The sequence below is a fragment of the Triticum urartu genome, chromosome 6, assembly GCF_003073215.2.
Source record: "Triticum urartu cultivar G1812 chromosome 6, Tu2.1, whole genome shotgun sequence".
NCBI classification, from domain to species: domain Eukaryota; kingdom Viridiplantae; phylum Streptophyta; class Magnoliopsida; order Poales; family Poaceae; genus Triticum; species Triticum urartu.
Genome location: NC_053027.1, coordinates 519,656,058 through 519,728,146, shown reverse-complemented (window position 1 = coordinate 519,728,146; position 72,089 = coordinate 519,656,058). Strand labels below are relative to the sequence as shown.

The following is a 72,089-nucleotide window of genomic DNA, read 5'->3' as shown; positions in this document are numbered from 1 at the left end:
ATTCACCTTTATGTATGTGAAGTAAATGTCGCATGTGTCACTTGCCGAACGGACTCTTGACATAGTGATGTCCATAGGATGCTCCGCGTCATGTTCTCTACTTCTCGTGAAAGGACGACCGTGCTTCACATGGAAGCACAATGTTTTTCTAGAAGCATGGATGTGCTTCGTAAAAATAATCTCCAAAACCTAGGCAAAGCTAGGTAAAAGCTAAAAAGCCAAAAAAAACATCTAAAACCCAAACTGCATACAGATAAATAAAAAAACAAAATTTATAGTAAACGTCTGACATGCGACAGGTAGCGGTGGCTTGGCGCACCACTTGACATGTTCCCAGGCCATCAAAAGTGACCTTTGGAGATCCACTGAAGGGATAATCGATCTTTAGTGACTCGCTAGATAGAGGGTTTGAGCCTGGATAAAATTATTTTGTGAACCCTTCATAGATCATCTTTTTGTGCCCCAATTAATTAAAGGTTTTTTCTTTACATGGTAATACGTGTCTCATTTATATCATAAAAATCAAAGTACAAGTCACATGAAGATCGACATGACGAAACCGAAAGGACAGCAAAATGTCTCTGAGCTTGACTCCAACGCCCGTCTCCTGCCTCCGACAACGCCACAGTAATTACCAAAGTAAAAAAATGACGGATCACCTTCTCATCCAAGCTCGACGCAGCTCAATCGCTGATATGCAACTTTGCAGACCTTCAAAGTGGCACACCAAAAGTGAAGTCATTACAGTTGAACATATTAGACTGGGGCAACACCATGGACACGTCATCAAACTCTACATCTGGCACCCCACCACGACTAAGACGCCGAAGAAGGAAACCATACCTACCATCCATCAACCGTGAACCTTGTAGACGCTCCGTCTTTCAGATGTCGTCGATGCAGATCACTATTCGCATCCGCTCCCGCGTCGACGTAGGAGCAGACGCCGTCGCAATGGCGGAACCTGAGGACACATGTCCACCACAAAGATGCCGCGGCCACTAGGATATCCCCGCATGAACAGACTGGTTCTCAAATCCATCGCTAACCATAGAGACGATCGCCTTACCGCGGAAGAATTCAGAGCTTCTTTATTCAGCATGGTCATCGCCATTGCCGAAGCCAAGACGTCGAACGATCCGAAAACCTAAGCTGCTAGGGCCCTAGAACCTAAAACTAAAACGATCCGCACGAGCGGGATCCGACGACCCCTCTCACTACCGACGACCAAGAGGTCGCCGTCGAAGGGGAGCCGTCGGAAGACGGCGCCGGAAGGGTTGGCTCTCTTGGCGGCGGCGGTGGCTAGGGTTCCTGGTCGCTAACTAAAAACGAAGCGCCTTACAATTTATTCAAGATTTATTGGGTCTAGCTCTCCAACGAATTAGACCTGGTCTCGTAGAACTTTTTTTCCATCCAAAAAGAGCTGATCTAAGGTTGCTCTCCTCATCGAGCAGATCCAAATCAGGCCGTAACTGAAACAGACGAGGACAAGAAAAAAAAAGGTCATTTTCCTGCGCGTCAGGAAACAACGTGAAGCATGGGTCAACTTCGAAAAAACTCAGCCAACCTAGTGCACGAGTTGTTGTTCCACATAACGAACAATGGTGATTTCAATTGCGATTCAGAATTCTTGACGTATCCAACTAGAACTTCAGATATATTCAGTCAAGAAACAAAGAAAGGTACGAGACATGAAACGCTAATGCTTTATCACTCAAATACATCGATATGTTTTGCAAAAAACCCGACTGAACTGATGATACATTTAGAACGATACACACCTTATAGATCACCCTAAACAAAGTACACCTTAAAGACTACAAATAACTGAAGCGCAGAAGCATCTGACGAACTATATACCAGACGATCAACTACATTACATACCGTTGTTACATAGACAGACCAACCACACTTCAATTCTATCTCAAAAGAAAGAAAAACACTTCAGCCAGAGTTGGCGTCATTTAATCTTTGGTGCCGGATGAGGAGAAGCAGCCGCAGATGAGCTCCAGGATGCTCTTCTTCACGCCATTGTGATCAGCCATGGTTCTGAAGTTCTGATGGACGATCCTCGGAGAGTCGGAGCTCACCTTCACAGTCACAGGTGAAACGATCAAGATGGAATGCCAGAAATTGTTTGGAGCTGGAAGTGCTAAAACTGAGCAAGCGAGGGACTTGGATGTTCGGTGCCTGAGAAAGCCTCTCTGATGTCCAATTTATACTAGTACCAGTACTTGGTTCGCACGTATAATGCTGAAGAAGCTGACTAGCTGGCTTGCTTGCTGTGCAAGGAGTAGGAAAAAATTGCATCCATGCATGACCGGGAAAAGGTTGAGTGGACTGAGAACAGGTCCTAGCAAGGGACAGTCCAACACTCCAACTGGGGCGATCGGTGACTGGAAAGAGTAAAAAATGACTTGCAGGTGTCACGTCCCGTTGTGACAGTGTCAGAACGAGCACTGTCAAGTGTGAATTTTGAAGGCGTTCAGACTTCTGACCTTAAGTTCGACAGTTAACTTGATGCCCTTCCATCGTGTGCAACAAGCAGATGGAATATGGTAAACTATTAGCGTCGTACGCGTATTACTGGTGGTGGGACTGGATTCCGTGGTCAAATCCATGGCGAGTAATCTTCGTCAAAAAGACAATATGGCGAGTAATCTTCGTCAAAAGGACAATATGGCGAGTAGTGTACAGTAAGTACGTACTGCCCATGACTGGAATTAACACCCGTTAGCCTTCAATTCAAAACAACCTGGCTTAATTATGACCACCGGAACTGTTCGACCTACTACTACTAATCAAGCTTTTTTTTTTCCATATTCCATTCTTGAAAGTATACGGAGCTCCCCTCTTGGCCTATTTGGTTCATAGCAAAAATTTAGGGACCCATAGGAACAGAAAATTTTCCTATGATGACACTATTCATGCATTTAATTAGAAGGTATGGTCCATAGAAAAAAATGGAGATTTTTTTCCTCTGAATTGAGGTTCATAGAAAAACAAAGAAATTTTATAATCCACTGAAACCTCTATTTTACATTCAGTATGCTCGAAGAACGAGTCAAAAGACATAAGTAGCATAGTAATATTAACTTCACTTGCCTTTGCACTTATCTCTATGGAAAACTTGAAGTTGACCTTACTTTTTAGAACCATCGAGTTGTTCTATTCTTGCGAATCAAACACTCAACTATGCATATTCTATGTTTTCACAATCCTCTATTTTGCACATGCCCTGTTGCATTTTTTTTCCTTTTTACTATTGTTATGTCTCCTATGTTGTGAATCGATGAGGCCCTAAAGGTTCTCCTGGTATTTCCAAACACGGAAAAAACTCATGAAAAAAAATAGAAAAAATATGTCATGACAATTATACAGTTCTAGCTAATTGCTCATGTGTTGTAATGGGGGCAAGATAATCTAGTGGTTCAACATCAATCTTGTCTGGCATATATGTTGCACCCCCTAGGGCGACTCGGGCGGCCAGAAACCAAGCCGCCGCCGCCGCAAACTCCCCCCTCCCCTCCCTCCGCCGCCGGGCTAAGCCCGGGGGCCGACGGCGGTGGCGGGGGATCTCCTCTCTCGCGCGTCTCCGGGGTGGGGCAGACCCCAAGGCGTGTGGTGGCGCGACCGATCTGAGATCTGCGGCGCGGCGGATGGCGGCAGGCAGCGGGAGGCCGGCCCATCCTCGGACGGCGTCGGCTTGGCGCAGCGGAGGCCAGGGCTGCGGGTGCTGCGGATGGCCCATTGGGCGGCGGTGGTGGCTGCGGTTGGCGGCGGCCGGCTTGGCTGCGGTGGCGTGCATGCTGTCTTCATATCGGCGACGGCGGCGTGGAGGGCCTTGTGGTCTCGTCGGCGGCACCTCCGATCAGATTTGTTTTGATCGGTGCAGCCGGCGGTGGTGGTCATCTCTTCCGTCAGAGGTGGTCGGCCTGGGGCTGGGTGTTCGAATCTCAGGATCCGTCATCAGGCACCAGCTGCGAGTCGGGGAGACGTAGTTGCCGGTGAAAACCGAGCCGACGGCGGGCGACGGCGGCGTTCCACGTTGTTACCTTGATGAAGGCATCGTCATGTGACTTTCGTCGACCCACTCGTATTCCTCCGGGGGAAACCCTAGGATCTGGTGTTCCAGACCGGACGATGGCGGCACTGCGGTGTCGTTTCTCTCTTGGGAGCGTCGTTTTGTGGAGCAGCGCTGGAAGTTAGAGGCGGGAGGTGGAGCGGCTTCGTCTTGCACGGAGCTTCAGTGGAGATGTCAAGTCATGCCTGACCGACTTGTGCTAAGCTTGGTCATGCCTGGTCGGCAGGTGCTACGCACGACAGATCCTCCATGGGCGTCAAGATGTGCCGGCTGGTGGTACGTGGTAGCATGGCGCTGAGGTGTATCAGTGGCGACCGCGACGTGTACAGCTGTTTGCGTGCAGGGAGGAGGTGCCGTTGGGCGCCATGGTGGCGTCGATGATAGCTGGACCGAGCAAGGTTGATGCATTAGTACAGTTCTGAGGATGGAGCGGTGTCAGTTGGCGGCGGCGGCCTCTGAGAACACGCCGGACCAGTGTGTGCCCTAGACTCGGCAAGTGGCTAGGTTGGAGTCTCAGGTCTTAGATGTTAGGATTGGCTGCGATGTCTATTTGGTATTAGGCCCAGGCTATCTGCACCCCTTCATTAACTGGATAGGTGTAGCGACAGTTTGTTGCTTAGATCATCTCCAGCCGTTGGCCCCCCAGGGGGCGCCTAAAATCACCGCCTGGGGGTGAGCCGGCGCAAAAAATGGGCCTAGGGGCGAGTTGGTCCCTAGCCGCCGGGCCCAGGGCCGCCCCCAGGCGCGATTAAATAAAAAAAAGTATAGCAAATTTCGGCACAGTTGGGCGAAGTTCGGCTAAACACAACACATTTCGGTCAACTTGGGCATATATTTGGACAAAGTTCGCCGATTTTCATTACATAGCAAATATATAATATACTAATCTAAAAGAAACTTGCTGAACACCGAGTAATCGCCGTCGTCGCCGCCATCCTCGTCGTCGACCTTCTCCTCCTTGACGCGGGCGCCCCTGTTGGACCCGGCGTCGCCATGGCGGAATGGTGGCGGCGGCAGCGCGTCGTCGCCGTCGCTGTCGTCGATGACGACGACTCCTCCTTCGTCGCGGCCCCGACGGCGCTCCACGAACCGCTGCAGAGCGGCGCACTGGCGCTCCATCACCATCTTGAGGGAGTCCCGGCGTGCCCATTCAAGGGCCGCGTCGTCGTCGCGCTCGACCTCGCCGTGCTCCGTCTTCACGGCGGCAAGTCCCGGCTCTGCCTTCACCGGCGCGAGCCCCGGCTCCGTCTTTGGCTTGACGAAGCGCGGAGGAGGAGCCGACCAGGAGGCGCACCGGTCTTCCTCATTGATGACGATGCCGGCGCTGCGAGTGCGCCGGCCGAGCGGTGACTCCGCCGCGGGTTCGGCCTTGACGCCGAGCAGTGCCGGAGTGCCGGAGGAGTGCGAGGAAGAGCGCGAGGAGGAGGAAGAAGAGGAGGAGCCGAACCTCCTTGGCGCCCATGGCCCGTCGCGTCGGTGGTGTGCCTGGGCGGCCGCCCTCGTCGGGGGGTACGCCAACGGCGGGTCGTTGCCGCCCTCGAGATGCGTCAGCACGCCCTCGAGTGTACGTCCAGGGACGCCCCACCACAGGCGGCGCCCCTCGCTGTTCTTCATGCCGGTGACCACTGCCGCGCCGTTGGTGGACGCCAGCCGTTGCTGCTGACGGCGCTCGAAGTACGCCGCCCAAGCCGCATGGTTGTCAGCGGCGTACTGGGGGGAGAGTTGGGCGTCGGTGAGGGAGACGCGCACGACGTCGACCTCCTCGGCGAAGTACCCGGGTTTGGCCACGGCGTCAGGCAGCGGGGGAATGGGCACTCCCCCGTTGCTAAGCTTCCAGCTCGTCGGCCCGGCGGCGCCGGGATGTTCGCCTGGAACAGGAGCCAATACTCCTACTCCTGTTCACGGAGCGAGCGGCGGCCGAAGCCGTTGGCCGCCGCCTCATCTTCGGGGAAACGCTCGGCCATTGAGAGGGGAGGGAGAGCGAGGGCTTGACGGCGGCGCTCGGGAGAGGGGGGCTCGGCGGCGGCTCTCGGGAGAGGCAGAGCTCGGCGGCTAGGGCGGCTAGGGCTAGGGCTAGTGTGGCCAGAGGCGAGGGAAGCCGCCGGCTTTATATAGCCGTGCCGTGCCCGTGTGTATGCGTGCGAGGGAGGGGAGGCGTCGGCGACGTCCCGTGACGTGCCGCCCGTGAGTAATCAATGATAAGGCTAACCGGCCGGCGGCATCCTTGCCATTGATTCCCCGCGGGAAACCGAGGCGTGGGGGGAAGACGACGCGCGGTGTCGCTGACGCGGCGGGCCCGCGGCTCTTTCGCGCCAAAACCGCTTGCCCCCGCGTCCCCGAGTGCCCCCCCGCGCGCCGGGTTCAGCCTGGGTCCGCCGGCGCTAATTTCGGCCTAGGCCGGCGAAAATCGGGCTCCTGGGGGCGCGACTGAGCCGATTTTTCTACGCCGGCGCGAAAAAATCGCCTGGGGAGGCCTTTCTGGGGGCGCGGCTGGAGATGCTCTTAGACGGCGGCTTTAGTCTTACTGTTGTATGACTTTGTAAGGTCTTGTGAGAATAATTAATAAAGTGGCCGTATGCATCGTCAAGATGCAGAGGCCGGGGATCATCCTCCTTTTCTAAAAAAATATATGTTGCACCCACCATATCGTAGATTCTTGTAAGATGTGATTTGATTGAGTATGGGTAGGGGAAGAGAAAAAAGTTTTGGTTTTAATTGAGATTTTTGTAAGATTTGATTTAGGTATGGTTAGGAGAAGGCAAGGAAAGTTTTTATTTAGTTGAGGTTTTGGTAAGATTTGTTTTGATTTAATTGTGTTAATATGCAGGACATGGTTCTGGTAAGATTTAATTGATTTAATGCAGAACAAGGAAAACAAAGTACCAATTTGATTTAGATTATTCCAAACCAAGAGAGGGAGGTGGAACCACATTTGGTGACGTATAAATACTAACTCCTTTCAATAGTAGAGATGAGCCTCCTACATTACTGCTTAATTCCAAATATGATCTGTTGCCCCAAAAATAAAATATGCAATGTCGTGATTTAGGAGACTCGTCTCAATAAGATTTGGAGTACAAGGATCAATAAGAGTGCGAAGATTACACCGTCCTTGATCTTGATCTTGTCTTAGGAGAAATGCCTCAATAAGAGTGTGTACATTACACCGTCCAAGGCCAAGATTCATACTTGAACAAATACATGTGTGCTAGATGACAACCTCGAGATTGGGTTGAGGATGGTGTAGTGCTGAGTAGATCCCGGCAAAAAAAAGTGCTGAGTAGATCGACTTGGTGAAGTAGTACTACGAGATGCAACTATACAATGAAAAAGATAAATTGGTTAAAAAAAGCAACATGAATAGAACGCCACAAGAATTTAGCAAGTGGGCAAACAAATGTTGTATTCCCGTAAAAAAATGTTGTATTGATTTCTGGTTGGCATGGAAACAATATTTTCTGCAACATTTTGGCATATTGAATATCAAATATTCAAACTTCCCACGAAGTCTAGTTACATGACAGGACAACTAATCACATGAACAACCACATACCAACTGAACCAGACAGGAAAATCTAATATCCTAATTAACCACGTCCAACAATTACGTGCAGCAGGAGATACAATTTTGTTAGAAAAAACATCATCATATACTAATTAATTAAATGTTATTACAATCTTTCATTACAGCATAAGCCCACGCAAGACAGGAAACAAGTTAAACACCTCTTCTGCACTAGCTCTAAAAGTTATTCATCCGTGGTAGATGACGAGGAGCAGCCGCAGAGAAACTGCCAGATGCTCTTCTTCACGCCGTTGCGACCAGCCATTTTGCCTTGCTTCCACCCGAGATCGATCGGTGCCTCCACAAAGCTGAAAAATACTCCAAAAATTTGTACCTGGTACAACAGAGAATTCCTGGCATAAGTTACCAGCTTACCATCCACGAAAACAAAGAAAGTTTATATGCGGCGGTGCAACAAGGCAGGGAACATACCTGAAGAATGACAACTGCTTGAAGAGCTAATCAAGCAAATCAGGATTTGTGCCTTTGATCGATGCGAATAAGCAGCACTTCCAAACGCCTCTTTATAGAAGTCTCACACTCACACTGGCACAAAGCAGTTAGTTACACTTAGTTAATTAGCACCTCTACCCCACATGTCGGTCTGGGAGTGTACCAACAGCAGACTTTACTAGGAAAAGAACATGGGAAATCACAAGAAAATTCAGGGGAGTCAATGTCCTCTGAGTACTTCGCTCACAGCAGTACTCCCGGTCAAATAACCAGAGAAACTTGGGTTGCACGTACCTGGAAAAGTACATGAACAATCACAAAATAAAAAAGCTAAATTAGACTTGGTTTGCGCTTGTCATAGAATGTTCAGTGAAAGATGCTCGCTAAATCTTGCCAAGTATATTCTGCTTGCGTTAGCTACTTTATTGTTGTCTCCGTTACTTGACCAGTGACCAGTGTTAGAAGTGAAAACTAACTGAAAATGACTTCTGAAGGACTCGGGATGACCTGACTTTTTCCTTTTAACAATTCTGACGCTTTCGTGTGACGCTGTCTGTGAGTCAGTGTGAGCGTATGACCACGACTGATAACTTATAATTTTAACATGGCTCCGATATTTGATGCCTTCAATGTTCAATCATTCAACGATTCGCTGGTCGGCACCCGTCCGTGCGACACAATTCGTTAGGCCACATATAGCACACGTAAACGGAGACTGAAGTACCGAATGGTCCGTGTGTGTGGCTGTCCGTTGAAAGCTAGCAAAGCTCCCATGACGGAAGCATGGAATGTTTACGCATAAGCTTGGAACAGTTCAAGTTCAACCACTGCAAATGATGCAAGTAATGGAAATCAATGTTTGACGCAAATTGAACTGACGCGGTTCACCTTGCAGCGTCGAACAGGGAAAAGGATGAACTTTTTTTTTACAGGTGCCACAATGACCCATCTGCAAACACACTGTTCATCATGGCATCGTGTTTAGATTCAGATTTTTTGGCAGTGTGATAATGAATCAAAGAAATATCGACTGGCTAGGTGGACTGTATTATGTCGACCTAAAAGTCAAGGAGGACTTAGAATTCAGGACCTTGAGATTAAAAATATTGTTCTTGTCAGCAAATGGGTTTATAAACTACTTACTGAGAATGGGGTATGGCAGGAAAAAATTATTCATAACAAGTACGTGGAATCCAAAGCCATTTCTCAAGTCCATTGAAACCCTGGTGACTCACATTTTTTGTGTGGCGTCATGAAGGCCAAGGAATTATTTTTTCAATTTGGGACTTTCTCGGTTAGGGATGGTTCCCAAGTTCGATTCTGAGAAAACACCTGGCTAGGGACCACACCACTCATGGTGCAATACCCGAGTTTGTATAGGACTGTTAGACATAAATTTGTCACCATCAAATTAACAAGCTTTGGGACAAGAAAACCCTGATATTTCTTTCCGTAGGGACCTTTTAGGACCTCGTCTGGCAGCTTGGAATAAGCTACTCATACGTCTAAAGGCTATTCAGCTGTCAGATGAACTGGACATCTTTCGATGGAATTTGCATCAGAATGGCAAGTTCACAGTCAAATCCATGTATAATGTAATGGTTCATTGTGATGTTCCGGTTGATAACAGGAAATTGTGGAAGCTTAAAATCCCTCTAAGAGTGAAGATGTTCCTCTGGTTCCTAAACAGAGGGGTCATTTTAACTAGAAATAATCTGGCACGAAGCAACTGGCAAGGCACCAAGGCGTGTGTCTTTTGCCAACATGACGAGTCTATTAAGCACTTATTTTTTGAGTGTAAGTTCGCTCGGGCGGTTTGGGCCATAGTTCAAGTAGTTTCAAATTTATACCCCCCCCCCTCCCCACGTAATGCACGTAACATATTCGGCAACTGGTTAAGGGGTATAGATAATCAATTTTCTGCACATATTCTTGTGGAGGCGGCTGCCTTATGCTGGGCACTGTGGCTTACCAGGAATGATGTGGATTTTAATAAAAAAATGTGTTTCATCTCCTATGCAGGTTATTCATGTATGTATGTGATGGCTCCGTACTTGGTCTATCCTGCAGCGGTCGGAGGACAGAGACCTTTTTATGATGCAGTCTACGCGGCTGGAGCGTACGTCCAGGGAGGTTTTCTCCCCCCATGGACGGCGGTGTGATCTCTGGATAGGATCTGCCACATCATAGGTTGGATTGTTTTTTTAAGCTATAAAACGATTTTATTTTTGGGTCGGTTGGACTTATTGGCTGTGTGCATCGAGTTATGCAGAGACCGGGCATTCTTTCGATGCGATTGTATCACCTTGATATATCAATTCAATAAAATGTTCTTTGTCAGAAAAAAAACAAAGCATCCGCAAGTACCAAAATCCACCCCCTAAACACCTGCGTGCTGGCGCATCTGCGAGGAGTGACCGGACAATACATAAAATTTGTCCGCTGCATCTATGCACCTCAGACTTGAAACATCTAATCCATACAAGTCATGTAGATCGAAACCTACGTACTACGTAGGTACTCTATCTGCCCATCATCGGAGACGTCCATTATCTTTATGACCGGCTCCAGGTAGATGGGCACATGCGTCAGGTTCGGCTCGTCGTCGGACGAACTAGAGGCGAAAGGCTTGTCGATCTCTGCCCTCTGCTGCCGGATGAAGCGATGGTTGACCTCCACATACGCCTCTTCCTGTATGGACTTGAGGATGGCAGTTTGCTTCTCCATCTCCTCCGCCTGGGCGACCTCAAACTCCGCCATGGCGTCCTTCATGCCGAAGCGTCGTCCCCCTTCGGATCCGCCTCCTCCATGGGCTGAGAGTCCTGCTCCGCCTCCATCTCCCACGGTTGGCTCCGCCTCCTCCTCAGGCTCCGCCGCGTCGTCCCCCTTCGGATCCACCTCCTCCATGGGCTGAGAGTCCTGCTCCGCCTCCGGCTGCAGCTCACCCTCCTCCCCCACCTCCCTTTACTCCTCCTCTTGCTCCGGCGAATTCGGATGCAAGTTGGCTGCAACACGAGCAGCCTGCCTTTGCCGGATCTCCTCCTCAAGCTGCAACTGGTGTTCCGACGTCAACACGGTGTAGGTGGTGATCCTCTGCCGAGCCATGTCTAGCGGCTACTGCAATCAAATGGAAGCTGGCGGTGTGGCTGAGAGGCGGAGAGGGGAGGCATGGGACTGCAAGAATAAAAATTTTACAGGAAAAGTTTCTTTGGGGCCCTTTGGTTTGTACGAATTAATTTATATTCCTAGGTAAGATACTAACCAAGCATTCACATTTTAAAGTAAAAAAGGAAAAAATAATAAGCTAAACCCATTGAAAAATTCCTATTCCTATCCTATAAATTGAATGACATCTCTTTTCCTATGAAAATTGCTATATATGTCATCCTATGTTCTATGGTTTTTCTATTTGCATGATACTCCTATATCCTATGAACCAAAGGAGATCTTAACCCCTCTGCCTTGATTGGTTACACGAAGCCTCAGGAAGCCGAGCTTCGCTACTTCGGTCTCCGTTTGGTTCATTCCAAATCTCCCAGGGATTCACACGCATGACCTGTAAACATAACAAGTTTGCAAGATTTATTTCTGAATCTGATCACATGACACGCGTTTACATGCTCCTTGCTGCAGAAGAAGCTAGCATGACACAACCACACCACTACAAACCAATTCAACCAAAGAACTTAGCAATATCTAATCACATATACACTTCTTAAACTCAACATAAAGCAACTTCTGGCGACCTATATTAAAGACCTTCACATATGGTGAACCACAACAACAGAGGAGCTCTTCTGATCTTAATTAAGGCATCTTCAGCCGCGCCCCCAACAGGCCCCTCAGGCCACTTTTTCGGCGCCGGCGCCCAAAAAACGGCCCAGTCGCGCCCCCAGGACGCCGAAAATCGCCGGTTCGGACCTTTCTTCCGTCCGGCGGTCACAGGCCGAACCCGGCACGCTGGGGAGCAGTTGGGGGCTCCGGCGTTAGGGAAAAGCACGCCTAACCCACACCGACAGGGGAAAAGTCAAGGTTTTCTTCCCCCGACTCGCCTCGCACCCCCCGCGCCCTCAGCCACCACTAGCTATATCCCGGCGACGGCCGCCGCCCTACTCCGCTAGATAGCCATTCCCCGTCGGAAAATAGCAGCGCTTCGCCGCGGCAGCCCCTCCCACAACAGCTGGGCGTTTCCGGCCGCCGTTTCCGGCCGCGGAGATGCGGTTTAGCGGCGGGTACACGCCCACCGAACGCAAGGTGTTCGGCGTTTTGTCTGACTCGGCGATGGACTCGGATGACGAGGAAGAGCTCGCCGCGCTGCTGGAGGAGGAAGCCGCGGCCGACGTCCAGGAAGAAGAGCATCTCATGGTGCTCGCCGCCCTCGCCCAACTGCTGGCGAGCAATGAAAAGCCGCGGCGAGGTCGCTCGGCGCCGGGGCGGGTGAAAGCAAAGAACTGGCATCGTCTCGAAGGCTACTGCATGCTCTACTCCGACTACTTCGCCGATGCTCCACTTCATGGCGAGAAAACATTTCGGCGCCGTTATCGGATGAGCCGAAAGCTCTTCCTCAGGATTGTGAATTCCATCCGGGAGTTCGACAACTACTTCAAGTGCAAGATGGATTGCACTGGCGCTCTTGGATTCACCTCCATCCAGAAGTGCACGACAGCGATGAGGATGCTTGCATATGGAGCTCCCAGTGATTCACTCGACGACTATGGGCGCATGGCCGAGTCCACTAGCATAGAGTGTTTTTATAAGTTCTGTCGGGCAGTGGTGGCAGTGTTTGGGCCACAGTACTTGAGAACACCCAATGCGGAAGACACTGCTCGAATCCTAGCCCAGAATGCAGCAAGAGGATTTTCTGGGATGCTTGGAAGCATCGACTGCATGCATTGGAAATGGAAGAATTGCCCATTTGGTTGGCAGGGGATGTACAAAGGCGCCAAAGGCGGTTGCAGTGTGGTGCTTGAGGCGGTAGCCACACAGGACCTCTGCATTTGGCACTCCTTCTTTGGTATGCCAGGAACTCACAATGACATCAACGTGCTGCAGTGCTCTCCTGTTTTTGCCAAGCTCGTTGAGGGCCATTCTCCTCCGGTGAACTTCGAGATCAATGGGCACCAATACAACAAGGGGTACTACCTAGCAGATGGCATCTATCCGAGATGGTCGACACTTGTGAAGACGGTCTCAAGCCCTGCGGCAGGAGGCAAGAACGCCTGGTTTGCGAAAGTTCAGGAGGCTTGCAGGAAGGATGTCGAGCGGGCATTTGGTGTGCTCCAATCTCGATTCGCTGTTGTTCGGTACCCCGCTCAGACCTGGTCCAAAGATCAAATGTGGGAGATTATGACTTGTTGTGTCATCTTGCACAACATGATCATCGAGAGCGAGTAAGAAGACCCAGTGTTTGACACTGAACCATACTACAGGCAGGGTCCTCTAGCCGAAGTTGATCACCATCTACCGGCAACTTGAACTGCCTATCTCAGTAAGCGTCAGGAGATCCGAGACCCACAGGTGCATCATCAACTGCAGAAAGATCTGATTGAGCACCTATGGAGGCTCAAGGGGGACGCCGTGTGATGAAATACGAGTTTTTATTTGTTGAACTATATAATTTGTATTGAACTATTTGTTGTTGTATTATTTTGTTGAAGTATTTGATTTTTCTGTGATGAAATATGTGATGAAATAATTGTGTTGATAATTGAACGCCGAGACACGGCGAGACCACGCCGAATATGTGCCTATTCTCGCTCATATGGGCCCTTTATTCGCCGAAATTGGGCTGCAAAGTGGGCCAATTTCGATGCCGGGGACGAGCTGGGGGCGACGACTGGACGCAAAACCGCCACCAGCGCCGATTGTATCGCCGGCTTGCCCCCAGGGGGCGATTTTTATGCGTCCTGGGGGAGAACGGCTGGAGATATCCTTAGTTTCTTGTCTGAGGCGACCCACAGCCGCAGAGGAGCTGCGAGATGCTCTTCTTGACATTGTTCGAGTTGCGCTTTCCCATTCTTCTTCAACACCGAGGGCCACAAGATGAAATGCTCCAAGATGAGGATCCTGAAAAACAAGAGTAGCAACATGGTAAGCATAAACCACGGTGGCCGGAAGTTCAGACAACTGTACAGTCTCACCACTCTGAACCTACCTGAAAATAACAACTCTGGAATCAGTTAAGCTACAAAACAAGCTCGGTAGCTCCGTGGTGCAACCGTGCGGGCATGCCGGCCTATTTATAGGAGAACTCCTGGTCGTCAGATTACTATGAAAACTTACCTGAAATCCACGAGAATATTCAGTGAAGAATGACTGCATGAGTCCAGAACTTGAACTTGAAATTTCGACCCCAGCAGAAACTTCAGTGACACCTACCAGGGGCTATAGCTTAATGAGATCTTTGGCTTAATTAGTGGGAGTCCTGCTCCTGCATCGTGTACACACATAGTCAGCATAAAACGATTCTGAGACGGTCCAAAAATGTTTTAGTGCAGCACATGCTTGTGTAAGTCAAATTCCAGTTGTTAATTCCTACATATAATTTTATTTGGAAAAGAAAGATATTTACCGCTTGGTATGAGCAGTTCGCTGTCTCAAAAAACAATCAACAATGGAAAAGAAATATATTTATTGATTGCTTGTCTAGGTGATAAACTCGCACAAGGATGCAAAATTGTTACTATTTAACCACGATTTCTATGATACAAATGTAATTGACTGGTTAATTACTGGGAAATTTCCCCATAAAAAAACTCTGAACTTAGATGCTGGCCTGTAAATTGAAAAGAAGGAGCAGGCACTACTGCAACCCACCGTTGCACGTACGGAGCAGCGGCCGGAGGTGGAGGAGGCCGTCGGGCGGGAGGAGTAGATCAGGCAGGCCTTGCAGATCCACACGCGGGGCAGGAAGGGCTGGCGCCGGCGTTGGCGCTGCGGCGACGGGTGACAGGTGGCGTCGCACCGGACCCGAAGCTACCGCCCGTATCAACCTGTGAGCGCTCGAGCGCGGTACGGAGCACCAGCTCCTCCTCGTCTCCGGAGATGTCGTCGGAGTGGCTGCCGGTGCTGGACATGCTCGCCAGCGCTAGGGATTGGACGGATTGGGAAAATGAGTGTCGAGGAGCAGAGCGGAGTGAGTTAGGGTTTCTTTCGGACAGAGGATTTTGTGGGGTCGGGGTGGGCCGACTGACGTGGCGTACGCGCCCGGACATGCACGGGCCCCCTCACATCCGCCCTATATTTGGGACAGATACGAGGGGTGCCGGTTAGTCCAGACATTTGAGGCACGTTTAAAAAATTTGGTTAGGACGGCCTGCCCGGACATTTGAGATGAATATAGAATGCCGGCTGTAGATGCGCTTAAAGAATTCCCACACTCACACCGACACAAAGCAGTTAGCTACACTTAGTTAATTAGCACCTCTACCCCACATGTCGGTCTGGAAGTTTACCTGCAGCTAGTAGACTTTACTAGGAAAAGAACATGGGAAACCACAAGAAAAATCAGGGTTGCACGTACCAGAGAAACTTGGGTCGCACGTACCTGGAAAAGTACATGAACAATCACAAAATAAAAAAGCTAAATTGGACTTAGTTTGCGCTTGTCATAGAATGTTCAGTGAAAGATGCCTGCTAAATCTTGCAAGTATATTCTGCTCGCGCTAGCTACTTTATTTTCTCCGGTGCTTGACCAGCGACCAGTGTTAGAAGTGAAAACTAACTGACAATGACTTCTGAAGGACTCGGGATGACCTGACTTTTTCCTTTTAACAATTCTGACGCTTTCGTGTGACGCTGTCTGTGAGTCAGTGTGAGCGTATGACCACGACTGATAACTTATAATTTTAAGAGGTAATAGCACCTCAGGTACCCTAACTTACATAAAATGTGATATTTTAGTCTCAAACTTGCAAAACTCAATCTTATCATACCCTAACTTACACCTTATGTGATGTTTTAGTACCAGGCCAATTAGAGGACAACAATTGGTAGCCAGGTGGCTGGCCCGGTCAGCACACACACTTTTGCAAAAAAAATCTGCCTTTTCCCCTAATTAACCCGCACTTTTGTGCAGTCAGTGCAAGTTACCCCAAGAAAGCCCCCATCCAAGGCTTTTTCCCGGTTTTCTGCGTCACCGCCGCGGCCGTGCCCCCCGGCGCGCGCAGCTCCGGCGCCAGGTACGACAGCGCCGACAGGGCGCCGCTGCGGAGCGCGCATGCCACGCTGCTGCCGAGCTTCCTCGACTGCGCCGTCTTGTGCGCGCCGGCGACGAGGCGGGTCAGGCCGAAGCCGGAGACGTGCGGACGAAGCTCGTCGTCGAGCAGGATCTTGGATGACTTGATGCAGCCATGCACGTACCGGCAAGAGCTGCACTCGTGCAGGTATACCAGTCCCCTCGCCGCGCCCTGAACGATGGACAGCCTCACCGACAACGGTAATGGAGTTGGCGAAGCCATCGGGCCTGTTAGTATAATCTTGAGTTTGAGTTAGATGCAAAGCTAGTCCACATGCAATTAGTGCTACGTGCATGCTGGCTGCTAGCCGTTACCTAGTAGCTAGTACATGTACGAGTACTAGTTCAAGTCGTGTCAAAGTCTGAGTCATAAATTAGGCTAGTGTTGTAGTCCAAGTCGTGTCAAAGTCTGAGTCATAAACTAGGCTAGTGTTGTGTCCGTACAACACTAGGGCCTTGTTTGGATAAGTAGTTTTCACAGAACTAGTTTTCCGTGAACCCATATAATCGTGTAACAGACTTAAACCATGTTTGGGCTCCGCGGTAAAAACGTGGATTAGCAAGATTCAGTTTTCACAAAGTCAGGAATATGCGTTTTATGAAAAACTACTAATACATGTTTTTATGAAAACACGATTATACGGATACTCATCGCAACTGATATTCGCCGACTCGACGAACGAAAGCAGCAGCGGAAAGCGAGCTGAGTCGGCAAGTTGAAACCGCCACCGTCCATGCGTGCCAAGTCGCCGAGGGAAGCGGCCGCCGCCGTCCATGCGTGCCAAGTCGCCGAGGGAAGTGGCCACCGCCGAGCGCACACGCCGAGTTGTCGACTGGAAGCCGCCGTCGCCGTCTTCACGCCGAGTTGTGGAGTCGCCGAGGGAAGCCACACGGCCGCGGCCATCGCACCGAGTCGTCAAGTAGAAGCCGCATGGCCGCTATCAGTATTTTCTCAGTTCCACCGGCGACGATGTCGCGTCGCTGAGACTGGTTTTCTACGCACCGACGATGTCGCCGAGCTGCGCATTCGAGCGCCTCCACTCCATGGCCTCATCAGTGTTCTCATGGTCTCTCGTTCATTGTTGTGCCACCTGTCGAGCTGCAGTGGGCGGCGCTACTCTGTCCCGAGCCTCCACCAAATGATGAACACCAGCCACGGAATACGACGAGGAATCCCGCTGGACGCAACCATCTCTTCTGCGGATGCAAGGCTGTGGCCGCGTCTCCGTGCTCGGCAGTGGCAACATAGGCAATGGGTGCAGCCTCGGCCTCAAAGGCACGGCGCCGGCGCCACCCGGACTCAGTGCCATCGCCGTCGTTGGGCTCACTGAGACGGCGGTGGCTACGTCGGTGCCGCGGCCGGGGACGACCCTGTACACGATGCCGCCATCCAGCTGCCAGTCTGATCTGCTTGTTCATCTCCGACACAGCTGCGATGAAGGCGGCGGTGTCGGCAACATCATCAACAAGAACAGAATCATATGTACTGGTGGCAACTTCATTGGAGTCTGGACATGGCAATGATCTCTTGCCATGGCTCATTCTGCTTTTCAAGTCGCCAACCATCATGCTGTAGCAGGCATGTACATGCTCCTGATCAATGTAACAGACAAAGGTTGTTCAAACCCAATGCTCATTTCATCATCCAAATGAAACATTACTATGATCAAAGTGATGCAAAAGGGTTATTTATTTAGTTTGTGCAAGAAACCTTCTCAATGGGGCATGATGGAGATAGATTGTCCATCTTGGACTCCAGTGCTTCTTTGGTCAGTAGAGCTTCATAGGATGCAGCCAAGATTGCAGCTGCAGCCACAGTAGATGGCCTGTAATCCAGCACACTGCCGGTTGCATGAACACAGCGCAAATCAATCAGACAAAATGCAAGAAAGTTCGCAAGATTTCTTTTCAGAAGGTGTGCAGGACGAAGATGAACCTTCGGCTGTGGCAAAGATGGAGCCGATGGACTTGAGGGCGACGCGGGCGAGGTCATGCCCGCCGCCGCCGCGGCCGTCGTGCCGGTCGAGCCGGGAGGAGAAGCAAGGGAGGTAGTCGAACGGCGTAACGGCGGCCATGCGCCAGCCGAGCGTGGACAGCACGAGCAGCTCCATCCGGCGAACGGAGGCGGAGCAGAACTCGTAGACGCCGCCGGCGTCGAGCTCCGACAGCGCCGGCGCGCAGTACTCCTCCATCTTGGCCGCCACAGAGACGCAGGCCACGGACAGGAGGCGCACCGCCCACGGCATGGCCGCCCTCTGCACGCACACAACCACATCATCCTCCCGTTCCTAAGAAGCAGAGAGGCTAAATTTGTTTTACGGCGGCGGTGCGGTGATTGATTACATCGACACGTCGCCGGAGGAAGAAGCGGTCGAAGTAGGCGATGGCCAGGTACGCCGTGCGGTGGCCGAACCCGAAGCAGCCCCGAGTCTGCAAATGCAAATCAGATGCCGGTTCCAAAGGCGTCAGTGACCGATCGATCGATGCTCGCACCAATAATCGTGAGAGCGAGGAGCTGAGTGAGTGCTCACTTCAAGGATCCATTTGACGGCGGCGAGGCGCGCCTGCCGGAACCAGTCCTCGGAAGCGGCCGACGAGCAGTCCTCCGGCACTGCCACTGCAGCACTAGCCCGGCAACGATGGCCGCCACTACAATGACGGCCAGAATCGGCACCGTGGGCGACGACCGACGCTTCGGCGGCCTTCCAACCTGCGCCGCTGCACCAGGGTTCATTCCACGGTTCGTCTGCGGGATTCTTCCCTCTCTCCGGCGCACTCGATCTTGAGCGGAAACCCGCAGAGCCTCGGGTTGTCGTCGAAGGCGGTGGGGCCCTGGTTGACGAGCGAGCCCACCTGCGGGATCACGCCGGCAAGGTCGTTCCCCCGGAGGTCAAGGCTGACAGCCACGGGAATGCCGCCGAACTCCGGCGGGATCCCGCGGACGAAATGGCTGTAGCTGAGGTTGATTAAAGAAAACGGCAGGGGGGGTTCTGCAAAAGTGTGTGCGCTGACCGGGCCAGCCACCTGGCTGCCAATTGTGTAGCTGTGATTGGTCTAGGACTAAAACGTCACATGCAGTGCAAGTTGGGGTATGATAGAGTTACATTTTACAAGTTTGAAACTAAATCATCACATTTCGTGCAAGTTAGGTTACCTAGGATGCTATTACCTCTAATTTTAACATGGCTCTCCCAGATTTGATGCCTTCAATGTTCAATCATTCAAGGATTTGCTGGTCGGCACCCGTGTGACACAATTCGTTAGGCCACATATCGTACGCGTACACGGAGACTGAAATACTGAGAATGGTCCGTGTGTCTGGCTGTCCGTTGAAGGCTAGCAAAGCTCCCATGACTGAAGCATGGAAGGTCTCCACGTCGGCTTGGAACGGTTCAACTTCAACCACTGCTAATGGTGCACGTAACGGAAATCCATGTTTGACGCAAACTAAACTTACGCGGTTCATTTCAACTTGAAAGTTTTTCGCCAGGTGCCACAAGGTTCTAATCTCGCAGGGATTCACACGCATGACAAGTAAACAAAACAAGTTTGGGAGATTTATTTCTGAATCTCATCACATGAAACTCGTTTACATGGCTCCGTAATTTCTGCAGGAGAAGCTAGTCTGATACAACCACACGACTACAAACCAGTTTAACCAAACAACTCAGCAATATCTAATCACATACACTTTTTAAACTCGACATCAAGCAACTTCTGGCGACCTATCGCTTTGTCGTCCATACAATTCCGATCTTGATTAGTTGCGGGTGTGAGGCGACCCACAGCCGCAGAGGAGCTGCCAGATGCTCTTCTTGACATTGTTGGGGTTGCGCTTTCCCATTCTTCTTCAACAGATCTCTGACTCCGAGGCCCACAAGCTGAAATGCTCCAAGATGACGATCCTGGAAAACAAGTAGTAAAATGGTGAGCATAAGCCATGGTTGGCCGAAAGTTCAGACTGCTGTACAATCTTGCCACTCTGAACCTAGTACAATACCTGTAAACAACCACTCTGAAACCAGCTCGGTACCTCTGTGGTGCAGCTGTGCAGGCATGCAGGCCTATTTATAGGAATTACGCAAGTATTAGCAAATTCCTGGTCAGATTACTTGGAAAATTACCGGCAAGCCATGAGAATATTCGTTGGAGAATGACCGAATGAGTCCAGAACTTGAACTTGAAATTTGGACCACCTGCAGAAACTTCAGTGACACTTACCACTTACCAGGGGTTATTGCTTAATGAGATCCCCAGCTTAATTAGAGGGAGTTCGGCATCGTCTACACACATAGTCAGCATAAGAAGAATCCAAAACTTAGAAATGTTTTAGTGCAGCTGTGAGTATATGCTCCTGAGCTCAAATTAAAGCACACTGATGAACAGTAAAACCAAAAGAAACTTCAAAAAAATCTAAAAATTTTGGTGGTAAACTTTGAAAAATGTTTTGTATGCTTGAAAATTTCAGCACAAAATGACATTCGTGTAAAGTCGTGGCAAAAAATAAACAAAATGGATGCTCCATAAATGCTAGTTTGGAAAGCATTTTGGAGTACTGATTTTGTTATTTTGTCACGGCTTCCACGAATGTCATTTCGTGCTGAAATTTTGCAACCATACAAAATATTTTACAAAGTTTACCACCAAACAAATTCAGATTTTTAAAAAAAGTTTAACTACTTTTTTATTTTACTGTTCATGGGGGTGCATTTGAGCTCGCGATCAGAATAAGACTTTCAGCGTGTGTACCATTTAATTGATAGTAGGAAGAAAACAAGCTAAAACGACATCTCTAAGTTATGTATAGGACGAACGACATGAACTAAGAGCGCATGAGCAGAAACAAGAATTGCACTACGGAATCAGCGCATCTAACCCACGGGAAGATGGGAAGAAAGAGGACCCTTTGGCTAGGGTTTCTCGTACCTCCCGCCGGTGCCGTCGTCGGTTTACCTCGTCTCCTGTGGTCTTATGTCCATGGAGGCGCGGTGGACCCCGACTCTTGCTGGCGGGAGGGCCCCATTTTTTCATGGTATTTTAAGTTTTGTTAGGGTTTGTGTCCTGCTCAAAGAGGCGAGGCAGCGACAAAGATGGAATAAAATTCTCCCCGTCTAGTCCCTGTCCAGACGGTGTTTGTAGCATCGCCGGAGGGCGTGTGGAGGTTTGTCTCCGGTGGATCTCGCGGGATTCGGTCAGCATTTGTCTTCAGCGGATCCACGTGGATCATATCTTCGTTCATCTATGATCTCGTGTCTGCAGGTTGGATCCTTCCTATCTACGTTTTCTTCATCGGTGGTGGTTGTTATTCTAGTGTGTTGGTTCTATGGGGTCTTAACACGACAACTTTCTGACTATCTACTACAACAAGGTTTGCCCGGCTCCGTTGTGGGAGGGGCGAAGACGGCGGCGCACCATCAGCTCACTCCAGTGCTTGTAGTCATCACTAGATGGTCTACAGACCTGGATGTATTTTTTACTTCTGGTATTCTTTGTACTACCTTACAGTTGATCAATAGATTGGAAGTTTTCTTGCAGAAAAAAACCCACAGAAAGATGGAACGAGCCATGAGAATCACAAGAGATGCGAGATTTACCAGCCTTTTGTTTTCTTGTGTTTTTCATATTGTTGTTTTTTGCTTGGATTTTCCTAGGTTTTGAGGGGGGGGGGGTGTTTTAGCTTTATTTGGCTTTTCAATTTTTTGGGGGTTTTTGGCTTTTCGGTTGTTGCTTGGGTTTCCCAAGGTTTTGGCGAAAAACTGTTTTTTAGAAACGGTGCTTTTCCACGAGAGGCACAACATATGTGCTTTCTGAAAAGAGAAAAACATAGCATGTGCTACCACGAGATGCACAATTGTGCTTCCGAAAATGAAAAGCACAATCTATGTTTTCATAAGAGGGAAAACACACCATTGTGCTTTCTCAAAAAAGGAAAAAGTACAACCTGTGCTTCCATGAGTAACACGGTTGTGCTTCCAGAGAATGAAAAAGCACAGCATGTGCTTCCGCGAGAAGCACAACTATGCTTCCACGGCCCGAAAAAGAAAAAGGATAGTTGTGCTTCCCCAAAAAGTAAAAAAAAAGAAAGACGAATGTGCTTCCTGGAATGCACAATTCAAGAGTTAAAACATTTATAAAACTCAAATCTTCGAAAGAAGGTAAAAGCTCCTAAGTTTTGACAAGTAACGCACATGCAATGTTCCACTTGTCAGCAACAGAGAAGGTGAGAGCAACATTTGTAAGGTCTACCCCTTAATTAGTGATTTCAACTGTATTTCTCGTAGCGAGTAGGTCGCTCATGTTGAATGTGACATCGGCATGATCCAACAAGCCCAGTCAGAGCTAGAGACCGAAGCTCATGCCTATTTTTTCGTGTTTACATTTTGTGTCTTTTTTTGGCATGTTTATTTGAAGTTCAAAAAATTCAGGAATTAAAAAAATCCATCCAAATTCGTAAAAATGATTGCAGATTTAAAAAATGCTTGTGAACTGGAAAAAAATATTTGATAATTAAAAAAGTTATAAAAATTCAAAAATGCTCGTGGATTAAAAAGTATATTCATGAATTCAGGGATTTGAAACCAAGTCATTGAATTCGAAAAATGTTCACGAATTCAAAATAACTTTTTGAACTTGAAAAAATTATGTAAATTCCAAAATTATTCATGGATTTGAAAAAAAATTCTGATATTAAAAAATATTCATGATTTAAAAAATTGTTTGCTGATCTAAAGAAAAAAACGAATTACAAAATTGTGAAAACTTCTTGAAACTCTGAACATTTTTTGTAAAACTCGAACATGTTTTTGAAATTTCAAGCATTTTCTAAAAACATAAAGAAATTTCGAAAACATGAACAATTTTTAAAATGTCAAATATTTTAAAAAAATTATGAATGTTCGAAAAACAAAGAAGAAAAAAAATAAAAAGGGAAGAAAACAAAAACAAGACAAACCAGACAGAGCAGTAAAAGAGAAGAATAGTTCGGGAACCTTTTAGAGGTTGCCCAAACCGTTCAGTGTGATTCGCTCACTTCGCCTTGATTTATGATGTGCTGGATTGTCTACGTACCCCTTGTGATGGATTGCTATGGAAAGGATTCTTACAAGCAATGTATACAATTGTGTGTTGTGCCCGCTAGTCACCGAAGGACTCACACGCCTCTCCCGACAAACTGGAAAAGATCCGTGATTTTTTTAAAACAAAGCTAAAAATCATGATTTAAAAAAATAAAAAATTGAGAAAAATTCATGAGATTGAAAAGGAAGTTCACAGAATTTGAAAAAGGAAAAGATCCGTGAATTTTTTTAAAACAAAGCTAAAAATCATGATTTAAAAAAATAAAAAATTGAGAAAAATTCATGAGATTGAAAAGGAAGTTCACAGAATTTGAAAAAGTTATCAATTTTAAAAAGGTTCATGAATTTGAAAAGGTTAGAAAAAACATGAAGTTGATTTTTCTGTCAATTTGAAAAAAGTTCCCAAAAGTTACAAAATTGAAAAGTTCATAAATTAGAGAAAAATTTCACCAATTTAAAAAAAATGAATTTGAAAAGGTTCATCAACTGAAAAAACAAATAAAACAAATAGGAAAGGGAAAAAGAAAAATAATCCGTAAAAACCGATCCATAAAACAAGAAACGAAAAAAGGAAAAGCCTCCAAGAAGCTTCCAGGAGTTCCCCAAAACCAATCTAGGAAGCTTCCAGAAGCTTCCAAAAACTGGGACTAGCATCTCACCGAAACTGCCTTAGATGGTTTGGCCCATTGCTATCAAGGGTGTGAGTCACCTATGCTTAACGTTATAAGTAGCGCCTTAATCCTAAATAGGATGGGGCCTTGGGGTCGCTAGGAGTGTAGCCAAAAAGGATCCATCCATGGAGGCCAAAATCAACGGACACGAAGGAGCTCATGAAAGTGAACATCGGTGCTTAGGAAAACAAATCAGTGTTTCTTTAAGCACCCAGTGCTTATTTGTAGAGAGTAGATGTTTAATTAGGCGTCTCTTTTGTTAAATTAAGCACTGATGCTTAAGAAAAAACCGATTTATTTTGGTATAAGCACCTTCGTAAGCAGCTAGCATTGTACATGACCTCAAGTCTTCTGTAGGAGCCGTGAAGAGCTATTTACAGTATGCTTGAGCTGACTACTACTCTATCTGATTCATAATACTCATTGTGGTTCAGTCAATGGAGTATTTTGCAACACGTCCAGTGATGTACAGTACCCGTGAAATTTTGGATCAGGGCGGCCATGTACCGTCGCGAACAAGACGAGCCTCGCTCAGATCTGTCTGTTCATCTCAACAGTGCACTATGACCGGACGCTCGCCGACACTGCTAATCTACCATCTGTGTCTTAAAGCACATTGCACCTGGGCTAACACATATGTCCGGCCTGGCGGCCTCTAACGAGGGCGTGCTAGCTGTGGGCTGTGGCTAGAGATGCTGCACGGCTACCAGGTGGTTGGCCATGGACATGCATGAAACCAACCTCTAGCTAGGCCTCGTGTCCTTGCCATGCTTCAACCACAAGTCATACAAGTCTCGTGCATGGGCTAATTAACTATTAGTATCTCTTAGCGGGTCCACGTAACATCACACCATACTATTATTTTTATTCTCTGTACTACGCTCACAACCTCTAACAACAAAGTTTAATGCATGCTGGGGAGCGGCAACGATCGATTGTCCTGCACTGCTCGATCAAATCACTTGTTGACCAATTTTGTGACATGCACGTTACGCACAACAGCTTGCCTCGGATATATTGATGGCACCGATAATGTGGGCAAGCACAGAAGAGGTGATAAAATGGATGTAAATTTGCAACGTAATCGAGAAATAAAGTGATGAAGCTGGTGTAGGCACGTAGTACTAGAGTAGCTAGCTAGAGATCGACGTTGAAATGTTCACGTCATATCATGATCGCCTCCGATAACGGGTGGTGGTTGAGAAACTAATAAAGCCCACATTAATCCCACGACAAGGGCGTCAAACGCTCAACAATCACACACACACACACATAGGTACGCAGTACGTACGTATAAAGTATTCTCCATTGGAGAGAGAGACTTAGACCTAAAGCATGCCCATGCATACCCGAAGTATGTAACATAAACCCAATCAAACATAACAATACATCTATTAATGAGGTGTGTTTGCTATCTTAATTAGGCAAGTATGTAGTTGCCGTGTAAGCGATGGTACTATACTAAGTAATACAGGTATATGCATGTGTCATGTGTGATGCGTATGTCTTCACCAAATTGACATAAAGAATATGCATCCGGGACTCCCAGCAGTCCGGTTAGCGGGCTGCTATACATTGGGAAGACAAAAGGATCCGCCGCGGCCGGCCGTAGAGTATTCGTGTCGTGGGAGTGAAGCTGTATGTGCATATAGTTTTTGCTTTTTAGTTGAATCATTTTCACCCGATTTGTATTAAATCCGTCATGTTTATATGTAATCCGGCCTTGTTTGCATGAATTTCATCATGTTCGTTGAAAAAGAGTTTGAAATATATGCGGCTACGATTGGATGGCGTTCTCCTGCATCTATGTCCGTGGATTGGTCTTCATTATCCGCGGACGGATTCGGGAGGAAATTCATGGGTTGCCGTTGGAGATGCCCTTAGGCAAGTATATAGTTGTCGTATCAGCGATGGTACTATACTAAGTATGGTACTATACTAAGTAATACAGGTATATGCATGTGTGTCATGTGTGATGTGCACGTCTTCACCGATTCACCTAAAGTTAGCTAGAGAGAGGGGAGCTATATATAGAGCTTGCTATCTAGAGGTCTCGTTCGTCAACTCACACCAAAGACCATTTGTTCGGAGGTAGCCTAGGTAATAACATGATGAAGGGCATGGTGTGCCTGGTGGCCGTGGCACTGGTCCTCGCCGGCAGCGTCAGCATTGCGGCGGCGCAGGCGGCCGGGCTGAAGAAGGGCTTCTACAAGAAGAGCTGCCCGCAGGCGGAGGACATCGCGCAGAAGGTGGTGTGGAAGCACGTCGCCGGCAACCGCGAGCTCGCCGCCAAGTTCCTCCGCATGTTCTTCCACGACTGCTTCGTCAGGGTAGGCGCAGTAGTCAGTGCATGTCTATGTTTGTTTGGCAAGTTGATGCGACCAATTTAATTACACGTTGTTTTCTGGTGTATAGGGGTGCGATGCGTCGGTGCTTCTGGACTCGCCGACCAACACGGCGGAGAAGGACGCGCCGCCGAACCTGTCGCTGGCCGGGTTCGAGGTCATCGACGAGGTGAAGGCGGCGCTGGAGCGGGCGTGCCCGGGGGTGGTCTCGTGCGCCGACATCGTGGCGCTGGCGGCGCGGGACTCGGTGTCGTTCCAGTACGGGAAGAAGCTGTGGGAGGTGGAGACGGGGCGGCGGGACGGCACCGTGTCCAGCGACACGCAGGCGTTGAACGAGATCCCGGCGCCGTCCTCCACCTTCGACATTCTCCTCACCAACTTCTCCGGCAAGGGCCTCGGCCTCCAGGACCTCGTCGTCCTCTCAGGTGCGTACCACATCCACGTGGCATGGTCGTTAACGTACGTAGATGCAGCGTTCATGCGTGCATACAGTTATGCTGGAGAGGTACACGTACGTACGCACAACACTATTTTGCGATGACGACCATGCGTTGGCACATGCAGCTGCTGGCCATAAATGATCATGCATGCATTTGCTTGCTCGATCTAAGGTGAATAAGTCATTCGTGTAGTGGTACGTATAATGAGGAAGTACTGTCCATCTCTTGATTTTTCTTTTGCTACTGCCCACCTCTTGTTGTTGTTCACGAAAGTACGTATAGTGTTTTTTATAGAATAAGAATGTACGTATAGTGCTAAGCTTAGTGTTTATTACTGAAATTTTGCTACTGCGCCAAAAAGAGGACATGCCTCGTGACACATCATGTGCAGTTGCATGCAACACGACGACTAATTAATATCACCACAGTGTTTGAGAACGACTGCTTGCTAGCTCCGCTGGAAAGCGGACGAAGCCGTCGGTGGCCGATCCGTTTCTCCCGGAATTGATTCCTTTTTCTTTCTCCCATACCTCTCGTACGTACCATCGATGGTCAGTTGTGCTTGTGTTGCAGGCAGCGTAGCTCTACAATCAAATTCGATTGATTGATTGCAACTGCGAAACACGTCGGCTTGCCCCTCGCCATAAATCACGGATTCCTTAATGATGATAGGTGTGTGGTGCTAGCAATGCACGTCCCTATTTGTAGACCTATGTTGACAAGTAGTAGAGGTGTTACCGTTGCTAGACGAGGTCGTTGGAGCATCGTGAGTTTACGTTATGACGTGTAACTGTGGGAATGTCCAAAAGTAACCGTGCCAACGTGAGATTCTCACACTTCAAGTATAGAGTTTTAAAGCATCACGGTGTTGCTTGTGTGGCTGTGGAGTGCTTGTCCATGATAAGAAGCTTGTGGTGACTTGGTGGATTTTTATCAGCGGAAAGTCCATTAGTGTCATGTACATGCATGCTTATGATGGTGTATCCTACTTCGTGCTATCTAGGAGTAGTAAAAGAATCCTAACGGATAAGGTAGAAAAGTCACATTCAGACACGAAGTAAATGGAAATTAAGTGAAGAATAGAATGATTACCAGAGCGGTTGCACCTACAAATCCACTAGAGATCAAACCCCTGATTTAACATCGTGTGCCTCGTTAAATTAAATTTTCATTCAAAAAAATGTGCCTCATTAAATTGGATTTCTCTTTCGGTCATGGGCAAATCGCATCCCGCTTTCTCCCGCAGCTGCATGGAGTTGTTGGTCATTCGACGCCTTACCTCATGTGATTTTTCTTTCATGAAAAGTTGACATCCTAAACATATTCGACTTGCTGCCGGTTTGCCTAACCTTCAGGAAGTTCTTGGTCTAGCCCGATCTTAGCGTGGATGATGTTCCACCGATAGTGGAATAATGCCAATGATGACTTCATTAATCTTGAACTCCACGACTCTAGTCTTGAAGTTCCGTGACTCTAGTCTTCTATTGACCTTATCATCTTATGGTCGATATTTTTCTTTGGAAAATGGTAAAGTGAAGAAATCGAGCCAGAACTCTGCTTAGCTGGGCTGAAATGATTCCTGAAGGTGACAAGACCACAAAGTTCGTTAACAACAAAACCGGGCTACTGATCTGGGGACGATCCATTGGGAGGGTTGCTCCAAAAAAATTTAGTTGGAGGTACTTTCCTGGTAGTTGGTACAGTTGAATCCAGTGAGGCCGTTTGGGAATGAACGGCACGCGCAAAAGGTGGCGAACAGTGCAGCAGCGGAGAGAAAAACATGGCGTGGTAGAAAAGATGTACTACTGCATAGCTTAAATGTGTTTATATAATCCTTTCGATCTAAAGTTGTACTAAAGTTAAGTCAATAAATTTGGATCGAAGAGAGTAGTAGACTAAATATACTAATTCCCCTTTCGGAGTGCTTGTATTTTTATGCTGCATAATTTAACCCTTTTTTTTAACATGTGACCACTCTAGGCGGACACACTATCGGAATAGGCAACTGCAACCTCTTCAGCTCCAGGCTCTTCAACTTCACGGGCAAGAACAACCCCACCGACACCGACCCCTCCCTCAACCCACCCTACGCCAAGTTCCTCCAGGTACGTACTACTCCTACTAATCAGCACCTAGCATCCTAAGTAAGTAATCATATCATCATTACATGACATTTTATGTGTGCGGGCTGCAGGGGCAGTGCAGGCGTAACCAGCAGGACCCGAACGACAACACGACGGTGGTGCCCATGGACCCCGCCAGCAGCACCTCCTTCGACAGCCACTACTTCGTCAACCTCAAGGCGCGGCAGGGGATGTTCACCTCCGACGCCACGCTGCTCACCAACGGCCGCGCCGCCGCGCTCGTCGACAAGCTGCAGGACAACGGCGTCTTCTTCGACCACTTCAAGAACTCCATCAAGCGCATGGGCCAGATCGGCGTCCTCACCGGCGCCAGCGGCCAGATCAGGAACAAGTGCAACGTCGTCAACTCCTAGATTGATTGACTGGAAGATGCATATCTGTGGACGTGGGTCGCTGGATTGCTGACCTCATATATTATCACGGTGCGGTGTATGTATATGGGCTGTAAACAAGTGTCTAGATGATACGGGAGCTGCGTGTAAAACTACCAAATAATTATCTTGTAACGAATTGAAAATGCAGAGAAATATTATAGGGTTTATGTACTCCACTAGATGCTATTGCTGGGGAATATGTTTAAATCAGTGAGCCTCCGGTCAATCAAATCTGCCAGGATCTCTCATGCACATGACATGAACTGAATGTCGATCATCGACAATTAGCTTGTTCGACTCGACCAATTCCTGTTCACGTACCTCCTTTTTCATCGTCCAGCGGCCGCCCGCTGGCTTGTACGCAGACAAAGGAGCATGTGCTGGTAACTCTACGCGTCGGAGATTCACTCCGTAACGAAGCACGGGCACTGTGCTAGTATACAAATGAAAAAGAAGAAAATGTGACAGCTGACACCCCCGCGGTTAAGTCCACAAGGCAGAGAAAAATAAACGGAAATAGCGGAAAGTCCTTTCTCAGCCCGAGCTCAAATGAGCTCGGATGAACAGTAAAATCAAAAAGTATTTTAAAAATGCTTAAAAAATTCTGAATTTTTTTTGTGGTAAACATTGACAAAAATTCTAACTACTTGCAAAATTTCATCTTCATATCACATTCGTACAAGGCGTGGCAAAAAAACAAAATCAGTGCTCTGAAATGCTTTGAAAGTAGCATTTTCAGAGCATCGATTTTGTTTTTTTTGTCACGCCTTGTACGAATGTGATCTGAAGATGAAATTTTGCAAGCAGTTAGAACATTTGTCAAAATTTATCACAAAAAAAATTCAGAATTTTTTGAACATTTGTAAAATGTCTTTTGATTTTACTGTTCACCCGAGCTCATTTGAGCTCGGGTGTAGATACTCCACGTCCCGGAAATAGCAATTACTTGATGTGAGAGAATTATGCAAAGACGAGACTGGCCGATTGATGCAACAAGCAGCACTACCGAGCAGATTTATGGAGGACAAACACTCACTCACACTCGAACAAGCAGTTGACTGTGTTTAGTTAATTAGTGTTCGTGCCCTGTAGGCGTACGTACATCAGGCTTTTACTAGGAAAATAACATGAAAATCACAGGAAAATTCAGCGAAGAATACGTCATGTTCTGTAAATACTCTGCCTACGGCACTCCAAGTCACAGAAACAGAGAAACTTGGATTGCACGTACCTGGAAAGCTGCAAGAATAACATAATCACAAATGAGAGCTCAACATAGACAGGTTTGCTGGTCATAGTAAATCACTGCACTTGGGCAGTTGTGCTTGGTTTGCACTTGTCATAGAACGTTCGGTGACAAGTAAATAAATAAAGGTTGCTTTTCTTTTTCTGCGGGTCAAATAAAGGTTGCTTGCAATGAAGGGAAATGGCTCTCGAATGACTTGGGCTGACATGACCCTTTCGTTTTGAGAATTCTGATGTTCTTATGTGAGGCTGTCAGTCAGGGTGAGCGTATGACCTTGACTGCTAGGTTGTAATCCAATTTTAACAGACTTTGAGGTTTCTTGCCTCTTCAAGTCTCAATCAGTCAACCGTTTTTTTGCCGGCTTGCACGTTACATGATTAAGTATACTATACAGTATCATCTCTATGCAATGCAACTAACTCACGAATCGTTGCTTGGTCAAGGAAGCCAAACCTTACGACGAAATAGAGTATTTTTACGTTAAAGACGCCCAAGTTGAGGGACAAATGTGCGAGAGAGATTTATTTACGAATATGGTTACACATAAGAACATCAGAAAAGATGAACATCAGTATTTTTACGTTAAAGACGCCCAAGTTGAGGGACAAATGTGTGAGAGAGATTTATTTACGAATATGGTTACACATAACACTCTTTTACATGCTCCTTGCTGCGGAGGAAGCTAGCCCAACACAACCGAAAGACTAAAAACCAATTTAACCAAAGAACATAGCAATATCGACCACATACACCTTTTTAAATTTAACATAAACCAACTTTATAGAGACCTATTCGAAAGAATTTCACCTATTAGGACCCATAACACACTTAACCTCTCGCCGTGTCATGCATTTCTGTCTTGATCATTTGTTGGTCTTAGGCGAGGAACAGCCGCAGAGGAGCTCCCAGATGCTCTTCTTGACGCCGTTACGCTTACGCCCCATCTTCTTCCAGAGATCGCTGAAGGCTACAAGCTGAAATGTTCCTCCAAGATGACCCTGAATAAAAAGGGTAAATTGTAAGAGAAATCATAGGCAGGAACCTCGGACAACGGTGCATCCTGACAACTTCGGAATGAAACCTAGTAGCATACCTGAAAAGGAACAACTCTAAAATTCAGCTAGACAAGCTCCGTGCTCTGGCGCAGAACTGAAGACAGACATGCTGGTCCATTTATAGGCCTTGCGCCCTTCGGCAAGCAGCAATTTCGTTGCGAGCAAGGAGAGACACTGATATCACAAGGAAAAGTTAGTGAGGCACAAGACGAATATTCAGCGAAGACTGACTGAACGATTCCAGAACTTGAACTTGAAAAGTTGTTCAGTAGCAGAAACTTCAGTGACATTTGTCAGCCATTAGCTTAATTAGCATGGACCTACTCCGTATACTACTGTACCTTGCATGTACAGAACGAGTCGTGGATGTCCAACAAAAACTACATTTGGCTCCGGGACAGGTTTATCATTATGCAAACTAAACTTCAGTTGTGAACTCCTATGCTTAACCGTTTAGCCATGATCTGTATAAAATTTATTTCTAATGAACCGGGAAATTACTGGGAACATGGCCGATTGATGCAATAGGCAGAACTACCATGGGCAGGTTTATAGAGGCCACACACTCACTCACACTCGCACAAGCGACTGTGTTTGGATAACTAGTGTTCCTACCCTGACTTTTACTAGGAAAAGAACATGAAAACCACAGGAATATTCAGCGAAGAACAAGGCATGTTCTGTGAATACTCTGCTTACGGCACTCCAAGTCACAAAAGGAGACAAACTTGGACTGCACGTATACCTGGAAAAGAACATGAATAGTCACAAAAACGAGCTCAACCTAGACAAGTTCGCTGGCCATAGTTAAACAGTACACTTGAGCAGTTGTGCTTGGTTTGCACTTGCCAAAGAATATTCAGTGAAAGTTACTTCCCAGGGATGACTTGGGCTGACCTCCTGACCTGACCATTTCCTTTGGAGAATTCTGATGCACTTATGTGATGTTGACAGCCAATGTGAGTGTATGACCTTGACTGCTCGGTTATAAGTAGTGATTGTCAGTCAATGCGACCGTATGCCTCTTCACGGTTCAATCATTAATAGTTTTTTGGTCGGCATGCACCCAACATGATAGTACTATTACATACTACTACAGTATTAGCTGGATCAAATCCTCTTTAAACTGACGCTTCTATAATGCAAAGAAGGGGAGGCCAATTTTGCCACTTTGCTGCATCCAAGTATTCCAACAGCCCAAAATGATCACATTCGTTGCAACAGGGGAGCATGCGTTGGTAAGGGCATATCCAAGGGCAACCTACAAAAAACCTTCCACATCCGTGTCTGCGTGCAGGGAAGGATCAGTCCGTGGACACGGATGCGGGAGGTAGCCATCCAACGCTACCCGCATACATTTCAAACCGCATTTTAACAAACCGAACGAAATTAATGCAAACCGGCTGATATTCATCAAAGTTCGGATAGAGAATAGCACAAATCATCCACACATAGCATGTAAATTAAGTCCAGTACAACAAGGTCTAAAATTCTACTAGATCCCGAATGTCCAATAAATTTTTCAGAAACTGATCATGTCCTCCCACACATTCTTGCTCTTCAGCTTCATCCAATAGTGTGTGCCTGTAAATGGGTGTCTCGCTGATCTGTAGTACATCACGACGGCGCGTGCGGGCTGTAAATAATGTGTAGACCAACATTGAGTGAACGAATCAATCAACAAGTTTAGCAAGAGGAAGTCAAACTTACCATCTCCTTCATGCCCGCGTGCAATGGTCACCTTGCCTCGAGCTGACTTGCCAAGTTGTAGTACTTGATGACGCTGACCTGGATAGCGTGTCAGTGATAGTACTTGATGACGCTGACCTGGATAGCGTGTCAGCGATACGACAATGATCTCATGTTGCGTGGTCATATAATGTACACGTCATAGGACGCAATGTGCTTTCCTGCATGAAACTTTTCATGCATTTGCTCCCAAAAAGGCGGCCCTCTGGTCCTGCCTATGAAATACGTGGATACGACCAGCCACGCATCGCACAACAGCTCATCCTCCATGGTCGAGTAGCTCACCATCCTTCATACTCTAAAAAATGATATAACATTTGAAAATAAGCTCAATGAAATTTGATTGAACACCTGCCAAGCGTGGTGTCCGTCATGGAGGTCGTCGATAGGGGACGGAGTGTACCTGGGTACAAACGGCTCCAGGGCTGAAATCTCCGTCAGAACGGCAAGCGGGCGCGTCGGTGCTGGTTGCGGATGTCCGGCAATGCCTTGGCGGCCGGAGACAAACAACAGTGGCTGCGGAGGTGGAGGGTGCGGATGCAAAGTAAGGGGGAGAAGGGGCAAAGTGGAAGAAAATGGGACCGGGAAGGGGGATTGGGTGGGCCGGGGTGTCGGAGTCCTACTGAAAGTGCGTTATATCGACTAGAGGGGGGGGGGTGAATAGGCGATTTTTATGAAAGTCTTCAAAACATGGGAGTTTTGAAGACAAACGATAGAAATGAACCTATAACCATGCAGCGGAAGGTAGACTACCCTAGACAAGCCATAGTCAAGTATTCAATGAAGTGAAAGCACAAAGACTAACAACAGCTAGGCAGTACGGATCAGGATGGAAGATAATATGAAACCAATCTGAACAAACAGTCACACAGTGAAGACAAATGGACAATGCAAATAGGCAATGACTTCACAAGGACCAACTGTAAATAAAGAGATGGGAAGGATAGAACCAGTGAGCTTGGTGAAGACAAAGATTTGGTAGACCAGTTCCAACTGCTGTGACAGTTGTACATCTGGTTAGGGCGGCTAGGTATTTAAACCTGAGGACACACAGTCCCGGACACCCAGTCCTGAACACGCAGCTCAGACACTCAGTCCTCACAGTATTCCCCTTGAGCTAAGGTCACACAGACCTCACCCAATCACTCTGGTAAGTGAAAGTGCAACTATCCCTAGGTGGTTTTGGTAATTCATAATAACATATAGCTCATTGAGCTAATGCTATTCCAAGATGACTATTTCAGGAAAGCTCAATGATTGGCATGGCATGGATGTGAAAGTGGAACCCTCAAAATGCTAAGGACAAAGGATTGGCTCAAGCTCAAAAGCTCAAGACTCTTCATTTTATATTTTAGTGATCCAAGATCACATTGAGTCTTTAGGAAAAGCCAATACTATCAAGGAGGGATGAGGTGTTGCTTAATGAGCCTCTTGCTTCATGTGCTTAGTGATATGCTCCAAAACCTCAACTACTTTCCCATATCCACATATGACCTAAACCCTAAGCCAAACTCGGTCATACCGATTCTTTCTATCCGGCGCCACCGAGTTTCACTTGTCATAAGCCACTGCCAAACCCTAGCAATTCGGTTCTACCGATAGGGATCTCGGTCTCACCGAGATGGGATTGCAAACTCTCTGTTTCCCTTTCGTAACTTTTCGGTCTCACCGAAAGGGCGGATCGGTCCCACCGAGATTGCAATGTAAATTCAGTGTTTCCTTTTTGTAACTTTTCGGTCTCACCGAAAGAGCAAATCGGTCCCACCGAGTTTGCCTGACCAACTCTCTGGTTAGCTAATTACCAAATTCGGTCTCACCGAGTTTGTGTAATCGGTCTCACCAAGATTACGTTATGCCCAAACCCTAACCATATCGGTCCCACCGAGTTGCATGTCAGTCCCACCGAAAATCTCTAACGGTCACTAGGTTTACCTTTTCGGTCCGACCGAGTTTATTGATTTGGCCCCACCGAGATTGGAAAACTGTGTGTAACGGTTGGATTTTGTGTGGAGGCTATATATACCCCTCCACCTCCTCTTCATTCGTGGAGAGAGCCATCAGAACACATACACAATTCCAACTCATATGTTCTGAGAGAGAACCACCTACTCATGTGTTGAGACCAAGATATTCCATTCCTACCATATGAATCTTGATCTCTAGCCTTCCCCAAGTTGCTTTCCACTCAAATCTTCTTTCCACAAAATCCAAATCCTATGAGAGAGAGTTGAGTGTTGGGGAGACTATCATTTGAAGCACAAGAGCAAGGAGTTCATTACCTACACACCATTTGTTACTTCTTGGAGAGTGGTGTCTCCTAGATTGGCTAGGTGTCACTTGGGAGCCTCCGACAAGATTGTGGAGTTGAACCAAGGAGTTTGTAAGGGCAAGGAGATCGCCTACTTCGTGAAGATCTACCGCTAGTGAGGCAAGTCCTTCGTGGGCGATGGCCATGGTGGGATAGACAAGGTTGCTACTTCGTGGACCCTTTGTGCGTGGTTTCTTCTTCGTGGACCCTTCGTGGGTGGAGCCCTCCGTGGACTCACGCAACAGTTACCCTTTGTGGGTGGAGCCCTCCGTGGACTCGCGCAACCGTTACCCTTCGTGGGTTGAAGTTTCCCATCAACGTGGATGTAGGATAGCACCACCTATCCGAACCACGGGAAAAACATCCGTGTCTCCAATTGCGTTTGAATTCTCCAAACCCTTCCCTTTACATTCTTGCAAGTTGCATGCTTTACTTTCCGCTGCCAATATACTCTTTGCATGCTTGCTTGAATTGTGTGATGATTGCTTGACTTGTCCTACAATAGCTAAAATCTGCCAAGAACTAAAATTGGGAAAAGGTTAAGTTTTTATTTGGTCAAGTAGTCTAATCACCCCCTCTAGACATACTTCGATCCTACAGTAAAAGTCTTCAAGGTAGACTTCCAAACCTTCACAGACTTCGTTCACCGGCGATCCACAATGACTCTTGGATGCTCAGAACGCGACGCCTAACCGGCTGGAGGATTCACAGTCCTCAAGTGTAATAAGTCTTCAGATCACACAGACAGGAAGACTTCAGTGATGCCTAACACCCTTTGGCTCTGGGTGGTTAGGGATTTATCCTCGCAAGGAATTCTCTCTCAAAGGCTTCGAGGTGGGTTGCTCTCAAACGACAAAAGCCGTACTCTAACTCTGAGCAGCCAACCGTTTATGGTTGTAGGGGGTGGGCTATTTATAGCCACTGGGCAACCCGACCTGATTTGTCCGAAATGACCCTTGGTCACTAAGGAACTGACACGTGTTCCAACGGTTAGATTTCAAACACACACGACAACTTTACTTGGGCTACAAGCAAAGCTGACTTATCCAACTCTCGACAAGATTTGCTCTCATAATCTCCACTCGAAGACATAGGATTTTGGTTAAGCATCACTTCAGTCATTCTGACTAGTTCTCTTGGACCCCACTTAACAGTACGGTGGTTCCTATGACTCAACAAAGAAAAACACAGAATGACGAAACTGCTAAGTCTTCGCGCTCCATAGTCTTCACGCGATGTCTTCTCTTATCATAGTCTTCAATGTGAATGTCTTCACATACCACCTCTGACTTCAATGTCTTCATACATTTTTAGGGGTCATCTCTGGTAGGAAAACCGAATCAATGAGGGACTTCTACCTGTGTTATCCTGCAGTTCTCACAAACACATTAGTCCCTCAACTAAGTTTGTCGTCAATACTCCAAAACCAACTAGGGGTGGCACTAGATGCACTTACAATCTCCCCCTTTTTGGTGATTGATGACAAACTAGTTGAAGTTTTCAACGGGGAATATAATATGTGAAATTGTAAAGGATAGGGGATTGTCTTCATAAGTTGCAAGGGCTCCCCCTGAAGATGTGCATATAAGTAATTTGCTTTTGGTATGCAAATGCACATGGCAGGTTGTACTTGTGGAGATCCTCTTCAACTTATGATGACAATTCATCATGCATGAAAAGTATGTGAAGATAATTACATGCATAATGAAAAATGGACGTCTGCAAAATGATCTAAGTGTGGAATTTATCGTCGCACATGCAGAATTTATCATCGCATCACAGAAAAGAAAATAAGTAGTAGACGACCATCGAGTTTGAGTGTTACAACTCAAAGAACCAAATGTATCAAAACGCGAGAGTTGTAAACACTAGGCAAAATATAAAACCACCGCCCATATGAACCCGCTTGAAGACTATCAAACTCATATGCTTCTCCCCCTGTTGCCAGTAAGGACCAAAAAGGTTTGAAGACATAGAGCACCTACTCGTCCCCGTGAGGAGTTGGTGAAGCAGCAGGGTCTTCGGTGTTGGTTGGCGGTGCAGACGAATTCGGTGCAGTGTTGATTCGCACTGAAGGTGGTGAAGTAGCATCGTCTTCATCATCGATGACACGTGCATTCACTGTTGCAGCAGAGGAGGAGAACTCAGAGTCTTCAAGAGACGGAATACGCCGCAGCACAGTCCTTCTTGGAGGTGTTGAGTCAAACTTGAAGCGCTCAGAGAAGCCATCCTCTTGAAGATCATCTTCAGAACACATAAGCATCAGCCCTTTCCATGTACGCCGACAGGTTTCATGGGCAACAAAGGCATTCTTGGTGGCAAGGTTGTGAATCCTGTTTACGTCCACCAAGAGGCTTTGCATTTGGCGCTTTAGCCAATCATGATGCTTATCCTGTTTCTGATGAAGGGCAACCAGAAGCTCTCGGTCATTGAGAACACGGGATCGCTTCTTGGGCCGTTGTGCAATGGTACTTTCAGTGGCTTCAGTGAGGGCACGATGAGGTGCACGTGTAGTACCAGCCAGAGGATAAACACGAGTGACTGCTTGGTCGCCTTCAATGTGTTGAGAGAAACTTTGCTTATCAGCATTCTGAAGACTAAGGGGCTCCTTGGCAGGCTCTGGATAGATGGCTTCAACTGACATATCGACGTCAGGCAGAAAGATCCGATGATTGCGAGCAGAGGGCTGATAGGTGACAGCTGAGTGTAGTTTGATCAGCCGCATAATCCATGGAGCGTAAAACTTCAAGCCAAAGAGATCAGATCCTGATGCAGCAAGTTGGCGGATGAAGAAGTCTTGTGCATTGAAGCATTTGCCGTGAAGAATATGGAAGACCAAAGTCTTCATTGCACCTTCCAGCTTTGCATGTGGAGAATGTCCTTTGATGGGCCAGAGAGTTCGCCTTATAATGTGATAGATAGTGCGTGGCAGATACTCAAGGTCTTTAACAAAGAACTCCTTAGTATATGCGGCATCTGGAGGCAAAGGCTTCATCATGCTAAGCATCTGACTCATGTTTGGTTCAGGCTTGTGAAAAATGCTCTCCATAGCTGCACTGTGAAGCTGACAACCAGGTTCATAAAGATCTCCTGGAGTGGGCAGACCAGTGAGCTCAATGATATCAAAGGCTTTGGCTTCGTGATGAACATTGCCTGTCATCCACTCAAGTACCCAAATCTTCGGATCTCTGTTGTAGCCACGAATATGAAGAGTGCCATAGAATTGGAGCAGCAATTCTTCGTTCCAGTGCTCCTTGTCAGTGACGAACGACAACAATCCAGACTCTTTGAAGCAATCCAGAGCTTCTTCCAAACAAGGCAGGCCAGTTATGGCTTCAGTGTCAAGACGCATATGTGGGAAAATGCAACCTTGATTGTACAGAATGCATGAGTAATAGCTGCGCTGCTGATAGCTCCAGAACCGATCAGAAGATATTCTTGCCTTGGTGTAGGGGTTCTTGGCGCTATCAAAGAAGGTGTTGTGTGCCTTGAAGCCATTGATATTAAAAGATCCGGGTGCAGATGCAGTACCTGGAAACCTGGGCAACCTTGGCATTGGCTTCTGAACCTGAGGCCGGTGCTCAACGTGATAGTCAAACTGAGGACCAGCAACAGGCGGAGGAGTCAGAAAATGCCATTTGACAGTGATAAGTTGGCCATAGTTGAATGCTTGCTCGATAGTGTGTGGCCTTGGTGGCGGAACAGGAGCAGTGGCATCAACAGAGGCGCCAGACTGCACATCTATTGCAGGTGCATCATTGGCTTCATTAGCTTCTGGCACATTGGTTGGTGCAGGCTCCACATTTGCTTCAGCCATGACTACGTCATTGGCTTCATTTGTTTTGGTGGTGGCAGCCTCAATATTCTCAACCTCCACTTGATGAGCTGGAGGGTCGAGCATAGACACGTTCACTTCAGGAACAGCTTCTTCAGAGATTGCGGGTGTAGGGACACGATCTTCTTCTTGTTTTTCATCGGCTGATGCAGCCGGATTGTCTTCAGCACCTTTGGCTTCAGACACAGAGACATTCAAAGTCGGAGTGGCTTCTGGGAACACTTGACGTGCAACAGATTGGGGCACTTCTCCTTCTGGAACGCTCGAAAGGGGGACTTGAGGCCTTGGTCCTTTGCGAAGTCTGCGTAACGCTGGCGACGCCTTTGGAGATGGAGTTGGCTGGGCCTCAAAGTCATCTTCTTCTTCTTGCACGGGTGGTGTGACTTGTTGTTGGGGAGTACTCGGGGTGTCTTGTTGTTGTGGGTGATCAGCCCATGATGCATCCTGAGCAATTGGCGTCAGAGGACGACCAATGCTGATGAGTTCGCTGTTCGTGAGAACAGGCGATGATACCAAGTTGTGCTCGATCTGAGAAAGAACTACATCATCTTCAACATTGTCATGGTGACCAATGTCTTCAGCAGCGGTGGGATCAACTGCTGGAATGTCTTCAGCTTCATGAGCCTCTGTGGAAGCAGGCTCATGAACAATCAGTTGGCGCTCGTGGTGTTCAGATGCAGGGCGAACCATTGAGATAGGTTCAACAACTAAGGGCTTTGTGGGAGCAGCCCGATCCTTCTTGGTTTTGCGCTTCTTCTTAGAGGGAGCGACATCAGAAGCTTCAAGATTTTTCCTTTTTCTGGTTTCAGCCTCGGCAGTCCTCGTCTTCTTCAGTTCTGAAGTGGTTGACCTGACCTTTGGCTTCGAGCCAGTCATGCTGCTTGGGAAGACTATGCGAGGTTCTTCCTGCCTTGAAGGTGCAGATTGGTCAGTTGAGGGCTTCTTCTTCTTTGCAGCCATTCTGGGGTCGATGCCAGGACGACCAAGAGCCTTGTGCTTCTCAGCCTCATTGTAGGCTTGTACACACTTGTCAGCCAGGCTCTTCATGTGCTCACGCGAACCTTTAGCTTCTTCACGCTTCTTGAGAAAGGCTTCCTTGAGCTCGTGTAGCATAATCTTGAAGTTTTTCACATCTTGCACGCTGAGCTTGGCCATGTGCTTCTTGAACTGAGCTTTCTCATAGTCGATCTTTTGCTTCAGTTCAACGATGCGCTGAGCTAGAGCTAGCTCAGAAGCAATGGCGCCAGTGAAGGCGATACTGAGGCCAATTGGAAGTTGCAGATCTTCAAAGCTGAGATTGGGGGTTTCAAACCACTCATTAATGAAGTTGTGGATGATTGCCATGTCAAAGAGAGGCAAATCATTGAAGATTTCTGCTTCTTCCTTGCTCTTAATCAGTTGCTCAAGAGCGTCATCTGCAAGATCTTCATCGCTGGACAGATCAATGGCGTCGTTGCGCAGAATAGCAGCAGCAGTCAGTGAAGGAAATATGCCCTAGAGGCAATAATAAAGTTATTATTTATTTCCTTATATCATGATAAAAGTTTATTATTCATGCTAGAATTGTATTAACCGGAAACATAATACATGTGTGAATACATAGACAAACAGAGTCACTAGTATGCTCTACTTGACTAGCTCGTTAATCAAAGATGGTTATGTTTCCTAACCATGGACAAAGAGTTGTCATTTGATTAACGGGATCACATCATTAGTTGAATCATCTGATTGACATGACCCATTCCATTAGCTTAGCACCCGATCGTTTAGTATGTTGCTATTGCTTTCTTCATGACTTATACATGTTCCTATGACTATGAGATTATGCAACTCCCGTTTGCCGGAGGAACACTTTGTGTGCTACCAAACGTCACAACGTAACTGGGTGATTATAAAGGAGCTCTATAGGTGTCTCCAAAGGTACATGTTGGGTTGGCGTATTTCGAGATTAGGATTTGTCACTCCGATAGTCGGAGAGGTATCTCTGGGCCCTCTCGGTAATGCACATCACCGAAGCCTTGCAAGCATTGCAACTAATGAGTTAGTTGCGGGATGATGTATTACAGAACGAGTAAAGAGACTTGCCGGTAACGAGATTGAACTAGGTATGGGATACCGACGATCGAATCTCGGGCAAGTAACATACCGATGACAAAGGGAACAACGTATGTTGTTATGCGGTCTGACCGATAAAAGATCTTCGTAGAATATGTAGGAGCCAATATGAGCATCCAGGTTCCGCTATTGGTTATTGACCGGAGACGTGTCCCGGTCATGTCTACATTGTTCTCAAACCCGTAGGGTCCGCACGCTTAAGGTTACGATGACAGTTATATTATGAGTTTATGCATTTTGATGTACCGAAGTTTGTTCGGAGTCCTGGATGTGATCACGGACATGACGAGGAGTCTCAAAATGGTCGAGACATAAATATTGATATATTGGAAGCCTATGTTTGGATATCGGAAGTGTTCCGGGTGAAATCGGGATTTTACCGGAGTACCGGGAGGTTACCGGAACCCCCCGGGAGGTATATGGGCCTTAGTGGGCCTTAGTGGAAGAGAGGAGAGGTGGCCAGAGATGGGCCGCCCCCCCTTGGTCCGAATAGGACAAGGAGAGGGGGCCGGCCCCCCTTCCTCCTCTCTCTCCTCTTTCCCCCCTCCGCGAATCCTATTCCAACTAGGAAAGGGGGGAGTCCTACTCCCGGAGGGAGTAGGACTCCTCCTGGCGCGCCTCCTCTTGACCGGCCGCCCCCCCTTTGAGCCTTTATATACGGAGGCAAGGGGCACCCCTAGAGACACAAGTTGATCCACATGATCATATTCTTAGCCGTGTGCGGTGCCCCCTTCCACCATAGTCCTTGATAATATTGTAGCGGTGCTTAGGCGAAGCCCTGTGACGGTAGTACATCAAGATCGTCACCACGCCGTCGTGCTGACGGAACTCTTCCCTGACACTTTGCTGGATCGGAGTCCGGGGATCGTCATCGAGCTTAACGTGTGCTAGAACTCGGAGGTGCTGTAGTTTCGGTGCTTGATCGGTCGGGCCGTGGAGACGTACGACTAAATCAACCAAGTTAACGCTTCCATTGTCGATCTACAAGGGTACGTAGATCACACTCTCCCCCTCTCGTTGCTATGCATCACCATGATCTTGCGTGTGCGTAGGAATTTTTTTGAAATTACTACGAAACCCAACAGTCAGTTCTTGGCTGGTGGGTTGCAAGGGCATCTTTACTCTCGAGGGCTTGGAGATGCGTGACAAATCTTTAGACTGCACACTGTGTTCAGGAGGTGCAGTGGCCAGAGGCTTCGCCTATAAGACCTTTGGTGCTGAGGCAGACTTTGAAGCTTTAGGCTTCTTCAGCTTCGTTGGCTTCGGTGGTGCAGGTGCTTCGTCAGATTCAGCATCATCTGCAGGTTGATCCACGACTGCCCCTTGAACCATAATATGAGTGATGAGACCTTCTAGGTTGTAGAAGAGCCCAACCAGTTGGGTTCCGCTTCTCGTGTGCCATCAGCACGTGGCGCAGAGGGGCCTGGGTTGAAGTCTAATCCCAATGACTTCTTGTTTTCCTTGGCAGAGTTCTGTGCAAACTGATAGTTACGCTTGAAGAGATTGTCTTCTCGACACCATAACAGAGAGGATGGGTCGGCATTAGCAGGCTAAGGTCCACGAAGCATGCAGGGGTAAAAGCCTTGAGCAATAGCGTCGGACTGTGATTTGGGATGAAGACCTTTGTATATGATATCTCCCCATGGGCCCTTGATGGCACTCTTCTCAGCATATTCGTCGGTGACGAATCTGTACTTGAACCATTCCTCTGCCCAATGTCTTCGAATTCATTGGATTCAGTTCTTAAATTCTCCATAGGTTTCTTCTGGATCTGACTTGTATAGCTCATAGAGATCTGGTGGCAGGTCCTTAGCAGTGTTTCCACAGTGCTATCTGTCGTGGTTCTAACTCTGACAGTGAGGTAGGGGGGTATGTATGGAGAGGCTAGATCTCAGCTATGGAGAAGCTGTAAATACACCAGGATGTACCAGTTCAGGCCCTTCGCGGAGGAAGTAACAGCCCTACGTCTCGGTGCCCGGAGGCGGTCGACTGGATTACATGTGTATGAATTACAGGGGTGCCAACCCCTGCTACTGAGGAGGGGGGTGGCTTATATAGAGTTCGCCAGACCCCTCCGGTCCTCAGTAACGCAGCGTTAAAATACATTAAGACTGGGCGTTACTGGTAACATCCCTATTAAAGTGCTATAATGACCATAAAGACTACTTAATGGCCGACCGTTTGCTTGCGGAGTGACTTTAGATATCCTGTCAGTCGAGTGGTTGGTCTTCGTAGTCGAGTGGTAGCTTCCTGGTCGAGTGTCTTGAATCCGTCGAGTGGGATACCTTCAAGTCGATTGAAAGGTGACTTCTTCCAGGGATGTCCTTGGGTAGGGCTCTTAGGACAGGTCCATGCCCCTACCCTAGGTACATAGCTTCATCATTAGCCCCCAAATGGATCAAGGTTCGAGTGGGGAAGGAGTTGGGAGTCCTTCCGACTGGTTCTTAGCGTTATACGAATGTCTTGTACTGGATCAATCGTCACGGATGGCGTTGTCAACTTCTTTCGGTCACCTTGATCCATTCTTGGTCTCTCGTCGAGTGAATTTCCTTACTTGTGGAATACCGAGTGCCGGCACGAGCGGGCTCTTCAGTTTGATGAGTTGTTCTGCAGCCCGCGGATTTCGCGGGATTCGAATTTCGGGAAGCGAGCGGGACGGGGGCGGCCGAAGTAATCAGATGGGATAGGATGGAAGCTCCTCGATCTCCGCGCCACCTTTTTCGCCACGTACCGCGCGCGCGCCTGTTGCGGGATTTGACGGGATCGCCTGGGCCTACCGGTCAGCCACTCAGAAGCGGCTCCTTATAAGTTGCTGGCTCAGGGCTCCCCAACAGTGTGCTCTCGCCTTTCCTTCTCCCCCTGCAAGGTCCTCCGCCACCTCCGCTCTCACCCTAGCGCCGTAGGCCCGTCCGAGCCTCGCCGACGACGATGGTGAAGGACAAGACGTCGGCTTTGGAGCGCGCGAAGAAGGCGGCAGTGCAGGGGAAGGGAAAGAAGTCCGCTCGGGGCGGATCTTCCTCAAGGACTGCTCTGCCCAGGGATTGGATCCAGGGCGACTGGATGCCCTCGGTGATTCGGCAGGAAGATCTTGATGACATGGTCGAGGGGGGAGTCATTCCCCACGAAGCTGCGCGTCTCCTGGGGGGAGAAGTCGAACCCCAACCTCGTGACGGTGAGTGCGTCCTCCTCGCCACCCATATCGATCGTGGATTTTCTCTACCTCCTCATCCTTTTTTCCGGAGCTTTTTGAACTTCTTCGGAGCGCAGCTCCACCATTTCACTCCCAATTCCATCGTGTATCTTGCGGCTTTCGTTTCCTTGTGCGCAAGTTTCTTGGGTTGCCGCCCTCATTGGGGACTCTTTAAACACATCTTCACTTGCCGTTCCCAATCGGTAAAGAAAGCCAAGTCGAGTGACGAACGGACGCAAGTGATCCAGCTATGCGGGGGCCTGGCGATCCAGATGAGGGGTAAAAGTTCTTTCCCGTCTATCACTTTTCTCGATTCGGTCCGTGGTTGGCAGTCGACCTGGTTTTATTGCCAAGACCAGGTGACCCCAGGGCAGTCGACTGGTCTTCCCCCTTTCTCTCTAGACTGAGCTCAAAAGCCCGCCTCTCTGAAAGTGCTGCCGGAGGAAAAGGCGCAAGTCAAGGTGCTGGTTGGTCGAGTGGTTCAGCTTGTCCGAGACGGCGTGACCGGCATGGACCTGCTGGAGGTCTTCCTTCGGAGGCGCATCCAACCGCTTCAGGCTCGTGACCACCCTATGTGGTTGTACTCGGGTCTCGACGACACCACTCGGGTTCACCCAGAGGAGGTCACCGACGAGATGCTGGAAGGGTGGCTGTCGAGCATCACAGGGAACAAAGACAACCCCCGAGGAGCCAGGAGGGTTGTCCCGCTTGACAGTACACACGAGGTGGACCAGGTCTGACCTTGTGTTCCTGACTGAGATCTTGCTTTCTTCATTTGCTCTCTTTGAATCGGTCGACTGACTTTCGACTTGTCTGCTATTCTCCAGGCAACTACAGAGATGTACTCGACACCCAACAGAGCACAGGGGCAGGCCGAGGAAGGGGAGGCGAGCGGAGGCGAAAGCGGAGACGAACAGGAGGAGTGGGAGTCTGGTGGCGAAGGAGAGGGAGACGACGGCGTCGACTCTAGCGAAGAGGAGGAGGAGGAGGAAGCTGGACCTCCCCGCTCGGAAAGGCGATCCAAGCTTACACACGACCCTGCGCGGGAACGTGGTAAGGCGACTGCTCCCGTTGGGCAGTTGTCGAAGCGCCCTCGGACCTCTTCTCCAGCGCCGACTGAGAAAGCTCCCAAGCACCCCCGCGCGGCGCCGTCCAAGCCACCCAAGGCTCTGCCCAAGATGTGGATGACTGTCCCCACCATTTCTGGGTAATGATAGAACTTGTTCTCCTTTGTCGACCGTGGACGGATCCTTGGTCGATCCACTGCACCGACTGATGGTCTTTCAAAATTTGCAGTGCTGCTACTTCTGAGATCTCTGCCAAGGACGACGATCGAGAGATGGAAGATGCTGTTACTTCCAACCCTGGTATGATTACTGATGTTCTGCCTTGAATCGACTGATGATTTCTCATAACTCTGGTCGATTGAATTTTTCTCGTAGCTCCTCCTCATGTTATTAGCCTGCCTGACAACGAAGACGAAGCGCCGCTGAGAGTGAGGCGGAATAGGAAAGCGCCGGCTGGCGAGACTCCACAATCCACTCCGGCGCCTGAGGCCATAGCTCGAGACGGTGGCGATACCACCCGGGCTTCTGTGACTTTCGCCAATCCTCTGGCGAGTGCGCGGCCCTCGACGTCGACCGTAAATCCGCCTTCGCTCTTCGCCACACACCACGTCCCTGAGGACCAAGTGGGTGCAGCTAAGGAAGCTATACGCCAGGCAGGCATCATGATGGAGCAGGTCAAGGTGGTTCGAGAAGCCAGCCAAGCGGCTTATGACGCGAGTTCAGCTCTTCAGAGTAACGTCCAGGTTAGTCGATTCACTGCTTGTTCTGTTAGGGTATGCTGTCTGAAGAATCTCTTTTCCGAAGATCTTTTAAATCTGTACACCCACTGGGTGTTTCTGTTAAGTTTTTTGGTCGAGTGGGGGCACGCTGAGTGCACCCACTGGGTGTAGTCCCCGAGACTACGGTGGACTGCTGGCAGTCGACTGTAGTCTTTATATTGCGTTGCTGTAGTTTTACTCCTTCACTCGGTCTGGCCAGGCCATGTCGAATGAAACTGTATCCGGTCGACTGCGGGCAGTCGATTTTTTTTTCAAAACCAGTGGGGGGCACGCTGAGTGCACCCACTGGGTGTAGTCCCCGAGACTACTGTTGAATGTTTTTGATTCGGCTGTAGTCTTAGAAACGTCATCATTGTCTCTTGGTTACTCGGAAGCAACTTATCTTGGACCTCTGTCGACTGACTTTTGCAGAAATCCTGTGAACTTGTGGCTCTCTACACTGAGTTGGAGAACAAACAGATCCAGTTCGATCTTGACTTGAAGCTCGCTCAACAGAACCTGCAGAAGGCGCGAGACGAAGCAAAAGGTATGGCTAGCGAGGTTGCTCATTCTTGACGAGTGACTTCCCTTTCTTGCCCATTCTTGATGTTGAGTTCACTCGACGTTCTGTAGATGAACTGGAGGAAGCTCTGAAGAATAAGGATCAAGATCTTGCCGAAGCACAAAAGGAGGCCTCGAGCAAAATGAAGCTTGCAGAAGAGAAACTGGCTTCGGTGAGAACTCTTGAACAGGAGAACTCCAGACTGAAAACTGCTCTCAAAACAGCTAATCGAGAGGTCAGTCGACTGAAGAAAGAAAAGATGGTTCTGCACGACAAGGCGGGTGAGCTGGCGGGGAAGGTAAACGATCTGGAGGCTTATCTCGGTGGACTCGCCAAGAAGCTGTTCGTCATGCTCGAAGGTAATTATTCTGACCCGGCTGTCTTGCAGTTACCAAGCCCGCGTAAGGCCACTGTCTTATTCTTGAATCGTGTTTGCAGAATTCTGCCAGAGCTTCGAAGAGGAAACCAGTCAAGTGGAGCCAGGCTTGGATCCCGCCAATTCTCTCGTGAAGGACGAGGCTGCTATGAACGTGCTCCGACTGGAGTCTCGTGTTACCAGCGTTGTTGACTATCTTGCTCGGCTGAAGGTTGCGATGTCGCGGATCGACACATCACTCTGGCCTGGAACGACACTTCAGAATGACCTCAAGTCCCTGATGGTTCGACTGGATGAAGTCCCGGGTCGAGTGGCAGAATGGAAGAAATCTTCTGCCAGATGTGGTGCTGATGTCGCTCTGTCTCTGGTTCGCGTCCATTGCAAGGAGGCGCGAGAAGAAAAGCTGGCCGCCATCCAAGTTGCCAATACCAGGAAGCACAACTTTCAAGACTTCATGGAGACATTCATTGCTGCTGCTACTCGTATTGCAGACGGGATCGACTTGGACGAGTTCGTCGCCCCTTCCAGTCCTCTGCTTGAGGAATGAAAAACTTTTATGCTTCACTTTAAATTTGCCTCGGAATGCCGAGTGGATTTTGTAACTATTAAACTCTGTCGAGCCGAGGGCTCGAGTACTTTGATCTGAGGTCTTGGACCTTTGGGTTTTATCCGAACTTGATTTATCGTTGAATATCTTCGGGAATTTTTATATACTTAGGCGAGTACTTGGACTGCAGCTAAGCCCCCGAATGGGAGGTTTGCTCTCCACTCGGTAGGATTTTCAAACACTTAGGCGAGCACTGGGCTGCAGCTAAGTCTCCGAGTGGGAGTCTGGCTCACCACTCGGTAGGATTTTCAAATACTTAGGCGAGTACTTTGGACTGCAGCTAAGCCCCCGAGTGGGAGGTTTGCTCTCCACTCGGTAGGATTTTCAAACACTTAGGCGAGCACTGGGCTGCAGCTAAGCCCCCGAGTGGGAGGTTTGCTCTCCACTCGGTAGGATTTTCAAACACTTAGGTGAGCACTGGGCTGCAGCTAAGCCCCCGAGTGGGAGGTTTGCTCTCCACTCGGTAGGATTTTCAAACACTTAGGCGAGCACTGGGCTGCAGCTAAGCCCCCGAGTGGGAGGTTTGCTCTCCACTCGGTAGGATTTTCAAACACTTAGGCGAGCACTGGGCTGCAGCTAAGCCCCCGAGTGGGAGGTTTGCTCACCACTCGGTAGGATTTTCAAACACTTAGGCGAGCACTGGGCTGCAGCTAAGCCTCCGAGTGGGAGTCTAGCTCACCACTCGGTAGGATTTTCAAACACTTAGGCGAGCACTGGGCTGCAGCTAAGCCTCCGAGTGGGAGTCTGGCTCACCACTCGGTAGGATTTTCAAATACTTAGGCGAGTACTTTGGACTCCAGCTAAGCCCCCGGGTGGGAGGTTTGCTCTCCACTCGGTAGGATTTTCAAACACTTAGGCGAGCACTGGGCTGCAGCTAAGCCCCCGAGTGGGAGGTTTGCTCTCCACTCGGTAGGATTTTCAAATACTTAGGCGAGTACTTGGACTGCAGCTAAGCCCCCGAGTGGGAGGTTTGCTCTCCACTCGGTAGGATTTTTATATACTTAGGCGAGCACTGGGCTGTAGCTAAGCCCCCGAGTGGGAGTCTGGCTCGCCACTCGGTAGGATTTTTTGCAAACTTAGGCGAAACGGATTCGCAGCTAAGCTACCCACTGGGGGATTTCGTACGCAAACAAAAGTGACAGCAATTACAGGAAGAACTGGGACACTCTTGTCTTTGATAAAAATAAACTACAGAAGTTTTTCTTATTACACCTCATCCGAGTGAGAATTCAAGTGTAAAATGGGCGGAGTAGTTCCGCATTCCAAGCTCGTGGCTCGTCGATCCGGCGACCAACGTTGTAGAGATGGTATGCTCCATTGTGGAGGACTCTGGTGACGATGAAGGGGCCTTCCCAAGTAGGAGCAAGTTTGTGTGGTTTCTGCTGATCCACTCGGAGGACCAAATCTCCTTCTTGGAAGGCTCGGCTCTTCACATTTCTGGCATGGAATCGACGCAAGTCTTGCTGATAGATGGTTGATCTGATCATAGCCATTTCCCTCTCCTCCTCTAGGAGGTCGACTACGTCTTGTCGGGCTTGCTCTACTTCGTCTTCGTTATAAAGCTCGACTCTGGGGGCGTTGTGAAGTAGATCACTCGGCAGGACGGCTTCGGCTCCGTAAACCAGAAAGAATGGCGTTCTTCCAGTCGACCGGTTCGGGGTGGTCCTCAGTCCCCACAAAACTGACGGAAGCTCGTCGACCCAAGCGCCTACTGCGTGCTTGAGATCACGCATCAGTCGAGGCTTCAGTCCTTTGAGAATTAGACCATTTGCTCTTTCAGCTTGTCCATTCGACTGGGGATGCGCGACCGACGCGTAGTCGACTCGTGTGCCTTGAGAGGCACAAAAAGCTCTGAACTTGTCTGAATCGAAGTTTGACCCATTGTCAGTGATGATGCCATGCGGGACCCCATATCTGAATATCAACTCTCTGACGAAACTAATAGCAGTGCTAGCATCAAGATTTTTGATAGGCTTGGCTTCAATCCATTTGGTAAACTTGTCGACTGCCACAAGCACATGTGTGAATCCGCTCCTGCCTGTTCTCAGTGGACCAACCATGTCCAATCCCCAAACAGCGAAGGGCCAGACGAGTGGAATGGTCCTCAGAGCTGATGCTGGCTTGTGCGACATGTTGGAGTAGAACTGCAGCCTTCACACTTGTCGACTATCTCTTTCTCCATTTCGTTTGCCCTGGGCCAGTAAAAACCCACTCGGTATGCTTTGGCCGCGATGGTCCGAGAGGACGCATGGTGACCACAGGTCCCCGAGTGGATATCATCAAGGATTATCTGACCTTCTTCTGGCGTTATGCACTTCTGACCGATTCCAGTTGTGCTTTCTCTATACAACTGTCCTTTAATGACTGTGAAAGCTTTAGATCGACGGACGATCTGTTGAGCCTCCTCTTCGTCCTCTGGAAGTTCTTTCCTCAAGATATACGCGATGTATGGTATCGTCCAGTCGGGAGTGATTGCCAAGACCTCCATGACTAGGTCGACCACAGCAGGAATTTCGACTTCAATCGGATCTGTGACACTTTTCGGTTGCGGGGATTCTTCTGTAAAAGGATCCTCCTGGACTGACAGCGAGCGGATGTGCTCCAAAAACACATTGCTGGGAATGGCTTCTCTCTTGGAGCCTATCTTTGCCAGATCATCAGCTGCTTGATTTTTCAGTCGGGGGATGTGATGAAGATCTAACCCCTCGAATTTCTTTTCTAGCTTTCTTATTGCGTTGCAGTAGCCAGTCATAGCTGGGCTTCTGACATCCCACTCCTTCATCACCTGATTAACCACCAAATCTGAGTCGCCGTAGACCATGAGGCGCCGGACGCCGAGTGAAATGGCCATGCGCAACCCATACAAGATTGCTTCATATTCTGCTTCATTATTGGAGGAATCGAAGTGAATCTGGAGAACATATCTGAGCTTATCTCCTCGGGGGGAGACCAATACTACCCCAGCACCGGAACCATTCAGCATCTTAGATCCATCGAAGAACATTGTCCAGTGCTCCGAGTGAACTTGAGTCGGAAGCTGCTGTTCAATCCACTCGGCGACGAAATCTGCAATTGCTTGGGACTTGATAGCCTTCTTTGCTTCAAACTTGATATCTAGGGGAAGGAGTTCAATCGCCCACTTCGCCACTCGACCAGCTGCATCTCTGTTGTGCAAAATCTCTGACAGTGGAGCGTCGCTGACGACTGTAATGGAATGGTCAGAGAAGTAGTGTGCAACCTTCTTCGTGGTCATGTAAATCCCATATACAAGCTTCTGGTAATGGGGATATCTTTGCTTCGAAGGAGTCAAAACTTCAGACACATAATATACTGGGCGCTGAACTCTGAAGGCCTTTCCTTCTTCTTCCCGCTCGACCGTAAGTACTGTACTGACAACTTGTCCCGTGGCTGCAATGTAAAGCAGCAGAGGCTCTTTACTGATTGGGGCAGCAAGCACCGGCTGGGTGGAGAGCAGAGCTTTGAGCTCTGCAAACGCTGCATCATCTTCTGGAGTCCACTCGAACTTGTCAGACTTCTTCATCAGTCGGTAAAGAGGCAACGCCTTTTCACCGAGATGAGAAATGAATCGACTTAGAGCGGCCAAGCAACCTGTAAGCTTCTGGACATCGTGTACACGCACAGGGCGCTTCATCCAGAATATGGCGCCAACTTTCTCGGGATTGGCGTCGATTCCTCATTCGGAAACGAGAAAACCGAGTAACTTTCCACCTGGAACTCCGAATGTGCACTTTGATGGATTGAGCTTGATATCATATCTCCTGAGGTTAGCAAAGGTTTTGGCAAGGTCAGTCAGTAGGTCGGAACCTTTCCGTGACTTAACCACAATATCATCCATGTATGCTTCTACGTTCCGACTGATCTGAGTGAGCAAACACTTCTGAATCATCCTCATGAACGTGGCTCCAGCATTCTTGAGGCCGAAGGGCATGGTGATATAACAGAAGCACCCGAATGGGGTGATGAAAGCCGTTTTGATCTCGTCGGGTCCATACAGACGGATCTGATGGTACCCTGAATAAGCATCTAGAAAAGACAAACGCTCACACCCCGCAGTCGAGTCGACTACCTGGTCGATGCGGGGGAGAGGGAAATGATCTTTCGGGCAGGCCCGATTGATATGTTTAAAGTCAATGCACATGCGAAGTGACTTGTCCTTCTTGGGGACCATGACAACATTGGCGAGCCACTCGGAGTGGTAAATCTCTCGGATGAACTCCGCTGCTAAGAGCTGAGCCAACTCCTTGCCAATAGCTTTCCTCTTCTGGATGGCGGACCGTCGAAGATGTTCTTTCACAGGCTTGAACTTCGGGTCGACTCGTAGACGGTGCTCAGCCAGCCCCCTGGGAACTCCAGGCATGTCAGAAGGCTTCCATGCGAAGATGTCCCAGTTCTCATGGAGGAACTGGATGAGCGCTTCTTCCTATTTGGAGTCGAGCGTCGTTGAGATGTGAGTCGGAGCAGCATCGGGGTCGGTCGGGTGAATGTGAACTGGCTTAGTTTCACCGGACGACTGAAAAGCTGATTCTGAAGTTGGCTTCTTGGCTCGCAGCAATTCACTCGGATCAGCAGTCTTCTGGTACTCTTGCAGTTCGACTACTGACATCTGAGCATCAGCGATCTTTGATCCTTTCTGAAAACACTCCTCTGCTTTCTTCCGATTTCCTATAACGGTGATCACACCTCTGGGGCCGGGCATCTTCAACTTGAGATACACATAGCACGGTCGAGCCATGAAGCGTGCATAAGCTGGCCGGCCCAGAATAGCATGATAAGCACTTTGGAAGTCCACAACCTCAAATGTCAACTTTTCCTTGCCGTAATTCTTTGAATCACCGAAAACCACATCGAGAGCAATCTGGCCGAGTGACTCGGCTTTCTCTCCAGGAATGACTCCATGGAAACTCATGTTGCTGGCACTGAGTCTGGACATCGGAATGCCATCCCTTTCAACGTTTCTGCATACAGTATGTTCAGGCCGCTGCCACCATCCATCAGGACTTTGGTCAGTCGAGTGCCTTCGACAATTGGATCGACCACCAAAGCTTGCCTCCCAGGGGTGGCAATGTGCGCAGGGTGATCGGACTGGTCAAACGTGATGGCAGTCTGAGACCACTTCACGTAGCTGGGTGTTGCCGGAGCAACCATATTCACTTCACGGTTAATGACTTTCAGTCGACTTTTGCTTTCGACATCAGCAAAAATCATCAAGGTGGAATTGACTTGGGGGTATCCATCATCACTATCTTCTTTGTCCTCAACTCTGTCTGACTCTTTTTCCTTGTCTTTGGACTGCTTGCCCTGAAACTGCTGGATCAGGAGCCGGCACTGTCGAGTGGTATGCTTTGGGTAGATAAGGTTACCCTCTTCATCTTTCTTGGTGTGGATGTGACATGGCAGATCCAAAACATCATTTCCATCTTGATCCTTGACTTTCTTGGGGTTCCAGGGCCCCTTGGGTTTTCCCTTGAATTTTCCCTGGGTTACGGCCAGGGCCTCCCCAGGAGCGGCTGGCTTGGCCTTCCGCTTCTGCTTCCGACTGGAATTGCCTCCGGTTTCCTGGGCGACTGCTTTCTGCTTGCCACTCCGGAGTCGATCTTCATCTTCCCCGTTAGCGTATTTGGTGGCAATTTCCATCATCCGATTCAGAGACATTTCTCTGGTCCGACCGAACTTCAGGTTCAGCTCTCTGTTCTTGACGCCTTCTTTAAAGGCACAAACTGCTTGGTGATCCGGTACGTTCTCAACTGTGTGATGCAAAGTGATCCACCTCTGGATGTAATCCCTCAGAGTTTCACTCGGTTTCTGCACGCAAGACCGCAATTCTGTAAGGCCTGCTGGTCGCTTGCATGTTCCTTCAAAGGTCGTGACAAACACTCGAGAGAGATCCTCCCAAGTGTAGATGCTGTTGGGTGCTAACTGATTCAGCCACGCTCTGGCTGAGCCCTCTAACAGGAGAGGCAAATGCTTCATAGCCACCTCATCATTGCCGCCACCAATCTGGACAGCCACTCGGTAGTCTTCGAACCAAGTGTCAGGCTTAGACTCGCCGGTGAACTTGCTGACTCTAGTCGCCAACCGAAAGTTGGGAGGAATCACTGTGGCCCTGATGGCTCGACTGAAACACTCTAGCCCCGAAACACGTACTCTGCTGCTGGCAGGCGCATCCCTGTCGTGGCCCTCTCGGTGAGCTCTGTTCCTGTCAACCAGACCCTGAACGAGGATGGATCTCGCATCAAAGCCTGGGTCCCTGGGGTCGACTGGAACTCTCCGCCCAACACTATGAGGGTGTCTGTCATCCTGCTATCGAGGCGCATATGACCCACTCCTCGGGGGAGGGGTTGGCACTCGACGCCGATCAAACCGGTGATCATACTGCTCATTTCTTCTGTACTGATCGTGCCGGTCTCCGCGTCCCTCATGCCTCGGGGGCAATCTTGGGCTATGAGCCGACTGGACTGTATCCGTTGCAACGGATCGACTGTGGATCCTATTCTGCGACTGAGAAACAGCGGAATTCTGGTTCCCCGCTGCCCGGAGCAACGATCTGATTTGCAACAAGCCCCTGCCAGCCTCCGACTGGGAGGGCTGAATCGATTCTGCTATACGGGCCGCGGCTGCCAAATTCTGAACTGGGGTCCGATATACCTGCGTAGGCGGGAAGAGCTGACGTCGACTGGACTCGGGAGCTCGCTGACGCGCTTGCGCGTCGAGTATCCGCTGGAGATTCTCCAGTCGAGTGCGCTCGGCCAAGTTAGCCAAGCGCGCGTCCTCCAAGGCCCGGGCCTCGGGGGTTTCTCCGACGATAGGAGTGCGGAGTGCATCCATGTTCCGGCGGCGAAGCTCCTCTCGCTGCAATGACGTGAGAGGTTCGGGGAGATACTCATCGTGGGGATGCGACGGGTCGCCTCCACCCGCGCCTCCATCGGTGCGAGGGAAACCGGGAGGACTGTGTGTTCCATCGACCGCCAGAACCTCAGCCGCCGGGTCGCTGCTGCCGCACTCAGATGCGGTCTCCGTGGAGCCAGTCGACAGGTTGAACAGGCCGTAGAGGGATTCGTCGGGCTCGATTGCCGCGACTTGTGGAGCTGCCGACTGGCGGGCCACGGCATGCCTCACCCACTTCTGAAGTCTCGACCGGCCGGAGCGCTTGCGCCGGTGGGAGACAGGGCGGGAAGATGACACGGGAGCCGACTGATACTGGGTCGATGGCTGCCGCAGGAGGACGCCAAGAACACATGCGCGGAAGTGTGTCGCACCGCGGACGGGGAGGGCGTCGATGTCGAGCAGAGCCTCCTGAAGCCAAGCGGAGTTGTCGGTGATGAACGTGAGTGCGCCGAGACGGATCTCGTGGCCCTCCACCAAATCTCCGCACGAAAACATGATCAAAGGGATCGGAAAAATCGCAACTTCTCCAACTAGGCGCTAAGACTCCTGCCCCACGGTGGGCGCCAACTGTCGTGGTTCTAACTCTGATAGTGAGGTAGGGGGGTATGTATGGAGAGGCTAGATCTCAGCTATGGAGAAGCTGTAAATACACCAGGATGTACCAGTTCAGGCCCTTCGCGGAGGAAGTAACAGCCCTACGTCTCGGTGCCCGGAGGCGGTCGACTGGATTACGTGTGTATGAATTACAGGGGTGCCAACCCCTGCTACTGAGGAGGGGGGTGGCTTATATAGAGTTCGCCAGACCCCTCCGGTCCTCAGTAACGCAGCGTTAAAATACATTAAGACTGGGCGTTACTGGTAACATCCCTATTAAAGTGCTATGATGACCATAAAGACTACTTAATGGCCGACCGTTTGCTTGCGGAGTGACTTTAGATCTCCTGTCAGTCGAGTGGTTGGTCTTCGTAGTCGAGTGGTAGCTTCCTGGTCGACTGTCTTGAATCCGTCGAGTGGGATACCTTCAAGTCGATTGAAAGGTGACTTCTTCCAGGGATGTCCTTGGGTAGGGCTCTTAGGACAGGTCCATGCCCCTACCCTAGGTACATAGCTTCATCACTGTCTGCCTCCCTTCCTTGTAGATTTCTCTGTAGCCATGAACTTCAAACTGAATGGCTTCAACATGTTCAAAGGTTTCAAAGGCTTCCGCCTGCGGGTCAAACAGGAACTGGCTTCGGGAGAATTTATATGATGCTGTAAGAATTCTGCAAATGAATGCAGTCTATGAGAACCAAGGGATTCTCCCACGGACATGTACCTGTGACAGCATTAAGGTGCGAGGGAAGGGGAAGAGGTCATATGCATTCTCAGAAGATTTTGAAGATAAATCAGTTTAGAAGACATTGACCTCATAGTGCGAAGGCATTCACTCATAGATAGAGAGTTGGTTCTAGATTTGTACGAATCCACGAGTAAGTACAAGTGAGGAATCTAACTACTTTGTGAAGCATAAGTGAACATACTAGGCATATTATGAGATGCAGTATGAAATAGATCCAACTTGTGTGAACAGAAACTGCTTGTGGTAGAAAGTGATGAATCTATAGGATCAAAGGGGCCGTAAAAAGGAAGTTTTATTTACCACACGAAGAACTGCTAGACGGAGTGGGAGAGGAGTCCGAGCTGTTCGATCGTCCGTGCCCTAACTTGACGACGGAGGACACCTACGGCGACGGCGGAGAAGACGATGTCCGCAGCCGGCGTGAAGGCGGCGTCGGTGAGGTCGCGGCAGCTAAGCACTTCGTCGCCAGCGTTGTCGAGGGCTAGCGGTGGCGCTAGGGTTTGTGCGAGAGTGGAAGAAAGGATAATGACTGTGGTGAGGTGTGTATTTATAGGGACAGGGACGGCGCAGTGTTATTACATAGGTGCCCCTGGCGATTCATATCTGAAGGGCACGTGGCTATCATGCAACATATCGGAGGTTGTTCCACGTTCCCACGCACGCCTGGATTGTCGGGTGGTCGTTCCCACTTCTCCGGGTTTCAGGTGAAAGGATTTAGCATTGAAAACAGACTTAATGTTTGTCTCTGTATCTTCTGCTGACAAGGACGCAGAGAAGATATTCGACAGTTTCAATAGAATGCATATGATTTGGAGAGATAGAGTTTGAGATAGAAAGCATAGAGAGGTTAGGGTCCGATCACATTCACTTAGTTCAAAAGATTCAACAAGAAGACATAGCTATAAGTGAATGTTGTAGAGGACAGAACACTAGTATATATATAATATATATATATATGAGAAAGACAATCAAATCAACATAGTGAAGATAATCATGAAGACAAGTTGAGATTGAAGCCAAATCAAATGTGAAGACATACCAAACGTAACGCCATGAGTGAAACACTTCAAACATAAAAATTTGGTGGTGGCGTTACCCACCGTATAGGAAGTATTAGACCCAGACACGGCGCACAATTATCATGGCGCTCCGAAGTCAAATTCCACGTTAATGTATTCACACTCAGAATGTAAGTCTTCATTGATTGAAGATATACTTTACTTCGTGTGTTGCACATCTAAGTCATCAACATGCATAAGTGTTAGGATGTGTGCCTGATCACAGGACATTTGAGGATTCCAAGATATTTAGCTCACACCGTAACTTGCAAAACCTCTTCTCATCCAAGGGCTTGGTGAAGATATCTGCCAATTGCTCTTCAGTGTTGACGTGTATAATATCAATATCTTCCTTCACAACATGATCTCTGAGAAAGTGATGACAAATTTCAATGTGCTTTGTCTTCGAGTGCTGAACTGGGTTGTTGGCAATCTTGATGGCGCTTTCGTTGTCGCAGTAGAGTGGCACTTGCTTCAGATGAATGCCATAGTCTTTGAGTGTTTACTTCATCCATAGAAGCTGAGCGCAGCAAGATCCAGCAACAATGTATTCAGATTCAGCAGTGGAGAAAGATACATAGTTCTGCTTCTTTGAAGACCAACATACAAGTGATCGTCCCAGAAAATGACATGTGCCTGATGTAGACTTGCGATCCACCTTGTCACCAGCATAATCAGCATTCGAGAATCCAACCAGATCAAACTCTGAGCCCTTTGGATACCATAATCCTAATGTTGGGGTGTAAGCCAAATATCGAAGAATTCACTTCACAGCTAAGTGATGCGATTCCTTTGGTGCCGCTTGGAATCGAGCACACATGCAAACACTAAGCATAATATCTGGCCTAGATGCACATAGATAAAGTAAAGAACCAATCATGGAGCGGTATACCTTTTGATCGAACTCTTTACCATTGTCGTCGGGACCCAGATGATGTTTGGCTGGCATTGGCGTCGTGAAGCCTTTGCAGTCTTGCATCCCAAATTTCTTCAGGCAATCTTTGAGGTACTTTTCTTGAGATATGAAGATGCCGTTGCGTTGCTGACGTATTTGAAGACCAAGGAAGAACTTCAGCTCACCCATCACGGACATCTGATATTGCTCTTACATCATATATCCAAACTCTTCACTGTATTTCTGATTGGTGCAGCCGAAGATAATGTCATCCACATATATTTGGCACACAAACAGTTCACCATCATATGTCTTCGTGAAGAGAGTGGGGTCGAGGGAACCAGGTTTGAAGCCTTTGCTCTTCAGAAAGTCTTTGAGTGTGTCATACCAAGCCCGAGGGGCTTGTTTGAGGCCATACAGTGCCTTGTTGAGCTTGTACACCATGTCAGGATGTTTTGGATCTTCAAAGCCAGGCGGTTGTGCAACATATACTTCTTCTTCAATCTTGCCATTGAGAAAAGTGCTCTTCACATCCATTTGATACAGAAAAATGTTATGATGATTTGCATAGGCCAGCAGTATGCGTATGGCTTCAAGTCTAGCCACAGGAGCAAATGTTTCATCGAAGTCAATCCCTTCAACTTGAGTGTACCCTTGAGCAACGAGACGAGCTTTGTTTCTGACAACTTGACCATGCTCTTCTTGCTTGTTGCGATATATCCATTTGGTGCCTATTATATTGTGCTTGCGAGGATCAGGACGCTTAACCAGTTCCCATACATTATTCAGCTCAAACTATTGAAGCTCTTCTTGCATAGCTTGAATCCATTCAGATTCCATGAAGGCTTCTTCAACTTTCTTGGGTTCAGATATTGAGACGAATGCGAAGTGCCCACAAAAATTTGCTAGCTGTGTTGCCCTCGAACGAGTGAGTGGACCTGGTGCATTGATGCTATCAATTATTCTCTCAATCTGTACTTCATTTGCAACACGAGGATGTACAGGACGAAGATTTTGCTCTTGCTGATCATTGTCATCGTTAGAAGGATTGTCTTCAGGCTGAGCATTGTCTTCAGTTTGATCAGGTGCGGATATGATAAGTTCCTCTTCGGGCTGAGATTCAGATGGTATGATTTCTCCAGTTCCCATAAGTTTGATTGATTCACTGGACGGAACTTCATCTAGCACGTTTGGCAGGTGCTCTCTTTGTGAGCCGTTAGTCTCATCGAACCGCACATCCACTGTTTCAACCACTTTATAGTGAAAAAGGTTGAATACTCTGTAGGAGTGCGAATCCTTTCCATATCCAAGCATAAAACCTTCATGTGCTTTTGGTGCAAATTTTGAAGTGTGATGTGGATCCTTGATCCAGCACCTGGCACCAAATACTGTGAAGTAACTGACATTTGGCTTCTTGCCAGTAAGGAGCTCATAGGATGTCTTGTTGAGAAGCTTGTGAAGATAAACACGGTTGATGATATGGCATGCAGTATCAATGGCTTTAGGCCAGAACTTTCTTGGAGTCTTGTATTCATCAAGCATCGTCCGGGCCATCTCAATAAGTGTTCTGTTCTTGCGTTCCACGACACCATTCTGCTGCGGTGTGTACGGAGCTGAGAATTCATGTGTAATGCCCAAAGTATCAAGATAAGTGTCTAGACCAGAGTTCTTGAATTCAGTACCATTGTCACTTCTAATGTGCTTGATCTTGACGCCATAGTTGTTCATGGCTCGATTGGCGAAGCGTCTGAAGACATCCTGCACTTCAGTCTTGTAGAGGATTATATGCACCCAGGTATATCTTGAATAATCATCAACAATGACAAAGCCATAGAGACAAGCAGTAGTAGTAAGAGTTGAGTAATGAGTGGGACCAAAAAGGTCCATGTGGAGCAGTTCGAAGGGTTGAGTCGTTGTCATGATTGTCTTCGAGGGATGCTTGGCCCTCGTCATCTTTCCTGCTTCACAGGCACCGCATAAGTGATTCTTCTTGAACTTGACGCCCTCGATGCCTATGACATGCTTCTTACTTGCAAGGGTGTGGAGGTTCCTCATGCCAGCATGCCCTAGCCTCCGATGCCAGAGCCAGCATTCAGAAGCTTTTGCTAGAAGACATATGGCAAGTTGTGGTCCTGCTGAGAAATCTACCACGTACAAATCATCTTTCCGATACCCTTCAAACACTAGAGACTTGTCAGATTCTATTAGAACAAGGCAACGATATTTTCCAAACATCACAATCATGTTTAAATCGCAAAGAATTGAGACAGACATTAAGTTGAAACCAAGGGATTCAACAAGCATGACTTTATCCATGTGTTGATCCTTTGAGATTGCAACTCTACCTAGACCCAATACCTTGCTTTTACCAGTGTCAGCAAATGTGATGTGACTTTTGTCAGATGGACGTAAGGTTGAGTCCATGAGAAGGCTTCGCTTGCTAGTCATGTGATTAGTACACCCACTATCAATAATCCATTCTGAAGCAGCTGGTGTCGTACCCTATAGTGCAGTTAGGGGGATAGGCTTCACGAAGAGAATTGTGAAGCATAAACATTTGACGAGCAAGTGGATTATGAAAGCTTAGATCAAGGTTAGGACTGATAGGGCAAGTAGCAAGCGACTCAGGAACAAAATACATAATAAGACCATTTGGGCATTTGATCTTGCGCCCTACAAGATGTTTAAGGTCCCCAGCAATAGCTTCAGACGATTTTGGTTTTCGGCTGGAGACCTTTCCCTGCAAAAGAGAGTTAAGCTTTCTTAGCCACCCACATCTTCAAGGGTGGCTTCGAAGCAATGAGTCTAAGTGCATCATCTGAGAACTTTGGCTTTGGAGCCCCAGCAAAAAGTCTTGCAGGTGGACAATAGTACTCATAAGGATAAGCAGAATAGTTTTTGGTCTTATGAACATGGCGGTTTGATGACACGCGCTCATATTCATAGGACTGAGTAAGGTTTCCCTGCAAAACATTTGCGTTAGTGCGACTCAGGTGAGTCCTCTGTCTGTATGAAGCCTTTGGACCATATGAAGCCTGTGGTCTGGGGTTTGTCTTCTTCACTTGTGGTGTCATGACGACATTCACAGGAAGATTCTCCAAACACCTTTTCGGCACCTAGACTTTCTTCATAGGCGGCCCATTCCTGTAGTTAGTACCAATATACCTGGCAAACACTTCACCATTCTGATTCTTAAACAGTTTATAGTTTGCATCAAAGGATTCATCAATAACAATGGGATTAGCACAAGTGAAGCCAGATAGGGTGGATGGATCTGCTGAAGGTTCCTTTGCAGCAACCCATGTGGTTTTGGGATACTGCTCAGGTTTCCAGTAAGAGCCATCAGCATTCATTTTCCTTTCGAACCCAACACCCTCTTTCCTAGGGTTTCGGTTCAGGATCTGCCTTTTGAGGACATCACATAGTGTCTGATGCCCTTTGAGACTTTTGCACATCCCTGTTTCAAGTAATGTCTTCAACCTAGCATTCTCATCAGCAATAGCAGTGGTATCCTCAGTAGAGGGGTTAGTTACCACATCAACAGTTGAAGATATTGCAATAGTAGCAGCAGTAGAACACCCAACAACAGAAGTAGCGTTGTCACGCTCGATGCATTTAAGACATGGTGGTTCAAATCCTTCCAGAGCTGAACTGATCTGTTCGGCGCAAAGTGACTCGTTTTCCTTATGAAGATCTTCATGAGTCGCTCTCAATTTCTCAAGATCTTGCTTCCTTTGAAGATAATCATAGGAAAGCTTTTCATGAGTTGTTGAGAGCGTTTCATGACGACTTTCAAGTTCCTCATACTTAACATGAAGATTTTTTATGTCTTTAATTAAGGACTGAGATCGAGTCATTTCAGCGTCTAACAGATCATCACTTTTGTCTAATAGTTTTTGAATATGTTCCATAGCAATTTTAGCAAGTGTTTTGTAGCTGGGTTTGGAACCACAATCAGAGTCATCTTCACTAGATGTTTGATAGTGAGTAGTGCGTGTGTTTACCTTGGCACCGCGTGCCATGAAGCAGTAGGTAGGAGCGGAGTAGTCCTTGTCATTTGCATCGGTGTCGGTGATGAAGTCATTGTCTTTAGTGTTGAAGATGGACTTGGCAACGTATGCTGTAGCCAGACTCGCAACGGCAGAATCGGACTCCTCCTCAGACTCCACCTCCGCCTCCTCAGAAGCGGACTCCTCCTCTAAATCCATTTCCTTGCCAACAAACGCACATGCCTTGCCAGATGAGCTGTTCTTGTGTGATGAAGACTTTGAGGAAGACTTGGAAGAAGACTTTGAGTATTTCTTCTTCTTCTTCTTGTCGTCAGAGTCATACTCATTGCTCTTCTTCTTCTTCTTGTTCTCATTGTCCCACTTCGGACACTCAGAGATGTAGTGGCCAGGTTTCTTTCACTTGTGGCATGTTTTCTTCTTGTAGTCATGAGCAGAAGCTTAACCATTCCTTGAGCTTGATTGTGAAGACTTTCTGAAGCCTTTCTTCTTGGTGAATTTTTGGAACTTCTTCACAAGCATAGCAAGCTCCTTTCTGTTGGGGAACGTAGCAGAAATTTAAAATTTTCTACGCATCACCAAGATCAATCTATGGAGTAATCTAGCAACGAGGGGAAGGGGAGTGCATCTACATACCCTTGTAGATCGCTAAGCGGAAGCGTTCAAATGAACGGGGTTGATGGAGTCGTACTCGTCGTGATCCAAATCACCGATGATCCTAGTGCCGAACGGACGGCACCTCCGCGTTCAACACACGTACAGCCCGGTGACGTCTCCTCCGCCTTGATCCAGCAAGGGGAGAAGGAGAGGTTGGGGAAGACTCCATCCAGCAGCAGCACGACAGCGTGGTGGTGGTGGAGGAGCGCGGGACTCAAGCAAGGCTTCGCCAAGCACTACGAGAGACGAGGAGGGAGAGGGGTAGGGCTGTGCCAACAGGGGAGGAACTTCATGTGTTGGGCTGCCCCTTTGCCTCCACTATATATAGGCGAAGAGGGAGGGCTGCGCCCCCACCTAGGGGTGGCGGCAGCCCCAATCCCCATCTGGGGTGGCGGCCAAGTGGAGGGGGAGAGGGAGGCGCACCAGGCATGGGCCTTAGAGCCCATCTGCCCTTAGGGTTTGCCCCCTCTTCCCCTTAGGCGCATGGGCCTTGGTGGGGAGGCACCCCAGCCCACCTAGGGGCTGGTCCCTTCTCACACTTGGCCCATGTATGCCTCCGGGGCCCGTGGCCCCTCCCGGTGGACCCCCGGACCCCTCCGGTGGTCCCGGTACACTACCGGTGATGCCCGGAACACTTCCGGTGGCCAAAACCATACTTCCAATATATTAATCTTTACCTCCGGACCATTCCGGAACTCCTCGTGACGTCCGAGATATCATCCGGGACTCTGAACAACATTCGGTAACCGCGTACATACTTTCCCTATAACCCTAGCGTCATCGAACCTTAAGTGTGTAGACCCTACAGGTTCGGGAGTCATGCAGACATGGCCGAGACAACTCTCTGGTCAATAACCAACAGCGGGATCTGGATACCCATGTTGGCTCCCACTGTTGGGTTTCGTAGTAATTTCAAAAAAATTCCTACGCACACGCAAGATCATGGTGATGCATAGCAACGAGAGGGGAGAGTGTGATCTACGTACCCTTGTAGATCGACAATGGAAGCGTTTGGTTGATGTAGTCGTACGTCTCCACGGCCCGACCGATCAAGCACCGAAACTACGGCACCTCCGAGTTCTAGCACACGTTCAGATCGATGACGATCCCCGGACTCCGATCCAGCAAAGTGTCGGGGAAGAGTTCCATCAGCATGACGGCGTGGTGACGATCTTGATGCACTACCGTCGCAGGGCTTCGCCTAAGCACCGCTACAATATTATCGAGGACTATGGTGGAAGGGGGCACCGCACACGGCTAAGAATATGATCACGTGGATCAACTTGTGTGTCTAGGGGTGTCCCCTGCCCCCGTATATAAAGGAGCAAGGGGAGGAGGCCGGCCGGCCCTATAGGCGCGCCAAGGAGGAGTCCTTCTCCTAGTAGGAGTAGGACTCCTACTAGGAGGGGGAAAGAAGTGGGGAGGGAGAGGGAAAGGGGGGCGCCGCCCCCCCCCCTCTCATAGTCCAATTCGGACCAGGGGGGAGGAGGCACGTGGCCCACCTTTGGCTGCCCCTCTCTCTTTCCACTAAGGCCCATATGGCCCATTACTTCTCCCGGGGGGGGGTCCGGTAACCCTTCGGCTCTCCGATTTTCTCCGAAATCACCCGGAACACTTCCGATGTCCGAATATAGCCGTCCAATATATCAATCTTTATGTCTCGACCATTTCGAGACTCCTCGTCATGTCCGTGATCACATCTGGGACTCCAAACTAACTTCGGTACATCAAAACTCATAAACTCATAATATAATTGTCATCGAAACCTTAAGCGTGCGGACCCTATGGGTTTGAGAACAATGTAGACATGACCGAGACACGTCTCCGGTCAATAACCAATAGCGGAACCTGGATGCTCATATTGGCTCCTAGATATTCTACGAAGATCTTTATCGGTCAGACCGCATAACAACATACGTTGTTCCCTTTGTCATCGGTATGTTACTTGCCCGAGATTCGATCGTCGGTATCCAATACCTAGTTCAATCTCGTTACCGGAAAGTCTCTTTACTCGTTCCGTAATACATCATCTCACAACTAACTCATTAGTTGCAATGCTTGCAAGGCTTATGTGATGTGCATTACCGAGAGGGCCCAGAGATACCTCTCCGACAATCGGAGTGACAAATCCTAATCTCGAAATACGCCAACCCAACATGTACCTTTGGAGAGACCTGTAGAGCTCCTTTATAATCACCCAGTTATGTTGTGACGTTTGGTAGCACACAAAGTGTTCCTCCGGCAAACGGGAGTTGCATAATCTCATGGTCATAGGAACATGTATAAGTCATGAAGAAAGCAATAGCAACATACTAAACGATTGGGTGCTAAGCTAATGGAATGGGTCATGTCAATCAAATCATTCATCTAATGATGTGATCCTGTTAATCAAATGACAACTCTTTGTCCATGGTTAGGAAACATAACCATCTTTGATTAACAAGCTAGTCTAGTAGAGGCATACTAGTGACTCTGTTTGTCTATGTATTCACACATGTATTATGTTTCCGGTTAATACAATTCTAGCATGAATAATAAACATTTATCATGATATAAGGAAATAAATAATAACTTTATTATTGTCTCTAGGGCATATTTCCTTCAGTCTCCCACTTGCACTAGAGTCAATAATCTAGTTCACATCACCATGTGATTTAACACTAATAGTTCACATCTTTATGTGATTAGTTCACATCTTCATGTGACCAACACCCAAAGGGTTTACTAGATTCAGTAACCTAGTTCACATCGCTATGTGATTAACACCCAAAGAGTACTAAGGTGTGATCATGTTTTGCTTGTGAGAGAAGTTTAGTCAACGGGCCTGCCACATTCAGATCCGTATGTATTTTGCAAATTTCTATGTCAACAATGCTCTGCATAGAGCTACTCTAGCTAATTGCTCCCACTTTCAATATGTATCCAGATTGAGACTTAGAGTCATCTGGATTAGTGTCAAAACTTGCATCGACGTAACCCTTTACGACGAACCTTTTTGTCACCTCCATAATCGAGAAACATATCCTTATTCCACTAAGGATAATTTTGACCGCTGTCCAGTGATCTACTCCTAGATCACTATTGTACTACCTTGCCAAAATCAGTGTAGGGTATATAATAGATCTGGTACATAGCATGGCATACTTTATAGAACCTATGGCTGAGGCATAGGGAATGACTTTCATTCTCTTTCTATCTTCTGTCGTGGTCGGATTTTGAGTCTTACTCAATTTCACACCTTGTAACACAGACAAGAACTCTTTCTTTGACTGTTCTATTTTGAACTACTTCAAAATCTTGTCAAGGTATGTACTCATTGAAAAAAACTTATCAAGCGTCTTGATCTATCTCTTTAGATCTTGATGTTCAATATGTCAGCAGCTTCACCGAGGTCTTTCTTTGGAAAATTCCTTTCAAACACTCCTTTATGCTTTGCAGAATAATTCTATATTATTTCCGATCAACAATATGTCATTCACATATACTTATCAGAAATGTTGTAGTGCTCCCACTCACTTTCTTGTAAATACAGGCTTCATCGCAAGTCTGTATAAAACTATATGCTTTGATCAACTTATCAAAGCGTATATTCCAACTCCGAGATGCTTGCACCAGTCCATAGATGGATCGCTGGAGCTTGCATATTTTGTCAGCACCTTTAGGATTGACAAAACCTTCTCGTTGTATCATATACAACTCTTCTTTAATAAATCTATTAAGGAATGCAGTTTTGTTTATCCATTTGCCAGATTTCATAAAATGCGGCAATTGCTAACATGATTCGGACAGACTTAAGCATAGATACGAGTGAGAAACTCTCATCGTAGTCAACACCTTGAACTTGTCGAAAACCTTCTGCGACAATTCTAGCTTTGTAGATAGTAACACTACTATCAGCGTCCGTCTTCCTCTTGAAGACCCATTTATTCTCAATTGCTTGTCGATCATCGGGCAAGTCAACCAAAGTCCATACTTTGTTCTCATACATGGATCCCATCTCAGATTTCATGGCCTCAAGCCATTTTGCGGAATCTGGGCTCACCATCGCTTCTTCATAGTTCGTAGGTTCGTCATGGTCAAGTAGCATGACCTCCAGAACAGGATTACCGTGCCACTCTTGTGCGGATCTCACTCTGGTTTACCTACGAGATTCGGTAGTAACTTGATCTGAAGTTACATGATCATTATCATTAGCTTCCTCACTAATTGGTGTAGTAGTCATAGGAACAGATTTCTGTGATGAACTACTTTCCAATAAGGGAGAAGGTACAATTACCTTATCAAGTTCTACTTTCCTCCCACTCACTTCTTTCGAGAGAACCTCTTCTCTAGAAAGGATCCATTCTTAGCAACGAATGTCTTGCCTTTGGATCTGTGATAGAAGGTGTACCCAACAGTAACTTTTTGGGTATCCTATGAAGACACACTTTTCTAATTTGGGTTTGAGCTTATCAGGATGAAACTTTTTCACATAAGCATTGCAACCCCAAACTTTGAGAAACGACAACTTTGGTTTCTTGCCAAACCACAGTTCATACGGTGTCGTCTCAACAGATTTAGATGGTGCCCTTTTAACGTGAATGCAGCTGTCTCTAATGCATAACCCCAAAACGATAGTGGTAGATCGGTAAGAGACATCATAGATTGCACTATATCCAATAAAGTACTGTTATGACGTTCGGACACACCATTATGCTGTGGTGTTCCATGTGGCATGAGTTTGTGAAACTATTCCACATTGTTTTAATTGAAGACCAAACTCGTAACTCAAATATTTGTCTCCGCGATCAGATCGTAGAAACTTTATTTTCTTGTCACGATGATTTCCACTTCACTCTGAAATTCTTTGAACTGTTCAAATGTTTCAGACTTATGTTTCGTCAAGTAGATATACCCATATCTGCTCAAATCATTTGTGAAGTTCAGAAAATAACGATACTTGCCGTGAGCCTTAACACTCATCGGACCGCATACATCAGTGTGTATTATTTCCAATAAGTCAGTTGCTCGCTCCGGAGAACGGAGTCTTAGTCATCTTGCCCATGAGGCATGGTTCGCAAGCATCAAGTGATTCATAATCAAGTGATTCCAAAATCCCATCAGCATGGAGTTTCTTCATGCGCTTTACACCAATATGACCTAAATGGCAGTGCTACAAATAAGTTGCACTATCATTATTAACTTTGCATCTTTTAGTTTCAATATTATGATTATGTGTATCGCTATGATCGATATCCAACAAACTATTTTCATTGGGTGTGTAACCATATAAGGTTTTATTCATGTAAACAGAACAACAATTTATTCTCTTACTTAAATGAATAACCGTATTACAATAAACATGATCAAATCATATTCATGCTTAACGCAAACACCAAATAACACTTACTCAGGTTCAACACTAATCCCGAAAGTATGGGGAGTGTGTGATGATGATCATATCAATCTTGGAACCACTTCCAACATACATCGTCACTTCACCCTTAACTAGTCTCTGTTTATTCTGCAACTCCCGTTTCGAGTTACTAATCTTAGCAACTGAACTAGTATCAAATACTGAGGGGTTGCTATAAACACTAGTAAAGTACACATCAATAACAAGTATATCAAATATACTTATGTTCACTTTGCCATCCTTCTTATCTGCCAATCACTTGGGGTAGTTCCGCTTCCAGTGACCAGTCCCTTTGCAGTAGAAACACTTAGTCTCAGGCTTAGGACCAGACTTGGGCTTCTTCACTTGAGCAGCAACTTGCTTGCTGTTCTTCTTGAAGTTCCCCTTCTTCCCTCTGCCCTTTTCTTGAAACTAGTGGTCTTGTCTACCATCAACATTTGATGTTTTTCTCGATTTCTACCTTCGTCAATTTCCGCATTACGAAGAGCTTGGGAATCGTTTCCGTTATCCCTTGCATATCATAGTTCATCACGAAGTTCTACTAACTTGGTGATGGTGACTAGAGAATTCTGTCAATCACTATCTTATCTGGAAGATTAACTCCCACTTGATTCAAGCGATTGTAGTACTCAGACAATCTGGGCACATGCTCACTAGTTGAGCGATTCTCCTCCATCTTTTAGCTATAGAACTTGTTGGAGACTTCATATCTCTCAACTCAGGTATTTGCTTGAAATATTAACTTCAACTCCTGGAACATCTCATATGCTCCATGACGTTCAAAACGTCTTTGAAGTCCCGATTCTAAGCCATTAAGCAGGGTGCACTAAACTATCAAGTAGTCATCATATTGAGCTAGCCAAACATTCATAACGTCTGCATCTGCTCCTGCAATAGGTCCGTCACCTAGCGGTGCATCAAGGACATAATTCTTCTGTGCAGCAATGAGGATAAACCTCAGATCACGGATCCAATCCGTATCATTGCTACTAACATCTTTCAACACAATTTTCTCTAGGAACATATCAAAATAAACACAGGGAAGCAACAACGCGAGCTATTGATCTGCAAAATACTACCAGGACTAAGTTCATGATAAATTTTAAGTTCAATTAATCATATTACTCAAGAACTCCCACTTAGATAGACATCCCTCTAATAATCTAAGTGATCACATGATCCAAATCAACTAAACCATAACCGATCATCACGTGAAATGGAGTAGTTTTCAATGGTGAACATCGCTATGTTGATCATATCTACTATATGATTCACGCTCGATCTTTCGATCTCAGTGTTCCGAGGCCATATCTGCATATGCTAAGCTCATCAAGTTTAACCTGAGTATTCTGCGTGTGCAAAACTGGCTTGCACCCGTTGTAGATGGACGTAGAGCTTATCACACCCGATCATCACGTGGTGTCTGGGCATGACGAACTTTGGCAACGGTGCATACTCAGGGAGAACACTTTTATCTTGAAATTTAGTGAGAGATCATCTTATAATGCTACCGTCAATCAAAGCAAGATAAGATGCATAAAAGATAAACATCACATGCAATCAATATAAGTGATATGATATGGCCATCATCATCTTGTGCTTGTGATCTCCATCCTTGAAGCACCGTCGTGATCACCATCGTCACCGGCGCGACACCTTGATCTCCATCGTAGCATCGTTGTCGTCTCGCCAATCTTATGCTTCTACGACTATCGCTACCGCTTAGTGATAAAGTAAAGCATTACAGGGCGATTGCATTGCATACAATAAAGCGACAACCATATGGCTCCTGCCAGTTGCCGATAACTCGGTTACAAAACATGATCATCTCATACAATAAATTTTAGCATCATGTCTTGACCATATCACATCACAACATGCCCTGCAAAAACAAGTTAGATGTCCTCTACTTTGTTGTTGCAAGTTTTACGTGGCTGCTACGGGCTTAAGCAAGAACCAATCTTACCTACGCATCAAAACCACAACGATAGTTTGTCAAGTTGGTGCTGTTTTAACCTTCGCAAGGACCGGGCGTAGCCACACTCGGTTCAAGTAAAGTTGGAGAAACTGTCACCCGCAAGCCACCTATGTGCAAAGCACGTCGGGAGAACTGGTCTCGCGTAAGCGTACGCGTAATGTCGGTCCGGGCCGCTTCGTCCAACAATACCGCCGAACCAAAGTATGACATGCTGGTAAGCAGTATGACTTATATCGCCCACAACTCACTTGTGTTCTACTCGTGCATATAACATCAACATATAAAACCTAGGCTCGGATGCCACTGTTGGGTTTCGTAGTAATTTCAAAAAATTTCCTACGCACACGCAAGATCATGGTGATGCATAGCAACGAGAGGGGAGAGTGTGATCTACGTACCCTTGTAGATCGACAACGGAAGCGTTTGGTTGATGTAGTCGTACGTCTCCACGGCCCAACCGATCAAGCACCGAAACTACGGCACCTCCGAGTTCTAGCACACGTTCAGCTCGATGACGATCCCCGGACTCCGATCCAGCAAAGTGTCAGGGAAGAGTTCCGTCAGCATGACGGCGTGGTGACGATCTTGATGCACTACCGTCGCAGGGCTTCGCCTAAGCACCGCTACAATATTATCGAGGACTATGGTGGAAGGGGCACCGCACACGGCTAAGAATATGATCACGTGGATCAACTTGTGTGTCTAGGGGTGTCCCCTGCCCCCGTATATAAAGGAGCAAGGGGAGGAGGCCGGCCGGCCCTATAGGCGCGCCAAGGAGGAGTCCTCCTCCTAGTAGGAGTAGGACTCCTACTAGGAGGGGGAAAGAAGTGGGGAGGGAGAGGGAAAGGGGGGCGCCGCCCCCCCTCTCCTAGTCCAATTCGGACCAGGGGGGAGGAGGCGCGCGGCCCACCTTTGGCTGCCCCTCTCTCTTTCCACTAAGGCCCATAAGGCCCATTACTTCTCCCGGGGGGGTTCCGGTAACCCTCCGGCTCTCCGGTTTTCTTTGAAATCACCCGGAACACTTCCGATGTCTGAATATAGCCGTCCAATATATCAATCTTTATGTCTCGACCATTTCGAGACTCCTCGTCATGTCCGTGATCACATCCGGGACTCCGAACTAACTTCGGTACATCAAAACTCATAAACTCATAATATAACTGTCATCGAAACCTTAAGCGTGCGGACTCTACGAGTTCGAGAACAATGTAGACATGACCGAGACACGTCTCCGATCAATAACCAATAGCGGAACCTAGATGCTCATATTGGCTCCTACATATTCTACGAAGATCTTTATCGGTCAGACCGCATAACAACATACGTTGTTCCCTTTGTCATCGGTATGTTACTTGCCCGAGATTCGATCGTCGGTATCCAATACCTAGTTCAATCTCGTTACCGGCAAGTCTCTTTACTCGTTCCGTAACACATCATCTCACAACTAAATCATTAGTTGCAATGCTTGCAAGGCTTATGTGATGTGCATTACCGAGAGGGCCCAAAGATACCTCTCCGACAATCGGAGTGACAAATCCTAATCTCGAAATACGCCAACCCAACATGTACCTTTGGAGACACCTGTAGAGCTCCTTTAT

General features: G+C 47.9%; 2 protein-coding genes across 2 annotated transcripts; one reads left to right on the top strand and one right to left on the bottom strand.

Moving 5' to 3' along the window:
* Positions 1 to 17,212: 17,212 nt before the first annotated feature.
* Positions 17,213 to 18,593, bottom strand: LOC125514786 (cyclin-D5-2-like). Its single transcript, XM_048680137.1, has 3 exons — positions 18,275 to 18,593; positions 18,050 to 18,186; positions 17,213 to 17,931 (listed from the first exon to the last, which is right to left on the bottom strand). The coding sequence occupies exons 1-3, from the start codon at positions 18,582 to 18,584 to the stop codon at positions 17,401 to 17,403; spliced, it is 978 nt and encodes a 325-aa protein (XP_048536094.1). The 5' UTR covers positions 18,585 to 18,593; the 3' UTR covers positions 17,213 to 17,400.
* Positions 18,594 to 26,132: 7,539 nt separating this feature from the next.
* On the top strand, positions 26,133 to 29,564 carry LOC125514785 (peroxidase 56-like). The gene is made up of 4 exons (XM_048680136.1): positions 26,133 to 26,415; positions 26,501 to 26,855; positions 28,851 to 28,975; positions 29,065 to 29,564. Exons 1-4 carry the CDS (start codon positions 26,194 to 26,196, stop codon positions 29,365 to 29,367), a joined length of 1,005 nt encoding a protein of 334 aa, XP_048536093.1. The 5' UTR covers positions 26,133 to 26,193; the 3' UTR covers positions 29,368 to 29,564.
* Positions 29,565 to 72,089: the final 42,525 nt, after the last annotated feature.

Coding starts and splice junctions, on each gene's coding strand:
- LOC125514786 (XM_048680137.1), bottom strand. CDS start 18,584: ATGCCGTGGGCGGTGCGCCTCCTGTCCGTGGCCTGCGTCTCTGTGGCG. Junction 18,187..18,274: donor CATCTTTGCCACAGCCGAAG/GTTCATCTTCGT, acceptor GTGTTCATGCAA/CCGGCAGTGTGCTGGATTAC. Junction 17,932..18,049: donor CATCATGCCCCATTGAGAAG/GTTTCTTGCACA, acceptor TACATTGATCAG/GAGCATGTACATGCCTGCTA.
- LOC125514785 (XM_048680136.1), top strand. CDS start 26,194: ATGATGAAGGGCATGGTGTGCCTGGTGGCCGTGGCACTGGTCCTCGCC. Junction 26,856..28,850: donor GGACCTCGTCGTCCTCTCAG/GTGCGTACCACA, acceptor TGACCACTCTAG/GCGGACACACTATCGGAATA. Junction 28,976..29,064: donor CCTACGCCAAGTTCCTCCAG/GTACGTACTACT, acceptor TGCGGGCTGCAG/GGGCAGTGCAGGCGTAACCA.